Genomic DNA, 72089 nt, shown 5'->3' with positions numbered 1-72089 from the left:
GAAATCAAACACTTGGAGACTAAACAGCATGCTATTAAACCATGACTGGGTTACCAAAGACATCAAGGAAGAAATAAAAAACATCATGGCAACAAACGACAATGAAAACACAACAATCCAAAATCTATGGGACACAGCGAAAGCAGTCCTGAGAGGGAAGTTCATAGCTCTACAAGCCTATTGCAAAAAACAAGAAACAATGGTAATAAATTACCTAACCCAACAACTCAAAGAGTTAGAGAGAGAGCAACAAGATAAGCCCAGTGTAAGCAGAAGAAAAGAAATAATAAAGATCAGAGCGGAGAGAAACGACATAGAGACCAAAGAAACAATACAAAAGATCAACAAAACCAAGAGCTGGTTCTTTGAAAGGATAAACAAGATTGATGTACCTCTAGCCAGGCTCACCAAGAAGCAAAGAGAGAGGACCCAAATAAACAAAATCAGAAATGAAAGAGGTGAAATAACAACAGATCCCGCTGAGATACAAAGGATTGTTACAAAATACTACGAACAACTCTACTCCAACAAACTGGACAACCTAGAGGAAATCGACATATTCCTAGAAAAATACAACCTTCCAAAACTCAATCAGGAAGATTCTAAACAGCTCAACATGCCAGTAACTATGGAAGAAATTGAAGCAGTCATCAAAAAGCTTCCGGCAAACAAAAGCCCGGGGCCAGATGGCTTCACAGGAAAGTTTTATCAAACTTTCAAGGAAGAACTAAAACCTATCCTCCTCAGACTATTCCAAAAAATTCAAGAGGAAGGAACACTTCCAGGCTCCTTCTATGAAGCCAGCATCACCCTAATACCAAAACCAGATAAAGACAACTCAATGAAAGAGAATTACAGGCCAATATCCCTCATGAACATTGATGCCAAAATCCTCAACAAAATTCTAGCAAATCGGCTCCAGCAGTACATCAGAAAGATCATACACCATGACCAAGTAGGATTTATCCCAGGAATGCAAGGATGGTACAATATCCGCAAATCTATAAACGTGATACATCACATAAACAAATTGAGAGATAAAAATCACATAGTCATATCAATAGATGCAGAAAAAGCATTTGACAAAATCCAACACCCTTTCTTGATAAAAACTCTCAACAAGGTGGGAATAGAAGGCTCATACCTCAACATAATAAAAGCTATTTATGATAAACCCACAGCAAACATCATACTCAATGGGCAAAAACTAAAACCATTTCCTCTAAGAACAGGAACAAGACAGGGATGCCCATTCTCACCACTCCTGTTTGACATAGTATTGGAAGTATTAGCTATCGCAATTAGGCAAGAAGAAGAAATAAGAGGCATCCAAGTTGGAAAAGAAGAAGTGAAGCTGTCCTTATTTGCAGATGACATGATATTGTACATAAAAAACCCAAAAGATTCCATCAAAAAACTAATAGACTTAATAAATGAATTCGGCAATGTAGCGGGATACAAAATTAACGCCAAGAAATCTATGGCTTTTCTATACACCAATAATGAACTTACAGAAAGAGAGACTAAAAAAGCAATCCCATTTACCATCGCACCAAAAAAATTAAGATACCTAGGAATAAACTTAACTAAGGAGGTAAAAGACCTATACGCAGAAAACTACAGGACACTGAAAAAAGAGATAGAGGAAGACGTAAACAGATGGAAGAACATACCATGTTCCTGGATTGGTAGAATCAACATCATTAAAATGTCCATACTACCCAAAGCAATCTACAGATTCAATGCACTCCCCATCAAAATACCAACAGCATATTTCACAGACCTAGAAAGAACTCTCCAAAAATTCATCTGGAATAAAAAAAGACCCCGACTAGCCTCAGCAATCCTCAGAAAGAAGAATAAAGTAGGTGGGATCTCAATACCAGATTTCAAGCTGTATTACAAAGCCACTGTTCTCAAAACAGCCTGGTACTGGCACAAGAACAGACATATTGATCAATGGAACAGAATAGAGAACCCAGATATCGACCCAAACCACTATGCTCAATTAATATTTGACAAAGGAGGCAAGAACATACAATGGAGTCAAGACAGTCTCTTCAATAAATGGTGTTGGGAAAACTGGACAGATACATGCAAAAAATGAAACTAGATCACCAACTTACACCATACACAAGAATAAACTCAAAATGGATACAGGACTTAAACATAAGACGGGAAACCATAAAAATACTAGAGGAATCCACAGGCAACAAAATATCAGACATATGCCACAAGAACTTCTTCACTGACACTGCCCCTAGGGCAATGGAAGCTAAAGAGAAAATTAACAAATGGGACTACATCAAAATAAAAAGCTTTTTTACAGCAAAAGAAACCATCAACAAAACAACAAGAAAGCCCACTGCATGGGAAAACATATTTGCAAATGCTATCACTGATAAAGGTTTAATCTCCAACATCTACAGGCAGCTTATGCAACATAATAAGAGGAAGATAAATGATCCAATAAAAAAATGGGCAACAGACCTAAACAGAATATTTTCAAAAGAAGACAGAAGAAAGGCCAAGAGACACATGAAAACATGTTCAAAGTCACTTATTATCCGAGAGATGCAAATCAAAACAACAATGAGGTACCATCTCACACCTGTCAGAATGGCTATCATCAACAAATCAACAAACAACAAGTGTTGGCGAGAATGAGGAGAAAAAGGAACCCTCGTGCACTGCTGATGGGAATGCAGACTGGTGCAGCCACTGTGGAGAACAGTATGGAGTTTCCTCAAAAAACTGAAAATGGAACTCCCATTTGACCCAGTAATCCCACTCCTGGGAATATATCCGAAGAAACTAGAAACACCAATCAGAAAGGATATATGCACCACTATGTTCATAGCAGCACAATTTACAATAGCTAAGATTTGGAAACAGCCTAGGTGCCCATCAGCAGATGACTGGATCGGAAAACTGTGGTACATCTACACAATGGAATACTATGCTGCCATAAAAAAGAAGGAATTCTCATCATTTGCAGCAACCTGGATGGAATTGGAGAACATTATGCTAAGTGAAATAAGCCAGTCAATGAAAGAACAATACCACATGATCTCACTCATTTAGGGATAGTAAAGAACATTATAAAGTGGTGAACAAAAAGATAGATACAGAGACAGTAAAGCATCAAACAGACTTTCAAATTACAGGGGGAAAGTTTGGGAAAGGTGGGGGAGTTTTGAAATCAAACGAAGGACTTGTATGTATGCATATAAGCATAAACAATGGACGCAAAACTCTGGGGGGGAGGGCATGTGTGGGTGTGGGGTGGGGGGGTAATAGTAAGATATGTACACATATAATACTTCAATAAAAATATTTTAAAAAAAAAGATTGAATTTGTTTGTTGCTGAGTAGTATTGTATTCTATTGATAAGCACTTATCTACTGATCTCTGTATAAAATTGGTTAGTTCCAGATTTGGGGTATTATAAATAAATCTGGAATATTTGTATTCAGTTATTTTTATAGATCTTTACTAATCAAACATTTGCAGTCTAGGTTAATATTTTACATTTTTTAAAAAAAATTATATATTTATATTTTTTATTGATTTCAGAGAGGAAGAGAGAGAGAGAAAGAAAGAAACATCAATGATGAGAGAGACTCATTGATCGGTTGCTTCCTGCACTCCTCCCACTGGGGATCAAGCCTGCAACCCGGGCATGTACAATTGACTGGGATTGACCCCAGGACTCTTGATTCCGCAGGTCGACACTCTATTCACTGAGCCAAACTGGCTAGGGCTAATGTTTCACATTTTAACATTTGCACAACTGTGATCTGAAATGCTCATGCACTTTGCCTTCCCACCCAGGCACAGTATATAAAAATTCACTCCAGAGTTTTGTTCAACTCTGGCATCACATGTGATGGTTAATCTTTTTAAACTAGAGGCCGGTTGCACAAAGAGATTCGTGCAATAGGCCTTCCTTCCCTTGGCTTCCAGCACCGGTTTCCCTATGACACCTGGGACCAGGCCTTCGATTCTTTGTTTATATGCAGTATTAGCCACAGGTATTTTGTCTGCCACCTTTGCTGCAGACTCCAGCCAGGGTCTGCCTTCTTCATCTTCGCTGCAGAGTCTGGCTGGAGTCTGCCATCTTCGCTGCAGACTCAAACCAGAGTCTTCCATCTTCATCTGTGCTGCGGCCGGAATGCCGCTCCTCTAGATCCCTTCACCCCTCACCCCCGCCCTCTCTCTCATAGCAGGTGTCCTGCCCTGCCTGGCCACTCGGTGCCTGGTGCAGCTGGGTGGCGGCCATCTTTGTCCTTCTGATTTGCATACTCCTGATTGGCTGGTGGGTGTAGTGGAGTGATGATCAATTTGCATGTTTCTCTTTTAGTGTAGATAGGAGGCCTGGAATTGCCTATATGAGAAATTGCTTTTGTTTTAATTCTATTCCATAAGAATTTTTGATGGTGAACATTTTTTCAAACATTTATTTATATTGTCTTTATCTCCTTTGTTAAAATGTTGGCTCAGAATTTTTGCCTATTTTAAAATAATTTATTTAACCAATATGAGGACAGTTCACAATCTGAGATATATATTTGAATTTCACTCATTCCTCTATAACTCAACTGACTTCTTTGCTATATGGAACGATAAGTTTCGAATACTCTACGGAAAACTGGTTTTCTCAATTTTTATTCTATGTACAATTTAAACCCACATGTACCTTATACTTACAGGTTTTACATGCATGGTTAACATTCTACACCACTCTTTTATAATTCTAAGCACTCAATAATACATTAAATGAAGTCTAAGTTCATAATCTTTGTTAATTTTCCTCATGTAAATACCCTTATTGTGGTTAGTTTCAAACTGCCAAAATGATGGCACTGAACAAGGATATGATAAGATATTTCAGTAGCAAATGATTATGTTCAACTAGAGGCCCAATTCATGAAATGTGTGCATGGGGAGGGGGTGGGAGGTGAGTCCCTCAGCCCAGCCTGCACCCTCTCACAATCTGGAACCCCTCGGGGGATGTCTCACTGCCAGTAAGGTCCAATTGGGCCTAAACTGGTGGTCAGTCATCCCTATTTCAATCCGGGACTGCTGGCTGCTAATCGCTCACCTGCCTGCCTGATTGCCCCTAACCACTCTGCCTGCCTGCCTGAAATTATGACCTCTGAAATTGTGGTGTCCTGGGACTGTCTTACATCAGCCTCAGAGGGAGCAGAAGGAAGAGAAGTACGCCCACGAAGGAGACCGTTGGGGACACTGGAACCTCTTATTAATCTTTCCTGCATGCTGCTTACTTTCAGACAATTGCATGGAAACAGTGTATTATGTAGAATACATGTTTCTATCAAATCATCCCCATGGTACCATCGACAACATTCATTTCCTTATCATTCTGTGTTTTTAGGTTTTTGTCATACAATGGAAGAAAAGGTGGCCACTTCTGAGCAGAGTGTATCTGTGGAAGGAGAGGCGCAGATCAGGGCTTCTAAGACAGCTCCAGCAAGCCAGAAGGCCCTTCTGTTGTAAGCATTGTTTCTCAGTGTTAAAATATACCCTGCACCTGACTTAGTTACAAGCAGAATTTGTTATACAGAAAGCATTCTTTGGGGATTCATGTGTGAAAATCTTCTCTTTCAGTGAAAATCCTCACGACCATTCAACACCACCGAAATCATATGGGAGAAAAGCCATATCAGTGTAGTGACTGTGGGACATTCTTTAGACAAAAAGTTACCCTCATTCGGCACTACAGAGTTCACACTGGAGAAAAGCCTTAGGAGTGTAGTGATTGTGCAAAGTCCTTTAGACAATGTTCTGCCCTCAGTCAACACGGCAGAGTTCACTCTGGAGAAAAGCCTTAGGAATGTAGTGATTGTGGGAAGTCCTTCAGTGATAGCTCTAACCTCATTAAACACCATAGAGTTCACATAGGAGAAAAGCTTTAATTGGGCAGGGAGTATTTTATCTTTCTCACTCAGGATAACAACACCGAAGGAGAAGGTTTTAGACCCATTTACCTGAATATAAGCCCCTATTTGTCAGCACATAACCTCTGCTAGAGTCCTCATAAGTTTCAGGTACAAGTGGGGCTCTAAGGAGCTGCATTGCCTACAAGCCTACTGATGTCACTGGGAGTATTTGTGCAGAAGCTATTTCACCTCTACCAACTGGCCCCTGAAGAGTATGTAGCATTCACAATCCCTGCATGTTCAGGAGTTGTGCTTGAGAAAAGTACAAATACTCTGCGCTCCTGGCTGGATCTTCATTCCTTTCTCTATGACTGGAGGATTGATCTGAACCAGATTTCATCCAGGGCACCTGTCCTAAGCTAAGAAATGCTTCGTCTGTTATGGACATTGTGCTTCTCACATCATGTTGTGATGAATTGTTTCAGGTTCCAATCCACTAACATGCAAACCTCTTGCTGTCCTTTGCTCTGGTTTATGATCTTTTTGTAAAGGTGTTTTTTGTTTGTTTGTTTGTTTGTTTTGTTTTCTTTTGTATCATTAGTTTTGTTGGTTCTATTCACTCCCTGGGATGATTGTGAAGCATAGTAACCTCCATCTTGTATAAAAACATTTGTTTGAAATTCTCTGCTATTGTTAGATAGTATCTTGTCCTGTAAACTCTGTCATTATAAACTATATCCCTTTAAGACAGTCTCTTATTCTATTAAATGACTTTGTTTTTAGTTGGAATAATATAAAAAGATAAACTTAAGTGTCTAACCTTGCAACGTAACAGACTAATACTGATAATCCCATATTCTTATGCCAAGTACTAACTCATTATGTATTCAAGGTTACAACTGTCTGTAACAATAACATACTCAGAGCCCTTTGTAAAATCTCCAGATAGAGAAACTCAAAAGGTATAAATGTGAAAAACTTCATGTGTGACTTCACTCAGAGATTTGGAAGTAACACCTCCCTCTGGGCCGAGCACAATAAACACATCCTAATTAATTGGCTAATTAAGGCGTCTTGTGTCTCACTCACTGGTTTACGATACAACAATTGAAAGAAAACTTGTGATCTGTCAGCATGTAGAAGTAAACAAATATGGTGAGCTCCCAAACTTTCTGTGCTTTGGAAGGCACAGCATGATAGCAGGAAATTCCTCTTTGTCAAATGTTAGCTTCTTTTGTATTGCTGCCCAAGGTCTTGAGAGAAAGACTGCATTACTTTGTGGTTATAATTTGCAATCTGGTGCCTCTTTTATTGGTGAGGTCAATGTTTTCCATGAAGAGGAGGACTTTGCTGTCGTTCTGTGAACAATGTGAATTGTATTCTCTGTCACAGTATGTATTATATATTTCTAATAATGTTTAGCAGAAATCCTCCCCACATATTGGAAAGGTGCCATGTGCCATGGTGTACGGAATTTCATATGTTGGTATCATTTGTTGTAAGACTCTGATGTTTAGATGGAACCACCATTAGAACAGAAACATTGTATTCATAGTGAGTGGAAAAACTATAGACTTAGATGAAAAGTGCCTCTTATGAACGTTTTCCACAAATGATCAAAGGTCTGTGGCTTGTGTGATCTTTGTGTACAGACATTCTCAGGACCTCCATACCTGTTTCCTATGGCTGAAGTCATTGGCAGGATGCCGGAAACAAATCAGTTTCACTAAAAGAGGGATGTTGACAGGAAGCCAGGAAGGCTGGTCAACAACCTTAATTGCTCTAACCACTCACCCTTTAGTTGAGACATTGTTAGCTGAAGCAGCCTCCACCTTTGTTTTTCCCATGTAAATTTCTGTTTATCCTGGCTAAGATGTTTTCCCCAAAGCCTCAATAAAAGGGATGGCAGGGCCAGAGCAGGGAGTAGTTCTCCCACTAGAGGTGGACTACCAGCTGGCCCCCCATTTCACCAAATTGAATTTCTTCAAGTCTCCTTTCATTTGTGTGCGGCCCTTCTCCAGAACTCGAACCCTGAACCGGAACCCTGGACCACGCGGGACGTGGAAAGGGATTCCTACAGCAGGAAAACATAATATAACAGTTTTTTGTGTTCTTATTTCCCTGGCCCTTCTAGTTTGTTCATCTCAAAATTTACTCTACAGTGAAGACCTCAATGCTAGAGGAAGGATAATCCTGTAATCAGTCTCAGAATATGTCTTTTGTAGCCAGTCAGCATTCCTGTTGGTTCTGATAGCAGTAGTCTTTACTGTTTGCCAGTATTTGCTGCCACTGAGGCAAGGCTCTTCCGCCCAGGAATGAGAATTGACATGCAACAAAGGGCACTTTTCTAATGCATACTACTTGGTGAGCTTTGACATAAGGATAAAACTGAAACTGTCACACATGAAATACGATTATGTGTCACCAATACACCGGGGTGGGGCAGGGGGAGACAAAAGCTGACTTATAGTTCTGAGTACACTACTAAACACAGAACTTATACTTTTAAAAAATATTTTAAAAATCACTTTTATTGATTTTTATTTTGGGGGCACAGGGAATAAAAAGGATGAGGGAGATACATTGTTCTCTTGCCTCTTCCCTGCCCTCTACCAGAGAGGAAATGGGCATGTGCCCTGACCTGGAATGGAACCAATGACCTTACAGTGAATGGCATAACGCGCAATCAGCTGAGCCATACTGGCCAAAGCAGAGCATATTCATGTATTATTATTTATTAATTATATTTTTATACCATCAAATCTAAATCTACTTTTGATACCTCTTTCAATCTCTTTTACAATCTCTTTCTGTTTTCCTCAGCCCTCAATGTAGTCATTGATATTCCTTCCTATACAATAGATTGGTTCATATTTTTCATAATTTTATAGGCACTATCGGGTGTGTTATTTAACAAATAGTGGTTTTCTTCATTCAGTGCAGTTATTTTGAGATTCAACACTTATCCTACATCTTCTTGGAATATTTGTGTTCAGTTATCTCTATTTATGTAAATGTTTTACTTATCAAACTGTTGTTGTGAACGTGAATGTTTCACACGTTAAGGTATGTGGAAATGTGGCCCAAAATAGCCATTGCTTTTTTTTTTTTTCTACAAACCCACCGTATAAAATCAATTCAGTTTTACGTAACTCTGCCAGCACATGCAATGGTTATTTTTTAAAAATATATATTTTATTGATTTTTTACAGAGAGGAAGAGAGAGGGATAGATAATTAGAAACATCGATGATAGAGAAACATCGATCAGCTGCCTCCTGCACACCCCCTACTGGGGATGTGCCCGCAACCAAGGTACATGTCCTTGACCGGAATCAAACCCGGGACCCTTCAGTCCGCAGGCCGACGCTCCATCCACTGAGCCAAACCGGTTTAGGCAAATGGTTATTTTTTTTTAAAGAGCACCCAGAATCGAGTCTATTGTTAACTCACTTTTGTTTTAATTCTATTTACCTAAGAGTTTTTGATGGTGAACAGTTTTTCACACATTTATTTACACTGTCTTTATCTCCTTTGTTAAAAAAGTCAGTTCATAATCTCTTTCATATTGTTTAAATAAATTCATTATTTTAACCTGAAAGAGGACTGTGTAGCATCTAAGACATATGTTTGAATTTCACTCATTCCTCAATGACTCAAGTGACTTCTTTGCCATATGGAACCATAGGTTGTGAATACTGGAAGGAAACCTTCATTTTTATCCTATGTTCAACTTAAGCCAACTTGTAGCATATACTTATACATTTAATCTGCATTGTTTACATTTTCCAGTACCCCTTTTTTTAAGTTTAAGCACTAAATAATACATTAAGTGAAGTCTAGATTTATAATATTTGTTACTCTTCCTGGTGTAAATACTCTCATCCTTGTCAGTTGCAAACTACTAAAATGATGGCACTAAACATAGACATATTAAGCTATATTAGTAGCACATCATTATATTTTATTTAAATATGCCGATATAGTAGGTATGAATATGCTCAAGAACTCTCATAATAAAAGAAATTACTTGGAACTTTCAATTTTTTATATTTTCTTAAAGTTCCATGTAAGTATATTTGATTTAAAGTATATATTGTTAAGCATATGCTTTTATGTTTCCATGCATTCCTGCATGGCTGAAACCAAGATCCTCCTGCCATTATCAGTGCTTCATTCATGGCATATAAAAGAACTGATGCAAAAATACAGCCTGCCTTAGAAATAGCTTACTCGTAATATATCCATGTAAATAGACACTTATGAAACCTCATGAATCCTATCTTGCTTTCCACCACTCTCTGTCATCATGAGGTTTTTGTATCTATCTATTCATAAATTATTGGGTATTTTACATAAAGTGCTGCATATGTCTTGTCATGTCCAAATAGCTCAGTGGGCTGGAGAATCATCTCAATACACCCAGGTTGCAAGTTCCATCACCGACCAGGGCAATTACAAGAATCAACCACTGAAGGTATGACAGTAATGGAACAAAAGAACTGCTCTGTGTGTGTGTGTGTGTGTGTGTGTGTGTGTGTGTGTGTGTCTATCCCCATTTCCCTCTCACTCTAAAATCAATATATGTGCCCTAGCTTGTTTGGCTGAGAGGATAGAGCCTTGGCCTGCAGACTGAAGGGTCACAGGTTTGAACTGGCCAAGGGCACATGCCCGGGTTGTGGGCTTGATCCCCAGTAGGGGGCGTGCAGGAGGCTGCTGATCAATGATTCTCTCTCATCATTGATGTTTCTATCTCTCTATCCCTCTCCCTTCCTCTCTGAAATAAATAAAGAAATATATTAAAAAAATAAAAAACAAGATCAATATATGTATTTATTCACCAGGCAGTCCACACATGTGTGAACACCAGCACAGCCCAGGGGGTCCGTGGTTACCAGCAGTCAGGGTTCTCATGAGGGTAGAGCAGGTAATGGTCCAGAGAAAAGTATGGGAGGAGCTGTTGCTGTAAGTGTGGCAGGTGGGGAACCTGGGCTGAGCTGCACCATCACCCACAGGGGATATTGGCATCCCTGGGACTAAAAGCAAAGAAGCTGGGTGAAGCTTTGAGCTAGGACCTGCCCCTGTGGTCTCTGCACATTCCAGTCAGGTTTAGGCTGGGTTATTGCACACTCAAATGGTTGAGAAGCCCAGATTCCTCTCAGGTGGCAAGGCTGGGAGCAGCAATGTTAGCTGGGCAGGTGGGTGAGTGTGGGCAGGCAAAGCCCAGGACAGTTGCAGGGAGAATTGGTGCTGGGCCATGTGTGTGGCTCTGAGGCCCTCCCTAGTCACAGTCCAGCCTGATGGTCTCTGTTCTTTGGGACCATGGTGTGTGGTAAATGAAGCAAGCTCTGCTGCAGGAGTTCCTGGGGGGTCATGACTTGGGAGTCACGATATGCTCCATGCAGGGCCAACCTAGTCTACTATAATGAAGTGCTCCATCCATTGCCCTGCCCAGGGAGGGAGAGGAGCTGTCTCTGCAGAGGCGATTCCCTATCTGCCCAGCAGGAGAGTTGCAGGCTGCTGAGCCAGGTCCTGTCCTGGTTTACAAGTGTCTTAAAGTTTAGCCACTAAAAGAGGTTCTAGATATTTATCACTCTAGAGAGAGAAAGTGGCCCTGATCTATCCTTCATGGGTAAACATCCACTCTGCTGGACTAAGGCTGATCTACTGCTTGCACAGCCCACCCCGCTACACTCTTTCCTGGCTGTGCCTGGGATGTTCCCACTGAAGGTGAGACATGCTCCTCAATCAAGTTGATGGACCCTGAACTCTGGGCATAGTGTGCTGCTGGGGTGTGTGGGTGAAGGAGCAGAGAGGTTGAGGTCTGGGACAGAGCTGGAGAGGGGCAAGGTCCTTGAGAGAGTGGGCTGAGGGAAGGTTATAGGAGTGAAAATTGGAATCAGACTGGATGCAGAGGCAATAGCCAAGGGCGGGTACATCTGAGACCTGTAAGGACTAAGGGCATGGACAATGTTCACCCAACTGTTCCAGACTCTGGAGATACAAAGTCCCCTCCCCTTAGGAGCTGGTGTCCTAGTGCAGGACAGCCCACAGACAATGAACTGGATAGCTGTGACAGGTGATAGGAGCTCAGGCATAAGGTGAAGTCTGTGGTGGTCAGTGTGGGCCTCCCTGAGAAAATCTGAGAAGGCATGGTAGAGTCTAGTTGGAAGGCCTGCTTGGAGTGTGCCTTCCCTCTCCCCATTTGGGAGATGAAGAGAGGTCAATGTGGCTGCTTTGGGCAACTGAAATTAGAAAGGGGGGTCCTACGCGCCCCTGGGTCTGGGAGAGGCCATGCGCCCCTGGGTCTGGGTGAGGCCATGTGTCCCTGGATCCGGGTGAGGCCTCGCACACCTAAGCCCGGGTGAGGCCACGTTCCCCTGGGTCTGGGAGAAGTCAAGCGCCCCCGGGTCCGGGTGAGGCCATGTGTCCCTGGATCCGGGTGAGGCCTCGTGCACCTAGGTCCGGGTGAGGCCACGTGCCCCTGGGTTTGGGAGAGGCCACACGCCCCTGGGTCCTGGTGAGGCCATGTGTCCCTGGATCCGGGTGAGGCTTCGCGCGCCAAACCCCGGGTGAGGCCACGCACCCCTGGGTCCGGGTGAGGCCATGTGTCCCTGGATCCAGGTGAGGCCTTGCACACCTAGGTCCGGGTGAGGCCACGTGCCCCTGGGTCTGGGAGAGGCCACGCGCCCCTAGGTCTGGGTGAGACCATGTGTCCCTGGATCTGGGTGAGGCCTCGCGCACCTAGGTCCAGGTGAGGCCACGTGCCCATGGGCCTGGGAGACGCCACGAGCCCCTGGGTCCGGGTGAGGCCACGCGCCCCTGTGTCTGGGAGAGGCCACGCGCCCCTGGACCCGGGTGTGGCTGGGTCCCTGGACCCGGGTGAGGCCACGCGCCCCTGGGTCCGGGTGAGACCACGCACCACTGGACCCGGATGAGGCTGGGTCCCTGGGCCCGGGTGAGGCTATGTGCCCCTGGGTCCGGGTGAGGCCTTGCGCCCCTGGGTACGGGTGAAGCCGGATCCTGGGTCCGGGTGAGGCTGTGTGCCCCTGGATCCATCCGGGTGAGGCTGGGTCCCCAGCCCAGGTGAGGCCACGCGCCCCTTGGGTATGGGTGAGGCCACGTGCCCCTTAGTCCGGGTGAAGCCGTGCCCCTGGGTCCGGCCGAGACCAAACCAGAGGGAGTCAGACCTCCGTTACCACCATTTGTCCACCATCCAGAGCTGAGGGGTCAGTGCTGACATGTACACATAAGGAACTGGTGGACATTGAAATCGGGTCTCAAAAGAACTGTTGGTCCAGAAAGAAACTCACTACAGACTGATTCATTTGCCTGTCAGCATAACTATTATTGCTCGTCTCACATTCAGTTCTTATAAGTATATATCTAGTGACATATGATCTCGCTCATCTAGGGGAAATGATGAACAACATAGACTGAGGAACAAGAACAGAACCAGAAACAAGGAGGCATCGATCGGAATATCGGGCCTCAGAGGGAGGATAGGGGAGGGTGGGGGGAGGGGGAGAGATCAACCAAAGGACTTGTGTGCATGCATATGAGCCTATCCAACGGTTAAGTTCAACAGGGGGTTGGGGCATACGTGGGGAGGGGGGTGGGATGGGAATGGGGGGATGAGGACAAATATGTGACACCTTAATCAATAAAGAAATTAAAAAAAAAGAAAGGGGGGTCCTGGGTGCATGTGGGGGCTGTGGCAGGACTTGACCTTCTCCTCAGGAGGCCTCACAGTTTGCTCCAGCCCCAGGTTGCCTTCAGAAGGCTGATGGGCAGTCCCTTCAGAAAAATCATTGCCAGAGGGAAATTTACAGTCCTGAATGCACATAAAGAATCCAGGGGCTAAAACAGGATTGCTTATTTATGAGTAAAAGTATCTGTAAGGTGCTTTAGTTTACTCACCACAAGGATAGTTCTCCAGAGGAAAATGACAAACACAGAAATGTACAAGGAGACAGTAATGATGGTAAGCTTCCACAGAAGTTCAAAAAAGGGCTGGAGAACACAGTAATGGGGCAGGATATGCAATAGATGGAATACTATTTGAGATTATGAGGATTCTTTGACATTTACAATACATGTGTCTCAACAAACCATCTTTCAAGAAACCATCAACAAAATGGCAAGTAAGCCCACTGCATGGGAGAACATATTTGTCAATGATATTTTTGATAAGGGTTTAATCTCCAAAATTTATAGGGAACTCACAAAACTTAACAAATGATCCAATCAAAAAATGGGTACAGGATCTAAATAGACACTAAATCAAAAGAGGACATACAGAAGGCCCAGAGACACATGAAAACATGCTCAAAGTCACTACTGATCAGAGACATGCAAATCAAAACAACAATGAGATACCATCTCACACCTGTCAGAATGACTATCACCAACAAATCAATAAATGACAAGTGCTGCCAAGGATGTGGAGAAAAAAGGAACCCTCCACTGCTGGAGGTAATGCAGACTGGAGCAGCCACTGTAGAAGACAGTATAGAGTTTCCTCAAAAAGTTAAAAATGGAACTCTCATTTGATCTAGTAATTCCACTTCTAGGACCATATCCCAAGAAACCAGAAACACCAATCAGAAAGGATATATGCACCCCTATGTTCAAGCTGCACAATTTCCAATAGCTAAGATTTGGAAACAACCTAAGTGCCCATCAGCAGATGAGTGTATTAAAAACCTCTGGTACACCTACACAATGGAATACTGTTTGGCTATAAAAAAGAAGGAACTTTTACCATTTGCAACAGTATGGATGAACTGGAGAGCATTATGCTAAGTGAAATAAGCCAGTCGGAGAAAGAAAAATATCACATGATCTCATTTATATGTGGGATGTAATCATCAACATATTTTAATGAACAAGAATAGATCCAGAGACAAATGGTAGGGGAGGGGGAGGTTAAAGAGCAACCAAAGAACTTGTATGCATGCATATTAGCATGGCCAATGGACACAAACACTGGGGTGGTGGAGGCTTGCTGGGGTAGGAATGGCTGGGGGGTTCAATTGGGGAAAAAGGAGACATAAGCAAAACTTTAGACAATAAATAAATAAAATAAAAATGAAAGAAATCTTTTGAATCCCAACACCAGCCTCCACGTGGTCTACACTGGATTCTCTGCTTTAAGACAGACTGAAAGTTGGCTGCCTCCTGCCTCCTGTATCACTGGCAATATTTATAGACATTAAAACATGGGTTTCACTGGGGAAAGCACAGTTTCTAGTTCACCATGGGCTCTGCTCGCTCCAGTGTCTAATGTTATGTTGGAATCCCTCAGTAACAGCCTCTCCAATGGGAAAGTTAATTTTTATCACTCAAAGACAAACCTAAATTAAAAATATAAAGAGAAGATTTTAATCAGAAACCATCAGATTTAAGGGCTTAAATAAAAACAAGGTGGGAATCATGACTATGACACTAATAATGTGGGGGTTTTCTGAAATCCATGATATTGATTGTTTTAGCCTCTTATATAACAGGAGATAGACTTCCATTGAGTTCAGATGATTCTGATAACTGTTCTAGAGAGGGAGCTTTAGATTTAACCATCTGTGCTTAAAACATCAACACCTTAATTTTTTTAGATTCTGTTTCAGGAAATTGTTTATTAATTTTAGAGAGAAAAAGAATAAGGGGGGGGGAGAAACATCAATAAAAAGGAAACGTGGATCAATTGCCTCCTCTTTGCTTTCTTTTTTATTATATTCAAATATTTTATCTAACTTATATCTGCTTATTTTTTAAAATATATTTTATTGATTTTTTACAGAGAGGAAGGAAGAGGGATAGAGAGTTAGAAACATCGATCAGACAGAAACATCGATCACCTACTGGGGATGAGCCCGCAACCAAGGTACATGCCCCTGACCGGAATCGAACCTAGGACCCTTCAGTCCACAGGCAGACGCTCTATCCACTGAGCCAAACCAGTTTCAGCTCTGCTTATTTTTTATTGAGTTTAGTATAAAGGCCCAGTTAATCAATTCATTAGATTGATCAAGGCAAGACACTTGAACTATAACAGGATTTTAAAAGCAATCCGTCTTTTAGTTGTTTCTCTGGTATTCACATGCATGTGTGCATACACACACACACACACACACACACACACAAAAAAAAAAAACACTGTTAGATTAATTTGCATATAGAATCTCCCCCCATAATTTTGTGAAACGTGCTGTTCAAAATCTGCAGTATTTTGAAACCTATATAAGTAGGACATGACCAAATTAGAGATGTCTGATAAACTCTTATAAAGGGAGCACTTCAGTTTATTCCCAAAACGATCAATTCTAAACAATAAAAAAGGAAAATTCATATAAAATCATAACAGATTTAACAGACATCCTTGAAAAATTTTTTAACTCATTTAGCAATATTTTCAAATATGAGTAAGGAAAAACGGCACAAGTAGTAATGTTTACATTTTTAGAAAACTATTAACTCAGTGGATTTGGAGGAGAAAAATTACTATACAGTATTATTGCACTCCACGAATGTGCAGAATTCCAAAATGTGCCAGCACTAAAAACTGTCTTGCATTGAGGTTTTCCACGAGGTACAACGAGCCTGCTAAGAAACATCTGGTCTGTACTAATAGTTTGCTGTCTTCAGTACAGGCCTTCATAATATCAGTTACGCTGTTCTTGCAAAAATCCCGTAATGTAAAAGAGTTTTCAGTGCTGATAGCTGGGGCTATGATCTATGATGTGGGATTGAATCCATATGGGCATTGAGCTTCATTTCATTGTCAAGAATTTGAACAAGCTGTTGCATGGATGGAAGGTGACCAGATTCCAGCTTAGACCATACAGGTACATCATTCAAAGTTATTTCAAATGCACCTGTTGACATACACTGGTTCTCAATCATGTTGCTCAAGAAGAAAACCATCATACATGCATAGACCTTATTTTCCTGGCCCCACTGCCAGATGCTAGGAGTTCGCATGCCAAAGAAAGCAAAAGGATCCTTGCCAACAATTATTAAGCCTCTTAAAACTAGTTTGAAGATTGATAGGAAAGATGCTATGTGTCTATATATTGGTTGAGGGAGGTAATTCTCTCCTTCAATGAGGATGTCTGGGTACCGCTGGCTGATAACCCGCATGTACTCCTCAAACACCCGCCTATAACCTCAGGAAACACAAATCTGGAACTTGAGCAGAGGGCCAGTGGCATACTGCATCTTTAATCTCTTGCTAGGCACACCACCCAGATTGGATGAAGCATCTCTCTGGACCAGCGTGGACGCCGCCACCAGGAGTAATAGCAAAAGCCTCATCTTACTCTAGCCAGCCACTTCAGTCGCACTCAGACTAAGACTGAAGCCAGCCAAGGCCCAGCAGGAGCTGGGCCCTCTTTGCTTTCTTAGCAAAGATCAAATTTGCAACCTAGTTAGTTAAGTGCTCTTAAAATGAATCAAACAGGCCATCGAATTTTGGAGGTGTGCTTTACAAGAGGATACTCCAACCCACTGAGCCCACCAAGCAAGGCAGCACCTTAATTCCTTATGTTTCCTTTAGGAGAGTACATTAGTATAACTCAGCATTTGTGGGGTCCCAAACTTTCTGTGCTTTGGAAGGCACATAATAATGGCAGAAAATCACTCTTTGTGCAATATTGGCTTATTTTGAACTAGTGGGCCTGTGCACGAAATTCGTGCACATTAAAAGGGAGGCCCAGAGTCAAGTCCCCACCCACCCACTTGCACCTAAAAATCACATTAGACCCAGACCTGGCTGCCCACTCCCCACCATTGGCTAAATCCAGACCTGGCCAGTCCCACCCTTGTCAAACCCCGACAGGCAGGGGGCATAGCCTCAGGTCCCCTGGTCCAGCACCAGGATGGGGGGCATGGCCTTAGGACCCCAGATGGGGTGGGGTATGTGCCTTGAGGTCCCTCGTCAAGCCCCTCCAGGTGGGGGACACGGCCTGAGATCCCCTGTCAAGCCCCGCCAGGCAGGGGGCATGGTCTTAGGTCCCTTGTCAAGCCCCGCCAGGCGGGGGGTACAGCCTCAGGTCCCCCAGCCTGGCACTGGGAGGTGGCACAGCCTCAGGTCCCCCAGCCTGGCACTGGGAGGTGGCACAGCCTCAGGTCCCTGTCAAGCCGCACTAGCACGGGGGTGCAGCCTCAGGTCCCCAGTCAAACCCCGCTAAGCAGAGGGCACAGCCTGAGTTCCCCCAACCCAGCACTGGGGCTGCACCTTGGGGTCCCCCGTCAAGCCCCGCTGGGTGGGGAGCACAGCCTGAGGTACCCTGTCAAGCCTGCCAGGCAGGGGGGCGTAGCCTCAGTTCCCCTGACCCGGTGCTGGGAAGGGGTGTGCGGCCTGAGGTTCCCCACCTGGTGCCAGGGTGGGGGGCATGGCCTGAAGTCCCCTGTGAAACCCCATCTGGTGAGGAGTGCAGCCTGAGGTCCCCCGGCCTGGTGCTGGGATTGGGGGAGCAGCCTGAGATCCACTAGCTAAGAACCAGTATGGGAAGTGCACCTTAAGGTCCCCCGTCAAGCCCCCCTGGGTGGGGGGCATGGCCTCAGGTCCCCTGGCCTGGTGCCAAAGCAGGAGGAACAGCCTGAGGTCCCCCAGCCTGACGCCAGGGCGGGGGGCACAGCCTGAGGTCCCCTATCAAGCCCCACGGGGGCAGGGGAGGGAGTAGCTTCAGGTCCCTGCTGATTGCTCATTAAGGCTCCTTAAGGGAACTTGGCCTCAGCTGTGGGTGCAGCCATCTTTGTGACGGAGTGATGGTCAATTAGCATATTCCCTCTTTATTAGATAGGATTGCTGACCAAGGCCTTGAAAGAAAGTCTGCATGACTTTGTGCTTCTAATTTGAAGCCTGGTGCCTCTGTGATTGGTGATAAATAGTGGGAGTTCTTTGTTGTGCTTGTGTGAACAATATGAATCATATTAGAGGTCTGGTGTATGAATTCGTGCACGGGTGGGGTCTCTCTGCCAGCCGGCAATCTGGGCAGTCTTACCCAGCTCAGATTGGCTGGACATCAGCAGCAAGCTAACCTACCAGTCTGAGCATCTGCCCCCTGGTTGTCATACCATGTCATAGTCAGAAACTTAGCATATTAGGCTTTCATATATATAGAAGACTAGAGGCCCGATGCATGAAAATTTGTGCAAGTGTAGGCCTTCTGTTCCCTGGCTGCCAGCACCAGCTTTTCTCTGGCACCCGGGACCCGGGCTACCTTCACTCCAGCTGCCCGCAGTCACCTAGGACCCGGGCTGGCTTCCTCTGAGGCAGCCACAGGCACCTGGTACCACTGGTGGCTTCCTCAGGAACCTGGCTTTGTGAGAAAGGACATCCAGATGTCCAGAAGGTCATTCAGATGTCTGGTATAATTGCCATATTACCATTTTATTGTTATAGATTCTCTGTTTGCAGTAAGTAATACATAATTCTCAGCAATGTTTCAAGAAACTCCTCCCCACAGACTTCAAAACAGCCATGTGCCATTTAGTATGAAATTTCATAAGCTGGTGTCATTTGTTGTAAGACTCTGAGGTTTAAATGGAACCACCATTAGGACAGAAAGACTGTATTCACAGTGAGTGGGAAAGACTGCAGTAAACTGGAAGAAAAGTGCCCTTCTGACCATTTTCCAAAAATGATCAAAGGTCTGTGGCTTGTGTGATGTTTGCTAACAGACATTCTCAAGGCCTCCATATCTGTTTTCTGTGGATGAAATCATTGGCAGAAAAAAATAGTTTATTGGATCCACTGACCTCACCTTAATGTTTCCTCAACTGGCAAGACCTCTGAGCCGAGGAAGAATAATTTTATAATCAGTCCCAGGATGTATTTTTTGTAACCAGTCAGCTTTCTTGTGGATTCCGATGGCAAAAGTCTTCACTGCTTACCAATATTTGCTGCTCCTGTGGCAAGGCTGCTCCTCCCAGGAAATTAGGAGAGAGATGGTAGAACCCATATACAGTTGAGATTTTAATTTCCTAACAAGACAAGAATACCCAGGTCTTTATTTGGAAGTTCTTCTTAAGGCTTTATTATGTCTATTTATAACTGACATGCAACAAAATGGACTCTTCTAATGTGTATTATGTGGTGATCTTGGACATATGGATGAAGCTGTAAAAATGTCACATGTGAAATAATCATATATTTCACCCCTGTGCAGGTTACAGCTGTGAATATACGAATCACAGAGTTTATTCTCTTATTTTATATGTCTTTTTTAATTTTTAAAAGTAATGTCATTGACTTTTTAGAAAGAGAGGAAGGGGGAGAGTGAGAAATGGAGATTTGAGGTATTTTAAATAATTTTTCTGGGAATATCAGGTTCAATTCTTTATACATGTATGTATAAATGTATGTTTTCCTTATCTAACTATTACAGTATAGGTGAGTGTTTTACTTTTGAAGATATGAAGGACTGTGACCTAAAATGGTCCTTCCTTTGCCTTCCCAGACACCCACAATAATGAAAATTCTAGTTTTTCATTATCCCTGTGAACACATGCGATGTTTAATATTTTTAAATTGTAGGTCTGAAAATCAGTAGTGTCAACTTGTTTTGTTTTAATTCCATTTTCCTAAAAAATGTTTATGGTGAGCATTTCTTTAGGCATTTATTTACACTGTCTTTATTCCCTTTGCTTAAAAGTCTGGTCAGAAACTTTTTCCAACTTTTAAAATGAATTTATGACTTAATCAATAGCAAGTCATTTCACCATCTAAGACATCTGTTTTCACCTCACTCATTCCTCAAGGACTCAACTTCTTCCTTTTTCATTTGGAACTATATATTTTGAATATTTGGAGGAAAATCGTTTTTCTAAACATGTTTCCTATGTACAATTAAAAGCCCACTTGCATGATACACTTATATGATTAAGCTACATTGCTAACATTATTCACCATTCAGTTTAAGTTGTAGCATTCAACAGTATATTATATATATATATATATATATATATATATATATATATATATATATATTTAAAATATATTTTATTGATTTTTTACAGAGAAGAAGGGAGAGGGAGAGTTAGAAACATTGATGAGAGAGAAACATCGATCAGCTGCTTCCTGCACACTTCCTACTGGGGATGTGCCCACAACCAAGGTACATGCCTTTGACTGGAATCGAACCTGGGACCTTTCAGTCCACAGGCTGACACTTGATCCACTGAGGCGAACCGGTTGCCAGTTCTTTTTATTTTAAGTCATTGTCATGGCTATAAAATGGAATGTTTTTTAATTTAATAAATCTTTATTGTTCAGATTATTACAAATGATCCTCTTTTTTCCCCCTATATCTCCCCTCCACCCAGTTCCTACCCCACCTTCTGCCCTTACCTCCCCCCTACTGTCCTCATACATAGGTGTACGATTTTTGTCCAGTCTCTTCCCACAACCCCCACACCCCTTTTCACCCGAGAATTGTCAGTTCACTCCCTTTCTATGCCCCTGATTCTATTATATTCACCAGTTTATTCTGTTCATTAGATTTTTTATTCACTTGATTTTTAGATTCACTTGTTGATAGATATGTATGTGTTGTTCATAATTTTTATCTTTACCTTTTTCTTCTTCTTCCTCTTCTTAAAGAATACCTTTCAGCATTTCATATAATACTGCTTTGGTGTTTATGAACTCCTTTAGCTTTTTCTTATCTGTGAAGCTCTTTATCTGACCTTCAATTCTGAATGATAGGTTTGCTGGGTAGAATAATCTTGGTTGTAGGTTCTTGCTATTCATCACTTTTAATATATCTTGCCACTCCTGTCTGGCCTGCATAGTTTCTGTTGAGAAATCAGCTGACAATCGTATGGGTGCTCCCTTGTAGGTAATTAACTGTTTCTCTCTTGCTGCTTTTAATATTCTCTCTTTGTCTTTTGCTCTTGGCATTTTAATTATGATGTGTCTTGTTGTGGTCCTCTTTGGATTCCTTTACAAGTGCACTTCCTGGACTTGTAAGTCTATTTCTTTCACCAAGTGGGGGAAGTTTTCTGTCATTATTTCTTCAAATAAGTTTTCAGTATCTTGCTCTCTCTCTTCTACTGGCACCCCCATAATTCGGATGTTGGTACACTTGAAGTTGTCCCAGAGGCTCCTTACACTATCTTCATATTTTTGGATTCTTTTTCCTTTTTGCTTTTCCAGTTGAGTGTTTTTTGCTTCTTTGCATTTCAAATCTTTGACTTGATTCTTACAGTCCTCTAGTCTGCTATTAGGTCTCTGTATAATATTTTTTATTTCACTCAGTGTATGTTTAATTTCTAGTTGGTCCTTTTTCATATCCTAGAGCAGGGGTCCTCAAACTATGGCCTGCGGGCCACATGCAGCCTGCCAAAGACATTTATCTGGCCCACTGGGTGTTTTTGCCACCACTGCCTGTCCTGCTTAGCAGCCAACTCGTCCCGGGCCCGCAGTGCGCATGTGTGGAATGTGCACCACACTCTCCGATTCCCCTCCAATGGTCTGAGGGACAGTAAACTGGCCCCCTGTTTAAAAAGTTTGAGGACCCCTGTCCTAGAGGATATCGCTAAATTTATCGGCCTTTTCTAGGAAATTCTTTAAAACCTTACAACTGTGGTTTTGAACTCTATATCCAGTCATTTGTTTTCCTCCATTTTTTTTCATTTGTGACCTGTGTCTTTGTCTCTGCATTTTCACTGCTTCCCTGAGTTGGTAGGATAGCTTTGTGTGCTAGATGTCCTATGGGACCCAGTGGCTCAGCCTCCCCAGTTACCTGAGGTGGACACTCTTGATGCACCCCTTTGTGGGCTGTGTGCACAGTCTTGTTGTAGTTATGTCTTGATTGTTGTTGGTATCACTGGGCAGAATTGATCACCAGGCCAAATGGTTGTGAAGATCAGCTGTGTCTACACTGGGAGAACTTCTGTCCTGGAGACACCCTTATGAGATAAGACTTGCAAAATTACAAAAGCCTCTGTGCTCAGCTTGGATGGGGCAGAGTCTCAGGGCGGAGAAGACAGCCTTGGCTTCCTGTCAGCCCTGCCCTTTGAGGCCCCTGGGACTCAGTGTCGCTCAGTAATCACTTCAAGTACATCTGAGAGAAAGTTGCCCTCAAGTTTTGCCCACTGCCAGACAGTCTAGTTTCTCCCTGAATGAGTCTGGGTCCCCAGAGTCTTGGCCGGAAATGGAGTTCAGCACAGTTGGGATCGTCTGTCTCCCTCCCACCTGAGAAAGCCAGCCGCGCACTTAGCAGTCAGTCCTCTCTGTGCGTGTGTCTCCATACCTCAGCCTTTTGCAGATCCTCTGAGTCTTAGTGTGCTTTTCTCTTTCCTTCTAGTTGTAGAATTTCCACTCAGTTAGCTTTCCTGTGGTTCTGGATGATTACCTTTCTGTCTTTTAGTTGTAGTTTTGAATTGTTGTGCAAAGCAGCAGTTTAGGTGTTTACCTATGCCGCCATCTTAGTTTCTCTCCCAACAGTATATTAAGTGATGTCAAGGTTTGTAGTATTTTCAATTTTTCTGGTGTAAATATTCTCATCATTATCACTTTCAAATGTCCAAAGTGATAGTACTGAACATGGGATGATGAGATATTTAAGTAGTAAATAATTGTATTTTATTTCCAACTTATTGATACATTAGGTATAAACATGCTCAAGAACTTCCATAATAAAATAGTAAAATAATTGGAAAGTGGCAAGTTTTAATCATTTTTTAAACTTGGATGTAAGTACAATTGATTTAAAACATATATGCAAAATAACATTTTTATTGATTTCAGTGAGGAAGGGAGGAGAGAGGGATAGAAACATCAATGATGAGAAAGAATCACTGACAAGCTACCTCCTGCATGCCTCACATTGGGGATCCAGCCCACCACCTGAGCATGTGTCCTGACTGGGAATGCAACTATCACCTCCAGTTTCATATGTCAGTGCTCAACCACTGAATGACACATCAGCCAGGATCTCCTAAGCTTTTAAGGGATCCCACTTGACCTTCCACCTAGTTATCAATGAGCAACAACAGCTCATCCCAGGCTGAACCCCTGTACCTGTGCTCAAGGCCTTCTTTTCTCTGATTCTCCATTGAGCTCACAGTAGTGTTTCTAGAGAACCAAAGGAGCCCCACCTAGTCTCTCTGCTGTTCCTTGTTCTATTCTAAGCCCTAGATTTTTTCATTATCCCCATCTTTAATAAATGTTCCTCAAAATCTCTGAACTCCTGTTGTGAAATCTTTTCTACATGAAGTCAAGAACTCAAACACTATAAGCCAATCTGAGGCAGACCAGCTCCAGGCTGGTTACCTAAAAGGTATGCCTGGGACATCCTGTATAAAGACAGAACAAGGCATGATTTTGCTTACAAGACTTGGAAGAAAACATGGTGGCCCACAATCACTTTGTTGTTGTTGAGTCAAATCAATCTTAACACTGTTCATTTTTTAAATGTCTTTATTGATTTTTGAGAGAGAAAGGGAGAGGAAGAAACATCAATGATGAGAGATAATCATTGATAAGCTGCCTCTAGCATTCCCCTTTCTGGGATGGAGCCCACAACCTGGGTATGTGCCTTGACCTGTAATCGAACCATCAATATGTTGGTTAATGGGTAAACGCCCAACCACTGAACCCCACTGGCTGTGCACACTATTATTTTTTATTGTTGACTCTATTACAGATGTTCCCAATTTTCCCCATACTCCTCCCTCTTTTCTCCGTCTACCCTGCCCCCACTTCTTCTAGTTCCTCACCACATTATTGTCTACGTCCATGGCCTATGCATATATGTATATACTTATTTTAATATATTTCTGGTGTTTTAGAGAGTGTAATGGAGAGGGAGAGATAAAAACATCCATGATGAGACAGAATTGCTGATTAGTTGCCTCATGCATGACTCCACCTACACACCAGAAATTGAGCCTGCAACCCATGTATGTTCCCTGACCAGGAAAAGATCCAGTAACATATGATCTCATCATTTGTGGAATATAATGAACAGCATAAACTGATGGACAAAAATAAATTCAGAGATATAAAAGCATCAAGCAGACTGTGTCAAACTTCAGAGGGAATTCAAGAGAGACAGGGTGGGTAAGGGATCAGCCAAAGGACTTATATGCATTCATATAAACATAACCAATGGACACAGACACTATGGGGGGTAAGGGCATGTGCTGAGGTGTGGGGGTGACTGGGCAGAGCTCAATGGGGGAAAAAGGAGTTATATGTCATATTATATGTAATAATTTAAATAATAAATAATTTGGAAAATAAAAAATAAGAATAAAATAAAAAGTACCATAGCCTACTGGTTCATAGGCCGAGGCTCAACCACTGAGCAACACAGCTAGACCATATTATTTTAAAATTTAAAAAAATACATATATTTTTTTATTGTTAATAGTATTATAGATGTCTCCCATTTCCCCCTCTGTGTATATGCTTTGGAGGATCTCTTGCATTCCTCCCCACCTTCTTCCCCTTGGAGATCTGTTAGTCTGCTCCAGTTAGCCAGGCCTCTGGTCCCATCTAGTCCCTCCCCAGGTGTCACTTGCTGGGGCACAAAACCTTTACTCACCTGTCATTGGCTGGGATGCTAGTACTCCCCTGGGCGGTTAAGAAAACTGCATTACCCAGAAGAAACTGCACTCATGTGGGCAGTGCTAAAGGGCATTTTGTTTCTTGGCATTTGTTTAGGGCGGGACTTCCGCCTTCCTCCTCAAGGTAGTCAATTTAACTTTGTAGGTCTTTGTTCATAGGTTCACAGGCTTCAGGGCATGGTTGTGAGTAGGACAGTGATGGGCAACTTTTTGAGCTTGGTGTGTCAAACTTCGCCAAAAAACTGAACATAACTTGGGTAGTGTGTCACTTTGAGGAAAAAAAAAACATTATTTCACGATATTTATAGTTTAAATAACATAAATGTATAATTGCTATATATAATTGTATTTAATAAACCAAAAACTAAATATTCAACTTACCTGCTCAGTGACTTCTTTGTTCATCAGTCAGTCGGTTGGTTTCTTTTGTTGGTCTTGATATTATTTAGCTTGTGTGGGGTGCCGTGAACTAAGATAAGTGAGGGGGAGGGGAATTCTTTAACTAACCTGCCTATTAGTGACTTTTTTTGTTGCTGAATTTCATTGGCTAAATCTTCAATTGAAGGTTGATATTTTGTACACTTCAGGCCCAAGCAAGCTCTACTAACTTCATCTGTCAATCTGTTTCTTTTGTTGGTTTTGATATTATTTAATGCTGAGAATAAGGCCTCACAAAAGTATGTAGAGGGAAAAAATGTGAGTAAAGCCATTGCTATATTTTTCATATTTTAAAAGTGTCTGGTAGTCGGTTCCAGGCACTCCAAATTTCCTGTTCGTAGTGGCACTCCTCTTGATTCTCCAAGCGGCACCTTTCCAGATTCTCAAGCTTTGACCTCAAGTCGACAAACACCTGAGCCCAGATACTGTCTTGAAATTCTGCAAGTTGCATCTCCCAATCATCAATTTGCATCCATTGGAAACCATTTAATTCCAAACTACTGTAGACTACTACATCAGGATACTTAATTATTTTCATGGTCTGTTCTAGACTTCTAAATTGACTAAATCTATCACTAAACTGGTCAAGTAACAAGTCTAAAACATGCTGGTACTTCCTATGCAAGAGTTCCATTTCATTTTGTACAGTTGCACTGGCCTTCTCAAAATACTTTGTTACTCGAGGAAAATACTTACAAGTTTTAGTTTCTACATCTCGTTTGAAAATTTTAACTTTACTTTCAAAAGCTTTTATGTATCCAAACATAACGTCAATACTTTTGCCAAAACCTTGTTACTTTAAGTTCAGTTCATCAATATGAACAGAGAGCTCTGTAAAAAACATCAGGGTGCTGACCCACTAATCATCATTAAGCTGAGGAAAGTTTCCCAGATCCTTATCGTGAAGAAATACCTTAATTTCTTCAAAGCACTCCACAAAGCGCTCAAGAACTTTGCCTCGGCTCAACCATCTTACATTATTGTACATCAGCAGTCCACTTTAGGTGGAATCAACCGCCAGTAAAAGTGCCAAAAATTCTCGCTTGTGAAGGGGGCGAGCAGGCATTAAATTAACTATTTTTGTAACAACTGACATTAAGTCGTTTAAGTAGATGAATCCTGCCTTGGCATATAAAGCCTCCTGATGGATAATATAGTGAAAAGGCACAATCGGATGTCCAATAGCTTCTGTAAACAATTTGACAAATCTGACTTTTTTCCCCACCATATTTGGTGCCCCAACTGTCATCACTGACGCAACTTTAGAGATATCAATGCTTAGGTCACGAAATGTTTGTATAACAACCTTACATATTTTGCTTCCTGATTTACTTGTTGACACTGATACTAACTTTATCAACTCTTCTCTCATTGTGAGACCATCAGAATATCGACCAATAATGGCCAACTGAGCATGTGATGTGACATCAGTAGTTTCATCAAGAGAGATCGAAAATATTTACACTTCCTTATGTCTCTCTTTAATTGATGTTGTACGTTTGTGTTCAGTCTCATTATTCGTTCTTTTATGATATTTCTACTGAGTGGTAATTCAGATATTCTCTTAATAATTGCATCTTTATTCTGCATATCGTGAAATAGAACTGGTGCACATCTTAGGAGAGTTTCTTTAATAAATTCTCCCTCACTGAGCACTTTTCCATGCTGAGCTATAGAGTGAGCAATGCTCAAACTTGCAGATGTTAAATTTGTAGAGCCTTTCATAAATTTAAGGATGGAATTTGATTGGCTCTTATAAAGGTGTATCTGCCTGGAAATGTATTCCTTTCTTTCATCCTCACTTTTTTTCAAGAGCTGGGAATGATTAGTTTCAAAATGTCTATTTATATTCCACATTCTGCTTACTACCGATTCAGTACATAGAACGCAAAATGATCTGCCATTTTTTCTGTAAAACCATACGTCTCGGTCCATGTCTCTTGAAAGGGTCAGCCACTGCCACTACCACTTCCTTTACTTAACCTTAGTTTTTTATTTTTTGGGTTCTCCATCAGGGGGTCAGTGACAGAAGATAGAATTATAGATAGCTTGATGGTCCTGCAGGCAATTAGGGGTTGACTAGCCTAACTAACCACAAAATGGTGCAAATAACTGTCTTTTAGGAAAGGGCAGGGTTAATAAGCAGAAATAGGGGTTAACAAGGATGCACAACAGTAATAGTGGTGAAATGGAGTCTGCACTATGGAGCAAGATGGTGTTCCTTATGTGAATTAAAATGGCTGCCGCTATTTCTAATGGTGGGAAATGGCACCCATAGCACGCCACAAACCCTCGCCTCTCCCAGCCTCCCCTCACTTATCTCAGTAATGATGGATTAGAAATCCATGACACCCTAGAACAGTAGATAATGGTTGCTGTGGTTAACTGTTATTTGGTTACTGGTAATGGCAGGGTCCCCAGAGATGTGTCCCCTGCTGCGTTCTGCTGCTCCCTGCTCTGCTGGCGGAAGTGAGGGCAAAGATCCCGGCTTAACCAGAAGTCCCAGAACTAGACACTCTGTGCCCGACTTTTGTTGTTTTGGTCTACAGACCTCCAGCACAGAGTGTCTAATAGGGGAGGATGAAACATTTGCGACTCTAACTCCAAGACTCTAGTCGCAAATGTTTCATCCTCAGGAGCAGCAAATGTTTCATACTCGGCATGCGGCCACTTCAGTGGCCACGTGTCATCAAAAATGGCTATGTGTGTCAGGGCTGACACGCGTGTCATAGGTTCGCCATCATTGGTCTAGACCATCATCACAATCTCTTTGCACTATTAAGAATTATTCAGAGGGGGAAAAGATGGTGACCAGCAGGAAGGTAGGGAGGGAGAGTGTGTGATCAAGTGAAGGAGTGATAGAGGTGTGTGTGGACATGTGTGTGTGTGTGTGTGTGTGTGTGTGTGTGTGTGTGTGAAATAGGGACAGTTAGAACCTGCAGTTCTTCCAGGGGGGTTCCAATCTGGGCAGTCTTAGAAGGAAAAACCCCACAGCCGCTGCAAACACTCTGAGGAGGACACCAGTGGCACAGGGACCACGCCATCTTGAAGAACAGAACAGCTTGAGACTAGAATCCTAGCCTCGTCACCAACCAGTCTGGTCTCCGAAGCAAACCAGGACATTACGACCACTCTGGTAGAAGACCTGCCACCCCAGCTGAAGACGCATGGACCCTGGGACCTTCACCTCCAAAGGTGCACCAATTGACAGCAGTAAGTACAACCTCCCCATCCCCAGCACCAGAACTCAGGATTCGCCACGTTCCTAGCCCCCTTGACACCCAGGCACTCCACTACCCAGGCAGTGCTTGGGAACCACTGAGAGCCCCCAAGTGTGTGATTCTGCACAGACAAGGGCGTGCAGCCCTGCTGTAGAATTTCTGAACTGCCTCTTCCTGAATAAATGCCAACGAATACCCCCGCTGTGCAACTTCAGTGCCAGGGCCCCTCAGAGTGCATCAGAGCTCTGCGTAGGAAAACGCACCACCACTTCCAAAGCCGGCAAACTCATGGCCACAGACAAGGGAAGGCACCCTGAGCCCATATATCCACAGGGTCCTCTGGGTAGCTGCTTTGAGCCCCTGATGGGTGTGATTCTGTACAGACAAGGACACGCTGCCCCACAGCAGAAACTCTGAACTCCTTTCTCCTGAATAACTTCCCACATACACCCTAGCTGTTAAACTTCAGTACCAGGGCCACTCAAAGTATGTCAGAGCTCTGCACAGGCAAATGTACCACCAGTTCGTGCACGCACTTCCAAAGGGCAGGCGCTTCCAAAGTTCGTGCTTGCACTTCCAAAGCCCATCTATCCATAGGGCACTTGTGGGAGCTACTGTGAGAACTGGCTCAGTGTGATCTTGGAAAAACAGAGACAGACTGCCCCTGGCAGTAGAAATTCTGAATTCACTCATCCTGGACACCTGCACAGACACCGCAGCAGGGTAACTTCAGTGCCACGGCCCCTCAAAGTGTGTCAGAGCTCAGTGCCAGCAATCTCACCACCACAGACATGCACATTTCCAAAGGGCAGGCAGCCTGAGCCCATATATCCACAGGGTCCTCTGGGGAGCTGCTTTCAGCCCCTTCTGGGTGTGATTCTGTACAGACAAGGACACGCTGCCCCACAGCAGAAATTCTGAATCCCCTCTTCCTGAATAACTGCCCAAATTCACCCTAGCTGCTCAACCTCAGTGCCAGGACCCCTCAGAGCGCATCAGAGCTCTCCACCTGCATACACACCTCCATAGAAGCGAATTTCCAACAGGCAGGCACCCTGAGCCCATCTACACTCAGGGAGCCACTGTGAGCTCTCCCAACAGATGGTTCCTGGGTGCCACTGTGAGTTCCCGCTGGACACACGTGATTTAAACTAAGGGTGCAAGACAGCAAAAACTGGGACACTCCCCTCCATAGATGCTGACTTCTAGACACTACATTTGTGCCTCTCAAGTTTGCAGGCCTACATCAAGAGAACCCAAATAGCTCAAGTAGGGAGCTACACTAGATTACCAAGCCCAGGAGAACTGAGAGATTACACCAGTAGCACCATCCCCAAAAGAACCTGGGTAGCAAAGCAAGTGGATCTACAACTAAAACTTTACAGGAAAACATGGGAAGACAAAAAAGCAACCCCCAAAGGAAAGAAAAAGAGGAATCACCAGAAAAGGAGTTAAATGAAATTGAGGTTAGCAGCTTATCAGAGAAAGAATTCAGAGTAATGGTTGTTACTAAAGGATGTTTAATACATATGGATGTTTAAACGGATGGATGACAAGTACACACAACTCAATGAGAATTTAAGGAGCTGAATGAGATTGTCACCAGCATGAAAAAGAACCAAGATTAGATGAAGAACGACGTAGCTGCAATAAAGAACACAATGGAAGGCTTAAACAGCAGACTAGAAGAGACTGAGGACCTCATCATCGAAATAGAAGACAAAGTAGGAAAAAACTCACTAACACAGCAGAAACTGGAAAGAAGATTTAAAAAGCAAGAGGAGAGCCTAAGGGAGTTTTGAGACAACACAAAGTGAAACAATATTTGCTTAATAGGGATACCAAAAGGAGAGGAAGAGAAGCAAGGGATAGAAAACGTGTTTGAAGAAATAATGACAGAAAACTATTCTGATATTGGCAAGAAAAAAAAAAACACATGCAAGTCCAAGAAGTACATAGAGTCCCAAACAAGTTGAACCCCAAAAGACCGACACCAAGACACATCATAATTAAATTGGCGAACACTAATAACAAAGTAAGAATCTTAAAGGCTGCCAGAGAGGGACAGAAAGTTACCTACAAGGGATCTCCTATTAGAATATCAACTGATTTCTCAACAGAAACACACCAGGCCAGAAGGGAATGGAATGAAATATACAAAGTGATGCAAAGCAATGGTCTGAATTCAAGAATACTACACCCAGCAAGGCTATAATTCAAAATTGAAGGTGGAATCAGGAGCTTCACAGACAAAAAAGGGCTAAGAGAGTTTATCACTACCAAGGCAGCAATGTAAGAAATGATAAAAGGGACTGCTGTAAAAAGAAGAAAGAGAAAGGTAAGAAGAAACACAAACACTAAGGAAAAATATGACAACAAACATGTACTTGTCAATAATAACATTAAGTGTAAATGGATTAATTGCACCAATCAAAAGCCATAGGGTAGCTTAATGGATAAGAAAAAATGACCCATATATTTGCTGTCTTTAAGAGACCCACCTCAGAGGAAAGGATTCACACAGACTGAGAGTGAAGGGATGGAAAAACATTTTTCAGGCAAATGGAAATGAGAGAAAAGTTGAGAATGCGATACTTATTGCTGATAAAACAGACCTCAAAGTAAAGACCATAATAAGAGATAAGGAAGGCCACTACATAATACTAAAGGGAGCAATTCAACAAGAAGATATAACTCTAGTAAACATATATGAACCCAATGCAGGAGCACCAAAATACATTAAAAATCTCCTGGAAGATATCAAGGGAGAGATCGACAACAATACAATCATAGTAGGGTAATTTAATACATCACTAACATCACTGGATAAATCCTCTAGGCAAAAGTCAGCAAAGAAACAGCAATTCTAAATGACACACAAGATCAAATGGGCCTAATGGACATCTTCAGAGCATTTCACCTCAAAACAACGGAATATATGTTCTTCTCAAGTGCGCATGGGACATTTTCAAAAATAGACCACATATTGGGTCACAAGCAAAGTCTCCCCAAACTCAAAAAGATTGAAATCCTATCAAGCATTTTCTCAGAGCACAATGGCATAATATTAGAAATAAACTACAATAAAAACATTCCAAAAAAAAAACAACAAAACAAAACGAAACAATTGGAGGCTGAATATCATGCTACTAAACAATGATTGGGTTATCAATGAGATCAAAGAAGGAATTAAAAACATCCTGGAGACTAATGACAATAATAACACAACATTGCAAATCCTATGGGACACAATGAAAGCAGTCCTGAGAGGGAAGTTTATAGCTCTACAGGCCTACCTTAAAAAACAAGAAAAAATGGTAATAAATCATCTAACTCAACAACTCAAAGAATTAGAAAGAGAGCAACAAGAAAAGCCCACAGTGAGCAGAATAAAGGAAATAATAAAGATCAGAGCAGAAATGAATGACATAGAGACAAAAAAACACACAAAAAACACAATACAAAAGATCAACAAAACCAAGAGTTGGTTCTTCGAAAGGATAAACAATATTATGAACCTCTAGCCAGGCTCACCAAGAAGCAAAGAGAGAGGACCCAAATAAACAAAATTAGAAATGAAAGAGGTGAAATGACAACAGACCCCACCGAAATACAAAAGATTGTTAAAAAATACTATGAACAACTCTATTCTAACAAACTAGACAACCTGGAGGAAATGGACGCATTCCTAGAAAAATACAACCTTCCAAAACTTACTCGGGAAGATTCTAAAAATCTCAATAGGCTGATAACTCTGGAAAAATTGAAGCAGTCATCAAAAAGCTTCCAGCAAACAAAAGACTGGGGCCAGATGGCTTCACAGAAGAATTTTACCAAACATTCAAGAAAAAACTAAAAACTATCCTCCTCAGACTATTCCAAAAAATTGAAGAGAAAGGAACACTTCCAAGCTCCTTCTATGAAGCCAGCATCACCCTAATATCAAAACCAGATAAAGACAACACAATGAAAGAGAATTACAGACCAATATCCCTCATGAACATAGATGCCAAAATCCTCAACAAAATTATTGCAAGTTGGATCCAGCAGTACATCAGAAAGATCATAAACCATGACCACATAGGATTTATCCCAGGAATGCAAGGATGGGATAATATTCGCAAATCAATAAACGTGATAAATCACATAAACAAATTGAGAGATAAAAATCATATAGTCATATCAATAGATACAGAAAAAGCATTTGACAAAATCCAACACACTTTCTTGATAAAAAATCTCAGCAAAGTGTGAATAGAAGGATCATACCTCAACATAATAAAAGCCATATATGACAAACCTACAGCCAACATCATACTTAATGGGCAAAAACTAAAACCATTTCCCCTAATAACAGGAACAAGATAGGGATGCCCACTCTCACCACTCCTGTTCAACATAGTGCTGGAAGTACTAGCCATTGCAATCAGACAAGAAGAAGAAATAAAAGGCATTCAAATTTGTAAAGAAGAAGTAAAACTGTCCATATTTGCAGATGACATCATATTATATATAGAAAATCCTAAAGACTCCATCAAAAAATTATTAGACTTAATAAATGAATTCGGCACTGTAGCAGGATACAAAATTAACGCCAAGAAATCTATGGCATTTCTATACACCAATAGTGAACTTACAGAAAGAGAGACTAAAAAAGCATCCCATTTATCATTGCACCAAAAAAAAATTAAGATACCTAGGAATAAACTTAACTAAAGAAGTAAAAGACCTGTGGAAAACTACACAACACTGATAAAAGAGATAGAGGAAGACATAAACAGATGCAAGAACATACCATGTTCATGGATTGATACAATCAACATAATCAAAATGTCCATACTACCCAAAGCAATCTATAAATTCAATGCACTTCTCATTAAAATACAAATGGATATTTCACAGATCTAGAAAGAACTCTCCAAAAATTCATCTGGAATAAAAAAAGACCCCGAACAGCTGCAGCAATCCTGAGAAAGAAGAACAAAGTAGGTGGGATCTCAATACCAGATTTCAAGCTGTATTACAAAGCCACTGTTCTTAAAACACCCTGGTACTGGCACAAGAACAGACACATAGATCAATGGAACAGAATGGAGAACCCAGAAATTAAACCATTATGCCCAATTATTATTTGACAAGGAGGCATGAACATACAATGGAGTCAAGATAGTCTCTTCAACAAATGGTGTTGGGGAAATTGGACAGATACATGCAACAAAATGAAACTATATCATCAACTTTCACCATACACAAAAATAAACTCAAAATGGATAAAGGACTTAAACAAGACTGGAAACCATAAAAATACTAGAGGAATCCACAGGCAGAAAAATCTCAGACATATGCTGAAAGAACTTCTTCACTGATACTGCTCCTAGGGCAATGGAAGCTAAAGAGAAAATAAACAACTGGGACTACATCAAAATAAAAAGCTTTTGCACAGCAAAGGGAACCATCAATAAAACAACAAGAAAGCCCACTGCATGGAAGAACATATTTGCCAATGATATCGATAAAGGTTTAATCTTCAACATTTATAGAGAACTCATACAACTTAACAAAAAGAAGATAATCAACCCATTCAAAAAATGGGCAACGGATCTAAATAGACACTATTCAAAAGAAGACAGAAGGAAGGTGAAGAGACATATGAAAACCTTCTCAAAGTCACTAATCATCAGAGAGATGCAAATCAAAATAACTATGCGGTACTATCTCACACCTGTCAGAATGGCTATCATCAACAAATCAACAAACAACAAGTGTTGGCGAGGATGTGGAGAATAAGGAACTCTTTTGCACTGCTGGTGGGAATGCAGACTGGTACAGCAACTGTGGAGAACAGTATGGAATTTCCTCAAAAAACTAAAAATGGAACTCCCATTTGACTCAGTGATCCCACACCTAGGAATATATGCCAAGAAACTAGAACTATGAATCAGAAAGGATATATGTACCCCTATGTTCATAGCAGCACAATTCACCATAGCTAAGATTTGGAAACAGCCCAAATGCCCTTCAGCAGATGAATGGATTAAAAAACTGTGGTACATCTTCACAAAGAGATACTATGCTGCGGTAAAAAAGGAGTTCCTACCATTTGCAACAACATGGATAGAGATGGAGAGCGTTATGCTAAGTGAAATAAGCCAGGCAGATAAAGATAAATATCACATGATCTCACTCATTTGTGGAATATAATGAACAGCATAGACTGATGAACAAGAACAGATCCAGAGACTGAGAAACATTGATCAGAACCTCAAACCTCAGGGAAGGAGGGGGTCGGTGGGAGAAGTGGGGGGAGATCAACCAAGGGACTTGTGTACATGCAATAAGCCTAATCAATGGACACAGACAACAGGGGGGTGGGGCACGAATTGGGGATGGGGCGTAATAGGGAAATAAGGACACATATAAAAAATAATAATAAAAATAAAAAATTAAAGAAATTAAAAAAGAAATGGTGAGGTAACCAGAACCCCAAGGATGCCTGAGAACATCTTTCTTGCCATGCTAGCAGTCACCAGCTGTACTGTAAGATTACCTGGGGCAAATGGGGAAGTGTTTTGGACTTATGTTCCTGACTCTTCATGGGTAAGGGCCCTTATGTGGGCTGATCCCCCGCCTAATGTAGTCACCAATAATACCAAACACCTTGGTCATCCAGGAGGACCATGGTTGGGGCAAGGAAGTATAATTACACAGGGGTCTCCAACCAGCTTCCCTTTTGTATGACACCAAATCAAACCATTGCTCCTTTGTTTGTAAAATTAAAGAGGTTTCTGGCTTGTGTGGATAACAAAGAAAGGGAATATCACTACTTGTTCCTGGGAGAGGTGCAGAAAATGTAACGAAGACCTTGTCTATACAAAAAGAAATTGGCAGCCAGTTTGAAATGGAATTGCCATGGCCTAGAGCAAAGAATATCCTTACATGATATTATTCTACAATGTCATTATAATTTTTTCCCAGATTTGTGTTATCCCCACTACCTATAATAGTACCTCGCACCCTTAGGTATCAATAAAAAATCATCTTTTTGGTGCTTGGAGACAAAGGTAACACATCTGTAGATATTTTAGAATTACAACAGCATAATATATAATTAACCCAAACAAACATACAAACTAATTCTTTGAATGTCTGGCAGCAATTTAAAAAGGACATGAAAGGGTTTAATCCCTTCCATTGTGTAGAGGGCCCCCTGGGAAGGCACCTGAGCATTCTATATTGGCCCCTCTTGCCCTTTTGGCCAAGAGGGACCCTCTTCTCACAATCCAATTGTCCACAGCTGTTGCCTGAGCTTTCTGTTCATGCCAAGGTTGAAGCCTCATGATGGCTGGTACCATGGATCTGTCTCTCACCCAGTGGGGTGATCTGGGCCTACCTGGAGAAGAAACCTGGGTTCTATAAGATATGTGATCAGTGCTGGGACCCTGCCAACAGGTGATAGGATCCCAAGGCAGGTGCTGGGCGTGGAGGCCATGGGGGCGTAGGCAACCAAGGAGACAGAACTAAACCTCACATCACCCTGCTTGGCCCCGAAGGATGGCTGGTTAGCCAGAGACAGGTAAGATTACTCAAGGAAGGAACAACCTAAGACAGGCACAGTCGCAAAGGGGCCATCAGGAGAGAACTTGGGGGTCAACAGAGGTGGGGCACAGACCTTCACCCCCCAAGTTTGCAAGGGCCTGAACCCTCACCCCTGCTGAGGGAGGTCTCCTGCCCCCATGGCTGTTTAGCTTCCCATGCCCAGCTCAAATCGGGACCCAGGTAACAGAGACTTGGCCGACAGTAGCTGCCCTCTCACCGCAACAAGACTTGATGGAGATGTCTTGTACCCATGATGTGGGGAACTGGAGTCTTTGATATCTAATCCCAGCCTAGCACCAGGAATGCTCAGGACCTACTCAAGAAGGCAAATAATCCTTTCCATTAATATCTACAGGGTAAAATAAGATGGTTGTTAGAGTATTAAATTTGACAGTAAAATAGTAGTCAAGTTTTCAGACTAATTTTAATTGGCTAATCGAAATAAGTGAATATTCTAGAAATATCAATTGTACTGGACAAAAAAGCTGTTCCTAAAGTGTTAACTAAAATTTTTATTGGTAGTTCATCTCATGGTAAAATTGCGTAACCTATAATAAACCTAAAGCAGTCACATTTTAGTGCAAAAAAGTAAAATTTAAAAGCTATCAAGATTACAGCATAAAATTTACAAAAGCCTCCTAATATTTAAACCAAAAAAGGGGAGATAGTAGAAGAATATCATGTAAGGGAATATATCCTGTAAGTAAATTACATCTAGAAAATTTTTACTTTAGAAAATTAACTTTCATTTGTAATGCTAATAGCAAGACACCAGGGTAAAACATACATGGTGTCAAAACAAGCCAAAGGAAATCGTTTGGGCAAAAAATGAAAAAGGATCGCAAGTCAAATTTATAGAAAAGATTCCTTTATTAACTTTTGGTCGAGAATATGTTTTTATATTTTCAGAAAACAATTCCGAGACCATGTGGATTTCTACAACAGAAAGGAATTGACAGGAGTGTTCCAGCCATGAAGACAGAAGAGAAACAGTCCAGAGATGGAAGACGCTGTCGATGCCTTGCCATACTAGCAGTCAGCAGCTGTGTGTCACTGCAGGTTGTCCAGGACCAAACCAGAGAGGTTGGGCCCTGCATTACCACCATTTGCCCACCATCCAGAACTGAAATATCATTGCTGTTATGTACACATAAGGAACTGTTGGGCATATAAATTGGGACTCAAAAGAACTGTTGGCCCAGAAAGAAACTCACTATAGACTGATTCATTTGTCTCTCAGCATAACCATTATTGCTTGTCTCATTTTCGGTTCCTATAAGTGTATTTCTAGTATCACATGAGCTCACTAATCTAGGGGAAATGATTAACAACATAGACTGAGGAACAAGAACAGCATCAATCAGACTGTCAGACCTCAGAGGGAAGGTAGGGGAGAGTGGAGATAAGGGAGATAGATCAACCAAAGGACTTGTGTGCTTGCATATGAGCCTAACCAGTGATCACGGACAACAGGGGTTTGGAGGCATGCGTGTGGAGGGGTTTGGGATAGGAATGGGGGAAGTTTGAGGACAAATATGTGATACCTTAATCAATAAAGTAATTAAAAAAAAAGACCTCAGAGGAAAGGTAAGGGAGGGTGGGAATAAGGGAGATAGATCAACCAAAGGACTTGTGTGCTTGCACATGAGCCTAACCAGTGATCACAGACAACATGGGGGTGGGGCCATGCGTGGGGAGGGGTTTGGGATGGAAATGGGGGAGATGAGGACAAATATGTGATACCTTAATCAATAAAGTAATTTTAAAAAATGGAAAAAAAGAATTATTCAGAATACCCAATAGATATTTTTTACATCAATCATTTCTACTGATACTTAGCATACTAAAAGCTAAAATGAAAACTTTTTAAATTATTTTAGTAATTCATTTAAATTTATTATAAAACTATTGTGTTAACATGATTACTATTTTATTGTATTTTTTATAATGATCTGACATTTTTATTTTTAATATATTATATTGATTTTTTACAGACAGAAAGGAAGAGCGACAGAGAGTCAGAAACATCGATGAGAGAGAAACATCGATCATCTGCCTCTTGCACACCTCCTACTGGGGATGTGTCTGAAACCAAGGTACATGCCCTTGACCGGAATCGAACCTGGGACCTTTCAGTCTGCAGGCCGACGCTCTATCCACTGAGCAAAACTGGCTAGGGCATGATTACTATTTTAATAAAAAAATAATTATATTTGAAAAATAAAAACATTGAAAAAGATGGCACTTAAAGATTTTTATTATATTTATTGGGTTGACACTAGTCAATAAATGTATATGTTTCAAGTGTACTATTCTATAACAGGTCATCTGCATTCTGCATTGTGGTCACCACCCAAAGTTATCTCCTTCTGTCACCACACATTTGAACTGCTCTACCTGTTTCTACTTCCCCAACTCCCCTTTCCATCTGGTAACCACCTTACTATTGTCTGTGTCTATGAGTTTCTGTTTGTCTTCTTTGTTTATTTGTTGTTTTCAGCTTATATCCAACATGTAAGTGGAATCATACAGTTATTGAGGTTTCCATCTGACTTATTTCACTTAGCATGATATTGTCAAGATCCATCCATGTTGTTGAAAATGTCAGTATTTCATCTTTTCTTGTGGCTGAGTAATATTCAGCTATAATATTGTATATGTACTGTAAGGACAGAAAATAATGTTGAATAGGTACTGTAAGGACAGAAAAAATGACCTTTCTTTTCCTTTGCTGTTGAAGCATCCATCTTATATAAAAACTGCTGCTTGAAATTTTAACCCTGCTATTTTGGCTTCTGTAAATGCTTGCTTGCTTAAATAATAAGGAAAATAAGACTACTCCCATTTCAGAGAGGCCATAAACTATGCCTCAGACAGAGTTGTCAGTGCTGACACCAGGCCAGGCCTTGAGATATGGTCTTATGGCCCCTTCCCAGCATGCAAGCCTTCTTTCTTAGAAGGCCTGGAAGTCTCATTCCAAATTTGTGAGACAAAAGAGCTAGAAAACGTATAAACAGAAAAAGTTTCCTCCATGTGGGGGGCCCAGAATTTGAAAGGCACATTTTTCTCTGGCCCTGCACATAATAAAATGTAACTCTCTTTCTCTGAGCATGACTTGGTTTTTCTCTGGTCTTCTGTAACACTGTAGCTTTCCACAATTTATGAGAAGCACCTTGTAATTAATCCCCAAGATTGTAGCTCCTCTGATTCAAACAACCCTTCTGTTCAAACTGCAAGACAAGTTACTCTCAAGGCTACATTCTTGCATACATCTCCTCCCTGCTGGTTTATAACACAGGGATAATTACTAAAAAGTTCCCTTTCCCCTCTCCTTCAAACAAGCTGCCTTTGAACATTTTATAACTTTTACTCTAAGCATGTTTTATAGACTTGGGGATGTTGTATCATAAGTCAGCAAATGACATACAGACGCCTTTATGAGTCAATTAATTAGGAGTTGATTATTGCAGGTGGCCTAGAGGGAGGTGTCTCTTCCAAATCTCTAAGCAACACCACAGGAAGTCTCCCGTATTTATACTTTTTGAGCTTCTTTGTTTGCAGATATTACAAACTGCTCTATGTGAGTTATTGTTACAGACAGTTGTAACCTTGAATACATAATGAGTTAGTACTTGTCATAAGAATATGGGAATTATTATCAGTATTATTCTATATTAGTCTATTACATTTGATGGCTAACTTGCAAGGTCACACAATTAAGTTTATCATTTTCTATTATTTGAACTAAAAACAAAGTCATTTTATAGAAAGAGACTGTCTTAAAGTGACAGAGTTTACAGTACTAAGGGACTATCTAACAATACCAGAGAAGTTCAAACAGCAGTTTTATACAACATGGAGGTTCCTATGCTTTAGGGAAAATACTGATAAGACACCTCCCTAAGACATCTATCTGGACTGTCTCCTGAAGGATCAATGGACAATGGCCCTATTGAATGCTCAATTTCAGCCCAAACCCTTCCTTGTCACCTAGCAACAGCAGACAAGGCTTTAAAGGGGGGAAGAGGGGTTAGGGAGGGAAGTGTTTGTTCTTTGCTTATGTATTGATTAATAATACAAGGGCTCTTTCCCATGGGAAATGGAAAAACTACTTCTTTTAGTTGTGAATTCCTTCACAGTCTGCATCACTGGCCAAAAACCCTAACATGTGCCACATTGAAAAAGGTGACATTTTTCCTACAAACCTCTGTAATGTCTGCCTTAATAGAAGATAGTGGATTCTCACATATCCACTTCTGTACTTAATCTTTTGTAATTTTCTGTTGTGCTTGAGTAGATAAAGAAAATTCTGCCACATCCCACATATGCATAGTTGAAAAACAGAAGAGCATTTTAATAGCCTTTTCAGATCATTGTGGATATTCTTTGATACCACACTAAAACATAACAAGTGGTAGTTTTTTTTAAAGATTAGCAGCCATGTAAAACCTGAAAAATGTTATGAATGTTTTCAACTCTTACATCAAAATCCATTGGTCCAAATAGTTATCATCAATGGATTTGGTCACTAAATATTAGGCCAGGGAGCTCAGGTGAGGCCATCCTACTGCCAGCTGCATGTGCCCTAGCCCCTGCCACCCCTGTCACCTCAAGCCACTGGCCCTCCTCGGGCCCTGCCTCTGAGCTCCTTTTCCCCCTCACCTCTCCCTCTGACCAGCAGTGACTTAAGGGACAGAGCAAAGTGAAGCCCATTTTTTCTCCCTCTTCGCAGCAGTGCCAGGCAGCCCCCTTTATCTGGCCAGAGGTGAATGCTGAGGCAGAGGCCAAGTTCAACATCCTCCTGGCCACCGACTCCTACAAGGTTACTCATATAAACAATACCCACCCAACACAAGAAAAGATTATTTCTACTCTGAATGCAGTGAAAAGAAGACGGAAAACTCCAAAATAAGGAAGGTGAAATGCAAGGAAACAGTATGTTATGGGTTGCAGTACCTTCTTAATAAGTACTTAAAAGATAAAGTAGTGACCAAAGAGAAGATCAGGAAGCCAAAGAGGTGTCCATAGAGCATTTCCCAGATGATGATTTAATGAAAAGGATGGAATTGCATTCTTGAGAAATACCATGGGCATCTTCCAGTAGAAGTAAAAGCTGTCCCTGAGGGCTCTGTCATTCCCAGAGGAAATGTTCTCTTCACAGTGGAAAACACAGATCCAGAGTATAATTGGCTTACACATTGGGTTGAGACTATTCTTGTTCAGTCCTGGTATCCAATCATGCAGGAGGCAGCCAATTAATGATTCTCTCTCATTATTGATGTTTCTATCTCTCTCCCTCTCCCTTCCCACAAATTCTAGAGAGCTGAAGAAAATATTGGCCAAATATTTGTTAGAAACATCTGGTAACTTAGTTGGTCTGGAATACAACTTGCATGTATTTTGGCTACAGAAAATCACTTCCCAAGAGACTGCTGGCATAGGAGCTCTGCTTATTTGGTTAACTTCAAAGTAATGGATAGAGTAACAGGAATTGTTTTAATTAAAAAATACTGTGCCCTAGCTGGTTTGGCTCAGTGGATAGAGCATTGGCCTGTGGACCCACAGGGTCCCAGGTTTGATTCCTGCCAAGGGCACATGCCTGGGTGCTTGTATGAGGCATCCAATCAATGAATCTCTCTCATCATTGATGTTTCTATCTCTCTCCCTTCTTCTCTGAAATCAATAATAAATACTGGGAACAATAGATCCTGTTCCAGGGTATTTTATTCCAACAGCAGAACATAGTACCATAACAGCTTGGGGGAAAGACCATGAGAAAGATGTTACTTTTGAACATATAGTAACACAGTTTTCATCAGTGCCTGTATCTGTGGTCAGCGATAGTTCTGACATTTATAATGAGTGTGGGAAAATATGGGGTGAAGATCTAAGACATTTAATAGCATCAAGAAGTTCAGAGGCACCACTAATAATCAGACCTAATTCTGGAAATCCTCTTGACAATGTATTAAAGGTTTTGGATACTTTAAGTAAGAAATCCCCTATTACTAAGAACCCAAAGGGCTACAACTTGCTGCCACCATATCTTCAAGTTATTCAAGTGGATGGAATACATATTAATACTTTATAAGAGATTGTAGAAGTCCTGAAACAAAACAAATGGAGTATTGAAAATGTTGCCTTCGATTCTGGTGGATCTTTGCTACAAAAATTAACAAGAGATCTCTTGAATTGCTCCTTTAACTGTAGTTATGTTGTAACCAATGGCCTTGGGGATAATGTATTAAAGGACCCAGTTGCTGATCCCAACAAAAGTTCCCAAAAAGGTCAATTATCCTATATAGCAAAAGGCTGATATGCAAATTTTCCCCTCAACCCAGAGTTCAACCAGGGTGTGGCTGGCTAGCCAACCACCCATGGCCCCACCCCCTGGCCAGCCCAGCTGATCAGCCCTGATCAGGGCGGGCCTGTGGGCCCCCACTCGTGCACGAATACATGCACTGGGCCTCTAGTCTTTAAAATAATAAAAGCATAATAAGCAAATCGACCAAACGGCCGAACAGCAGAACAACCATCCAGATGTCCTTCCGAACGACCTTCCAGATGAACTTCCATATGAAGCCAGGCTGCAAGGGCCTATGCAGTCGCAGTGGCAGCCAGGGCTGCGTGACAGCAGCCGGGGGTACAAAGGCCGACCCTTGCACAGATTTCACACATCGGGCCTCTAGTCTTTACATAAAACACCAGCAACAGATTTTGTTACACTTGAGGAAGGAAGAGGAGACCATGAGGAATGATCTTCTCCATACTGTCTTCAAGAATGAGAAGGTGACAAAAAGCTAGTCATGTGATGAAGAAAGAAAAAAATGCAAAGCTGAATATTGAACTGGAAGCAGCACCTCATTAGACTTTGTTTTATGACTGGGTGTGTGCCCTTGCCTCTACGTGTGCCTGTACATGCACACAGGTATACTCCAGTGTGGGTGGATGTGTGATACATAATATTCATTGTACAGATGTGTAGGGTTTCTTTATTTTCTGATACATTACAACCAAATTATTTGTTGGTTTATGGACATACTGCCCTTTTTCCCCATAGTGTTTAGGTAATCTCAATTAGGCAATGCACTTGACCACATAAAAGGTTAATGCTAAAGCAAGCTTTTTAGGGCTCTTTGCCAAAAGATAGCAATTTAATCTGGTATTGATATTTTCTCAACAGAACTGAGAAACTTTTATAAAAAACAAAAGATCACATAAAACAGATTTGCATAAAATTATCATGATGGCTTTATGTTTAACTTATACTGTACTTTTGTACAAACAAGATTGTGTATGACAGATTTAAGTCTCAGTGATTTAACAGTCTTTCAAACTTTTCATGATTTTTATGAGCACAGACTTTCAAGAAAATACTTGAAGATAAATTACATTGCCTTTTGTCCATTAATGAGCAAATAAAACAGGGCCTTAACAAAGTTGTGTTATTATACAATTTTAAAATTATGTTGGGACACACTCTATAGAATTACTCACCTCACTGCCACTTGTAGAATATATTTTAATAATTCTACATTAAAGAAAATAATGGTTCTTACTGGAATGTCTAGGCACTGTACAGTGATTATATATGTTGGTCATTGTATTGTACCAGTGAAATGCCTAATTTGAAAGGCTTATACTGCAGTTGTATATGTCAAATATTGCCTGTGGCTATAATATGCAACTCAAGATTTTAAGGAGATAATGTTTTTAGAAAGAATTTCTGCTTCCGCTATAGAATATATACATAAATGTGAAATATTGACAAAAGTGAAAGTAGTGTATTTTAACGTACTTACTCTACTGAATTTATTTTTCCTATTCTATAGTTTCTACAAGTTAATACTGGAATGGGTAGTGAGTGTACTTTACATTTTTTGATTTTGTTATAATTTCATTAAGTTTTTAAAAAATTAAATTGAATATTTAAAAAAAAAATTAGGTCAGACCTGGGTTAGATAATCCCTCCAGAAGAGATAATTCCATCAGACCAACATTCATAAGAAAAACAATAACCAATGAATATGATAGTCTTCCTTTTCTCTTCTTTCCTTATAGCTCATCTTTCCTGTGCCTCTTCCAATCTTAAACATAGTTTCTTGAGCATGTTTCCCCAGGTCACAGCATAAAATGAGTGATGATCTCCTTAAAAGTCACTAACTTCTGAATGTTTACACTGATCTATCCTGATTTCCCTCTCAAAACTGGCATGATATTCTGTAGCCAATTCATGTCTTTGTCCCACTAAGTGATTGAAGGGCCCTCCTTGCTCTCACTAGGGAGTCTTTCTGCAGCTTTCAGACACACCCTGTGGGGATCACTCTAGGCAGCTGGAATCCTGCCTCTCTTCCTCACTAAATTGGATGGGGCCCAGGAACTCTATCTGATCTAGTGACAATGAAAACACAACTCATTTCCCCAAACCTTGTTTAAAAGCAGGAGCATCATTCACATGTGTCTATCCTGGCCTTACATACAGAGCTCAATCCCCCTTCACTTTGCTGAGTCTGAACCTCAACTCTTAGCCTTTCTCATGAGGGAAACTGCTGCTTCGTCCAGCTAAATCAACCTTATTTTTTTCATTGCATTTTGCTTATTATTCTATTGCATTTATTCTTACAACAAGGCAAACAACATAATATCATTTGGCAAACAACGTAATAATAATTGTTTCATGTAAGGATCATCACTGGATGCTAAATCTAATAGGTGAAATTGTGAGGCATAACAAAATGTTTGCAGACACTCAATGTACCTCTACACAAGGTATTTGTGACACACAAAGGTAAATAGTACCTTTACTCTGAACAAAAGTAGCAGACACTTGTTAACCACATGATCACAGTCAATACTGGAAGTAAGGGAGCTGAGCATGTGCCTACAGATTTGCTGCATGGGAAGAAGTCAGCATTGCTTGTGTGACATTCCTGCCCAATGGCATAACGTGAAGTAACATGAGGAAACTTCAAATAAACCTAAGCAGAAAGTCTAGAAATAACTGGCCTATACTCTTCCAACTGTGAATCTCATGAAAAGCAAAGGAAACCTGAAGAACTGCCCCAGATTAAAAGAGACTAAAGAAACAGGACAATTGGACATAACACATCATCTTGGATTTACTTGGACAATAAAGGTTATTATTGAGACAATAGCAAATATCTGAATAAGATCCAAGATTAAATATTACTACTGACCCTATTTTAATTCCCTGACTTTGATAATTATACCACAATTATGTAAAATAATCCCCTTTTCTTAGGAAATGAACACTAAAGTATTTAGGAGTAAAGAAGTATCATGTCTGCAACTTACAAAAGGTTCATATATTATATCTAACCAACCTTCATTTACATTTATTTAGGTAATAGACAAGAAGGGAGAAAGGATAAAGTAAATGTAGTAAAATGTTAACTTTCAGAGAATGGTTTCCAGGAATTATTTGTACTATTCTTATAACTTTTCTATGAGACTGAAACTTCCAATACAGAATATTTCTAAAAGAAATATTCTAAACTTAATTTTAACAAATTACAACCCATTAAATGAAATAAACATTGAGTTTGCATTAATAAATAAAAAGCTTCATGAAGAGGAGATATTTACACTGAGTCCATAAACTTCCCTATAAAGCAAAACTTGTGAAGTGAAAAAGGAAACATTACAGAGGAGAAACCCAGCAGATAATACCTTCACTGATCAACATTAACATTGCCAAGAATGGCAAATCAAAATTGCAGGTCACATCACAGGATGCAATGAGGAGAGTGTAGGACTACTTCTGTGATGTTCTTGCTAAAAATGTCTGATCTAAATATTATCATAGGAAACATCAGGAAAATCCACATTGTAGGACATTCTACACGCATTAGTGGAACTTTCTCTTCAAAAGATTCAAGGTCATGAAAGTCAAGGAAAGACTAAGGACCTGTTCCAGACTGAAGAAGAATAGACACTACAGCTCAGTGTAACCCATGGATCTGAACAGGGTCTTTATGCTATAAGAGATACTACAGACAAGTGGCAAAAATTGAAAAGAAAGCGAGGATGAAATTATGGAATATATTAGGGTGAATTTTCTGACTGTGAAGGTGGTATGGTAGACAAGTGGAATATACTAAAGGAATAAGGCATGGTGGCATGGAGTCAACAATTTACTCTCAAATGGTTCAGGGCAAAAGAGCGCTTTTTACTGAAACTTGGATCTTTCTATACTTTTAAGACGCTTTCTAAAAAAAAAAAAAATCAATCAGTAAATGGAAAAGCAGAAAAGCAAACTTTATTTCTCCCAGGAGGAAAGATTTTGGAATCAGTATTTAAAATTACATAAGTCTAATGGCACTATAATAATTTTAATATATCCATTTAGTAGCCATAGCAGCAGATATCAAAATCTTTAGGACCAAATATTGTGAAAAAATTGGAATATATAAAAAAAATCAACCAGTATCACTAAAGTATGAGTGACAAGTTGTTTGTTTGGGTGTTGTTTGAACAGCTGGTATTTGGGCAGTTTGAGTATGTAAAACTCAATAGTGCTGGACTTCGTGTACAAAATATGCTTAAACCTTACTTAGGTGCCCCCCAAAAAACACAGTTTAAAATACTATGTAAATTTTCATCAGACACATATGATAAAAATTTTTTTCTTCAATAAAGATCTCACACATCATGTGTAAAATGGAAACAAAATGTTATACAAACAGTCTGGTAAATAAACTTTTACTGTTTATGTTTTAGATCAGGTACTTTTTCAGCAAAATCTCTTTATATTCTTTTTGTGCTTTCAGAAGTAGATCTTGGGTTGAACTTGTCTGATAGGTTGATGCCACAGGAGAAGCTCTATAGGATTCAGTTTCAAAGTTAGCAGCACCTGGAAAGAAAAAGAATTCTATTCTTTGTCTAAACTACAACTAAGAATAAGTGTTAAGGAGAATAAAAACATCTATATCTGACTAAAATACACAATACAAGAATACTATGAAATATAATTTGCCAATGGTTGCACACTGAATTAATTGGTATCATGGCTAAGTATCAGACATTCTGTTTTTCCTGTCCTTCATTCATTAATTAGACACCATGAATAAAGGCAATTTGATAAGCACTGTAGTTACAAAATGAAGGTGACACAGAACCTTGAACAGTCATCTATAATAATAAAAACATAATATGCTAATTAGACCAGACAGCTGAATGATCTTCTGAATGTTATTCCAGATGTCCTTCTGGATGAAGCCACCACAGGGTGGCCAAGGCAGAAGTGGTTAGGGGCAATCAGGCAGGCAGGTGAGCATTTAGGGTCTATTAGGCAAGCAGGTAGAGTGGTTAGGGGTGATCAGAGAGGCAGGCAGGAGAATGGTTAGGAGCCAGTGGTCCCAGATTGTGAGAGGGATGTCTGACTGCTGGACATCCCTTGAGGGGTCCCTGATTGTGAGAGAGAGCAGGACAGGCTAGGGAACCTCCCCACTCCCGGGCACAAATTTTGTGCACCAGGCCTCTAGTCCTATATAATAAAAGGGTAGTATGCAAATAGACCAAACGGCAGAACAACAGAACAACCAATCAAAGTGTAATATGCTATTGATAATAGGAAGGCTGTTCAACCGCTTGCTATGATGTGTACTAACCACCAGGGGGCAGATGCTCCAACCGGTAGGTTAGCTTGCTGCTGGGGTCCAGCTGATTGGGACAGAGCAAGATGGGGGGGGGGCATGCCCTGGAGCCCTCCCATGGTTCCTCTCTGGCCAGATCATGCACTAGTGTGGTCCTTCAGCCTCACCTGTACCCGCTTGAAATCTGGGACCCCTCGGGGGATGTCAGAGAGCCAGTTTCAGTCTGATCCCGTAGTCTGATACCTTAGGAGGGTGTCAGAGGTGGGGCTCATGGATGGCAAGCGCTGCTGTGGCAGTGTGAGCCTCTCCCAATCAGAACTGACTGGGCACTATCCCGAGCAGGCACCATGGGGCTGGGATGAGCGGGAGGGGTAGGTAGGAGCTGCAGGTGGCATTGGACCGAGGGTTTTGGCCTGATCCCTGCAGGCCACCCAGAGGGACCCTACCTGTGCACCAATTCGTGCACTGGAACTCTAATCCTATCTAATAATAGAGTAATATGCAAATTAACTGTCCCTCCGTGACAAAATGGCAGCCCCCATAGCTATAAGATGGTGGCACCCTGTCCCCTAAGCCCCGCTGCTGCAGTGTCTGGGCCTGTCGGTCCCGCTGGGGTTCATGGGGACCAAGCAGCGAGGCTGGATCTGCCCCCAGACATGTCAGACAGAGCCTGGACAGCAGGGCTTGGGGGCTTCCCTTAGCGCAGCGGCAGCGGGGAAGACAGATCCTTTTTGCAGACAGATCCTTTTTGCACAGCAGACAGAGCCTGGGCAACAGGGCATGGGGGCTTCCTTAGCATGGAGGTGGAGTGAGCTCCCCAAAGCCCAGCAGTCAGAGCCCAGACAGCAGGGCTTGGGGGCTTAACTTAGTGTGGCGGTAGTGGGGAAGACACAGGCCCTGCAGACAGAGCCCGGACAGCAGGGTTTGGGGTCTTCATTAGCATGTTGGTGGTGGGAGCACCCCCAGGCCTGGCAGACAGCACCCAGAAAGCAGGGCATGGGGGCTTCCTTAGCACAGAGGTGACGGGAACACCCCCAGGGCCAGCAGACAGAGCCTGGATAGCAGGGCTTGGGGGGCTTCCTTAGTGGGGCAGTGGCGGGGAAGTCCCCAGACATGGCAGACAGAGCACAGACAACAGGGCATAAGGGCTTCCTTAGCGCAGTGGCAGCAGGGAAGCCCCAGGCCAGGCAGACAGAGCTGGGACAACAGGGCATGGGGGCTTCCTTAGTGTGTTGGTGTCGGCGAAGCCCCCAGGCCTGGCAGACAGAGAACACTGCAGGGCATTGGGGCTTCCTTTGCATGGTGCATGGCAGATGCAGGCAGAGAGTGAACAGCAGGGCATGAGGGCTTCATCTCCATGGCTGCAGCGAAACCCCCAGGCCCTGCAGAGAGCAGAGAACCATGGGGAGTGGACCTAAGCTATCAGTAGGACATCCCCTGAGAGCTCCTGGATTGTAGAGGGTGCAGGTTGGGCTGAGGGATTCCCATGCACGAATTTCATGCACCGGGCCTCTAGTATACTATAAACTGAAAAACAACAAACAAACAGGCAATTTCTCTCTGAGTCATAGATACCACCACCAAGTATAACACAGGGCACTATGGGAGCACACAGAGGAGACATCCCAGTTTTGTGTTGATTTTTGGTGAATGTGATATATAAGTTGATATCTGAAGAACAAACAGATGAAGCAGATGCCAGGACTAGAGATGAGGAAGAACATTTGTGGACCTAGAAATATCTAGTTTAGCTAGCTGCTAGAGCAAAGGGGCAGCATAATGGAAGTAGCAAAGATAAAGCTGAATTATTTGCCAAGAACTAAGTGGATTTCAGAGTTTTTACACCATCCAAAGGAATTTGGAGTCTTTCATGAGGGTAAAAGGTAAAACAATGACAAAGTCAATGACTGGAGATGGCAGTTAGATGAACTGTAGCGGCTTGACTCAGTATTACTAGATGAGTCTGGTTATTTGGCCTTATATCACTAGCAAAACATGAGAAGTGGATGAAGCCTGTTTTCCGACTATTGTTTCAGTGTGCAAGTCAACAGTACATAGGAAGAGCAGAGGGAAGGAAGGGAATAGCCAGAAATGAAGAGAGATACATGGACTTCTGAGATCTTTAAAGAGCTGTAAAACATGATGATTCCATGTGGAATAAGTATATTTTTCCTCACGACTGTTTATATTTCACATTTTTCATTTGCATAAATAATAAAATATTGAATGCAGTATATATTATCCAAACATGGAAACAGATGCCATTTCCTATTTTCAGTTTGTTCACAAAATCAAGGATATCTAAAATTATTAATAAATTTTGGCTGAAACTGGTTTGGCTCAGTGGATAGAGCGTCGGCCTGTGGACTCAAGGGTCCCAGGTTCGATTCCGGTCAAGGGCATGTACCTTGGTTGCGGGCACATCCCCAGTAAGGGGTGTGCAAGAGGCAGCTGATCGATGTTTCTCTCTCGTCGATGTTTCTAACTCTCTATCCCTCTTTCTTCCTCTCTGTAAAAATATCAATAAAATATATTTAAAAATAAAAAAATAAAAAATAAATTTTGGCAACATACCTTCTTTTTCTTCGCTAGTTAGAATTTCTTCAAATTCCCGCCACATCTGAAATAGGTCAAATATTATTATTAGTATTTAAGTTAAAAGGAGACATTATTAGAGGAATGATATATATATATATATATATATATATATATATATATATATATATACCTTATAAAATGTGTCCTTTAAATACCACTTTTAGGGACTAGAGCAATCGGGATTGAACAAACAGAAAAATAATCAAATAAAATTAATTCATATTCATTTTAATTATTGAGAACAGGCATATATAATGCTATTTAGATCAATCTGAAAAAAATACAATTGTTATTGGTCTATTGAATAAGCATAACTTCAGAAAAGTGATATTTGATACCATTGGTTCAAAGAAGTTTAAGCAAGTCAAGTCGCATTTCACACTGAATGGATTACTTTGTAATTCCAATAAAAACTGCTATTTATAAAAGCTTAGTTTTTTTTTACTTAAGTTGATTTTTCTTTAAAATGAGTTTCCTATTCCTATACTTTTTGAAAATTAAAATCTTAAGGCATGTTCTATGCTATTAATTTTTCAACCTAAAATGAGAAAAGTGGTACTGAGGTCACATGAGAATTCTACTGGCAAACAATAACTAAAACTATGTTGCTGTCTGTTATTATGCCTACACATTTCTTAACTCATATGAACAACAAAGGTTTCAGAAAATCTTTGAGGAATAAAAAAAATCAATACATAGCCCCAGCCGGTTTCCCTCTGTGGTTAGAGCATAGGTCTGTTGATCTAAGGGTTGCAGGTTTGATTCCTGGTCTGGGGCACATACCTGGGCTGCGGGTTTGCCCCCCCACCCCCAGTGCTGTTGCACGCGGGAGGCAACCAGTGGATATGTCTCTCCCTTATGGATGTTTCTCTCTCTCTCTCTCCCCCTCCTTCCTCCCTTCCACTGAAAAGCAGTGGAAAAAATATCCTCAGGAGAGGATTAATAACAACAACAACAAAAATCAATATATAATGCTGTAATTGCAATATTGTTTCATTTCTGGAAATGAGAACTAAATTTGGAAACTCAACCAATTAGAATTACAGTCTTCTTAATTATGAAATGTGTGGGAATACTTCAAATTTTATATTACCACTAGAGGCCCAATATGCAAAATCCATGCACGGGGGTGAGGGGGGGAGGGGAGAGGTGGTGTCCCTCAGCCTGGCCTGCACCCTCTCACAATCCAGGACCCCTAGGGGAGGGTCCCTAGCCCTGGTCAGCAATTAGGGCCTATTGGGGCTTTCCTTCCCCTGGCTGCTGCCAGCTGGCCCCACCCTGGCCGCTGCCACTGCTTGCCATCTGTGCTGCACTGTTCCCGCTCCAGCACCACTTGTCACCTCCCTCTGCAGGCAACAGGTGTGCGCTGGATCACTTGGCTGGCCTTCGCCTCCCTCTGCGAGTCAGTGGCTGGCCGACCCTGCACACTCGCCAATGTCCTGGGCTGGTGTTATGCGCCTCCCTCTGTGGGGCGATCAATTTCAGGGCCCCCAGATTGATAGCCCCGCAGAGGGAGGCCCTGCTCACATGCCACAGCGCCACCAGCCGGATGGCCTGGGTCTCCCTCATTAGGGTGATCCTGGGGAGATGGTAGGGTCCCTGGAGCAATCTCATGGCACCTGCCTTGGCTGGCCTGGCTCCAGTGAGTGTCATAGCGTGGTCATCTGGAAAGTCGTCCGGATGGTCCTTCTGGTGTTCAGTTGTTCAATTTGCATATTACACTTTTATTATTACAGATTGTCCTGATCTAGAGTGTTTTTACTAAAAAACTTCTTATAAAAGGTACCCTCTCACTCAATGCCGACACAGGGTTTAAAAGTGTACACTAAACATTAAACACTGTGGTGATCATTATCATGTGATACCCAATGCCTTTACAAATGTTAGGCGTGAAGACAAATTTGTTGACTAACATGTTCCCCAGTGTTTTCAAAGACTGTTTCCATAACACTTCTTTGACAATAGCATGATAGACAGGACTTCTTAAATGGATGATGTGATAACAACACTAGACAGACTTTGTAAAATAAATAGCTCCATACCAGATAAAGTCCGAGGCTTTCATTGAATCAATTTTATGTTACCATTAATAAAATAGGTATTATTTTACTAATGGACATGGGAGTGGCAGCCCATTTTTATACAACTTGAATTAAGAAACTACCGATGGAACATTATTATCTGTTCCCACAAAAGCTCCTTTCCTAAATATTTACTTCTGTGATGATTATGCTTATTTCTAGGTGAGGACTGTGTCCAGATGGAGGAAAGAGCCTGAAGTTCCAACGATAATAAAGAGAACACATCTGACATTTATTTCTATTGTGTCATTTTCAACAATATAGAAAGGGGAGAACATTATACACATGAAAACAATGTGCCAGCAACTTTCAATTCAAAGGATTTGTCATTAGAAGGACTTTTCTCAGAACTGGTAGTTCCCAAACTCTGTCCCATAGGAATCTGTTTCCCCTGGGGGAAACTGCAGGATTGCAGAGCTTCAGAGTCTCCATCCCCCTTCAGTTAGGCAGCTTGATTTGTCTTATTATCTAAAAATTTTCATGCAAAATTTATAATAAAAGTTCAAGTCTGAAAAAAAAATTTAAGGTATGAAAATCACTGATTTAGTCCAAGTGCCCAATTTGACCTAAGAGGCAACAAAGACTCAGAGGGATTAGAGGTTGCCTGAGGTCACAAACCAATGAGCTGCAGGCCCAAAGTGGGCTCTAAGGCTTCTCCCTGAGCATAAGGTTCTGTGCTAGCTCCTTCCTCATATTCAAGAAAAATAATAAATTTTAAATATAACTCAGAGAAAAAGAATATATAAAACTGTCATGTAGCTCAATAATGTTTTGACATAAGACAAAATAATAGCTTCTAAGTCAATTATAAGTTTTAAAGCAATGAGCAAAATTTAAGGAACAGAAATTAATATCATAAATCCTATTAGTAGCAGTCATTACACTCAATTTATAAAGCACAAATTATTTAGCCACAGGACAAGAAACTTAAAGTACAAAATCTTCAGTTAAATTAAGGAAATTTTTCCTTAAAGGAACTATCCATTCCCTCCAAATAAAAGCTGGTTTACCAAAATCAATCAACAAATAAATTAACTGTGTTGGGGGTTATCTATAGCAAAATTTAAAACACAAAACAGATTTTCTTTACCATCTAGCATACTTCTGCCCACTCTCTTTCATCCTTAGGTGGTCTGTACACAAGCCATGAACTTAATTTCCATTATGATTTAACCCCATCACAAAGTATAGGAGCACCTTCACTTCTCTGCCCTGCAGTCTCCACATGAGGCCTTAGATTCTCTCTACCTTCCTCACGAGAGGACATGAGATTTACCTGATGTGTGCACTTGAGAAAAGGAACTAAGGATGCTTGCTTAGCTCCCAAACACTTCTTTGAAAAGACATGTCTGCCCACAGTCACATGAATTTGGGTCTGCTCTCTCCTTGCAGGAAGCAGCCTGACCAGGGACAGGTGTCAGGTATTTCTTTCCTCCACTCACAGCTGGGAGTGAAACTGCCTGACTTGGGATGAATGTTCAGAAGCCCTGTGACCCCACATCTAAACCCCATTTTCCTATGCCTTACCATGTGTGAGTAAGCAAGCTAGTAAGCCCATCTCCATCTGCCTGAGTCCTCTGATCTAATCTCAAGAGCGAAACAGGGCTGTTATTTGCCACCTATCCCACCACAGCTCCATCAAGAAAGGTGACTACTCCACATTTACAGAAACGTCTTCTCCTTCCTTGACTTTATACTTAATGCACACTGTTCAAAGCAACCCCCACTTTAAAGAGGGGAAGTTACATTTTTGAAAGAAAAATATAGAGAAGCCAACAACACAGCAAAACACAACAAATACAAATATGTCATTCAATTAAGACTAATTTATTGATAGGCTACCATCCAATTATATTTGATATTATAGGTTAGAAAATAATGTTGCCTTCTCTTTTTGAGACCAATTTGATAAACACATATAAACCACACACACAAGCACAGTCCCATATGTAATATATTTGTAGTAAATATTGATACTTTTAAGTTAAATTTTGATATTCTTAATTTAAATGTTATAAATTAAATGTAATATAAACGTAAAAAAGACAAGTACATTTGCCCATTTTCACCATAGCAATTCATTATCCAACTATAAATATGTTAATGAGTGAAGGAAATACATTATCAGTTTGTAATGTTAAAACATGTATTTTGCTACAGAGAAAGGAACTGAGGAAAAATTTGCTGACCAGAGAGCTGAAAAGTTAAGTACAGAAAAAAAATGAATGAAAAAAAGATAGAAAGAAATTAAGCAATATCTGTATCCTTTAAAAGATAAAATGACTATAGGACAATTTCTAAGTGGACAAAATAAGTGAAGACGTGAGGAATTATCTAGAGGATATAACTGATGTGATACACAAGTTTTTTAAGCTCTTTTCTGCCTTCTGAGAAACTAGCATACCTGCTAGTGAATAGAGGTAAAATGCAGAGAAGAAAGGTACTGCCTTGGTGATGTAAACATGGGGTCTGTGTTTCCTCAGGAAGTAATGAGACTCAACCTTCTGTCGAGACACAATGTTCTATTTGCCATGTACAGAGTTATAGACTTAGGAATAGTAACTGTTTTAGCTTTCATGTATTTGTGTACAAAGAGTTGCTAACTGAATACACATTTGAGAACTGGAAAACTATTAGTTAAATAAATCATTAGAATTCTAATATTTTCTGAAAGTGTTAGAAGTGGACCAAAACTCCAAAATCAATCAATGGAAAATTGAGTCTCCCTATGCAATAGAGATTTAATAAAACAACGAGGGACTATCATGACACCCATTGTGTTAGGAAGACAAATACAGGAAAAATTTTGAACATAAAAAATGTTGAAATTAGAGGAACTGTATCTTTATAAAATTGTCTGGAATAAATTTTTACATTTTCAGTTCTAAGGAAACAATTCTATGAGCAAGAAAATCTAGTGATATGTCTGCTCAAGCTAACTTAACTTCTGTAATTTGTCATAATACTGGAGGCCCGATGCACGGAAACTGTGCAAGGGGTCCGGCTCTCCCAGCCCCTCACAGCCTCCACCGCCCCTGGCAGCCCGGCTTAGTCCAGAAGGTCTTCCAGATATTCATCCAGAAGGATGTCCAGACTGCCATTACACTGTTTGGTCTAATTAGCCTATTAGCTCTTTATTATATAGGGTCATTAAATAACACATTTATATAAAACTGTCAAATCACTTCTGATGTATTGGGCAAACATCAAGAATTAATCTAGAATGTGAAAACTAACAGTAAGAATTAGCAAAACAGATATGTAGCAAGCTATCCCAGTACAGATTCAGTGGAATCAGTACAATGAAATCAGTACAATGGAATCAATCGGGCAAGGCTAAACTTCATGTAATGATGACAAAGGCAACAAACCTAAATTTCATGAACATGGAGAGAGCTGAAATCACAGATTAGAGCGATACTTTGTTATACAAATCATTGTTCTTAAAGTTAGAAAAACAATGCTGAATAACATAGAACTCCACAGTAGGAATAATCCAAAGTGTTTAAACTTTGCAAATAAAGGGGATTGATAAACAAATTTAACATTGATTTATTTTTAACACTTATTCTTTAGAACCATAGTTTAAAAATCTTTAGAAGTCTGTTGTTTTGTAATGTCCCAACCCAAAACCCACCCCTTTTTATTATTTTAGACAACATGCTACCACTTCTCATACAATTCATTGTTTTCCTAATGGCAACAATAACATTTCCAGCAACTCTACAAAACACCTCCTTTCTTTAGGTCTAAGAATTTTGTAAACAACAATTGCTATAGAAATTTTGTCAACCCACCTTTATATCTTATTAGATTGGTGCTTCATACTCTCTATTACTAAGTCTATCATGATTTGGCAAACCAATGGCCTTCAAGAAATCTATGTCTGTCTTTAAACTACAATGTTACGTTTAAAATCAACTATTTTCTTCAATGTATATTGAAATACTAAAAGTAAACACCTCATTCCTCCCAAAAATTAATTAAACAAACAAAATCCACAAAAGTCTTCCCTTGCATTGCTTCTACGTCTACATACTCATTCCTCTTCATTTTGTAAAACGACACATTTTCTGATTTTCTGGTGAAAATATTTCAACTCTGCATCATAGATTTAATTAATAATTTACAAAAGCATTTCATTTTTTTGTTGTTGTACCCAGTAGCCCAGTTTCACAAATTTGGTACTACTGAGACCTTCTTTTCCCAAAAGGCTGTCTAAAAATTCTTAACTTTGCTCTTCTATGATATGTTATGATGCAGCAAAATGAAAAAACTGGTTGAAGTTTCATTTAGCACAGGCATGTGCTACCTTTCTCTGCATGAAAAAGACCATAAAAACATCATTAAAACCATAAACCATCGTGCATTGATTGAAATGGAGATTTCAGCATGTGACATCAGCATCATGACAAAGTATGTCTCCCCTTAAATCTACAACAAGTGGACATCTAGAACCCAACAAAGGCTCCTCTGCTCAACCTTGAAAGTGGGCGTCTTGGGATGTGCAGGAGAGGATGGAGAGAAGATCAGGACAGGCCCCTACTGCAGTTCTCCCAGGACAAGGCTGAAGGTACAGCCCTAGCACACACAGTAGCAGTGGGAGAGGCAGGGTGCAGTGCCCACACCACTGCCCAGCAGCATTTCCTCCTGCTCCCCAAGTCCAGGTCCCTCCCCAGTTACAGCTGTGCTCACACCACCACAGACCAGTAGCAGCAGCAGAGCCAAGTCTCCAGCCTCTAGGCCACAGCACAATGCTGCCAGTGGCCAAAGAGAATGAGGTAGCAGCTCAGTGGGCACACAAACTGGCTCCCCTCAACTCGACTAACCCGCACCTACTACTATGGGGTGCCTGAGGCCCAGGTGACCAGGATATGGCATTGGCACCCACCACCCTGTTACCCAGGCTGCCATTCCCATGTCCAAGGGTAAGCCTCACACACATTGACTCACTGCACACCCTTCCTAAGCTTCAGTAGTACAGGTAAGAGAAAAGAAAAAATGCGCTATACCACCATCTCCTGGAATACAAAAGAAAGACCTGAAACTATCAACCTGCCGAATTGTGAAAATCACCACATTCCTAAGTAAGAAAAGTGTTCACCACTTCAAATGTGCCAGCAGCGGAACAACACATCAAGCAGGCTGGACCACCATAGTAACACTAACACAGAAAGAAAATGACAATTCTCAAGAAAGAATCTCAAAATAATGGAGGATTGTGATCTAAATGAACAGAGAAATCAAAATAGCCAAATAGTCATGAAGAACCTCAGCGAAATACAAGAAAACTCAAAAGTCAGTCCAATGAGCTCAGGAATAAAATTAATGAACAGAAGGAGTACTCTACTGAACAGATGAGAAGTATAAAAAAGAACCAAACAGGAATTCTGTTGCTGAAGAACTCAACAATAAGATGAAGAAGGAATATTTTAATAGAACTTATACACAATGAAAGCTAGTTGCAATTTCAAGACTCCCTATCATTGCCATGTTAGTCATCAATCATTCAAGTGCTGTCAACATAAACAGACATAAGTAAACTTTATTTTAAAATATTAATACATAAATTTTAAAATAAAATCCAAATATTTGCTAAATGAACTATTTTATGAAATGTACAGCTGCTCAGCAAGACATTTTATAACAATTTAAATAAAAATGCTGAAGTAAATAACAATTAACACTGTTCTCTGACCTAAGAAGGTGAAAAATATTTTCACTTAAGACAGAAAGTAATCCTTTTATTGCTACAAGTTTACTTAATTCATAAAAAGGGTTTATCTCCATTTCATTTAAGTAGCAACCATCCATGTTTGGGTAAGTATTTAGACGTCAATCACTCACTTGTGCTTAGGGGTGGAAATGTTGGGGTTCAGCAAAACTTAAAAATTGTTAGGAAGCATCACCAATTTAAAATCCATTAGGAAGTAAGCCAAAGCATCTCCAAGTATACCACTGGTTATTAGACAATCCTACCTAATAAAAGAGTAATATGCAAATTGACCCCACCTTTGCTACGCCAAAGCCACACCCACCAGCCAATCAGGGCGAGTATGCAAATTAACCCAACCAAGATGGCAGTTAATTTGCATACATAGGTGCCCTGAATGGACCCCCTGCAATGGATCGCAGGTAGCTGGGTGTTCGCTGTGGCATCAGGCTGAAAGCCTCTGGCAGAGACTTTTGGCCTGGTGCCGGAGCAGACCCCTGCAATTGATTGCAGGGAGCTGGGGGTCCGCTCCTGCCCAAGAGGCTTTCGGTCTGGGCAGGCCTGGACAGAGGCTTAGCCGGTGATTACAGGCAGCTTGAGGGGCCTGCCCAGGCCTACAGCTCCGGCCAGAGGCTGCGGTTGGTGTGAACTACAGAGGAAACACCTTTTCTGACTGCACATTGGCTAAGCTTCCTGTATTCCATTGGTAATATTCTTTGTAACTTGGGTAATAAGAATCCAAAAAGGTGATCTAGGGTATTTCCACCACACTTCTGAAGAAAAAAATGAAGGTCAGCTGCTGGAAGGCTATGAAATGTCATATCCTGCCCTAGCCAGTTTGACTCAGTGGATAATGCCTGGGCCTGCAGACCGCAGGGTCTGGGTGTGATTCTGATCAAGGGCATGTACCTAGGATGCAGGCTCCTTCCTGGCCGGGGCCCAGATTAAGGCTCATGCAGGAGGCAACCAATCAAAGTGTTCCTCTCACTTTGATGTTTCTCTTTGTCTTTTCCTTTCTCTTCCACATTCTCTAAAAGTCAATGGAAACATATCCTCAGGTGAGGATAAAAAAATAAATAAATAAATGCATAGCGTATGAAAGACACATCTTGAAAATGCCTAAAGAAAGTTGTCATTTTTTCATGAAGGAACTGGAGTCCGTGTTGATGAAAACACCTTGGTGGCTGTGGTGATTGGCAATGGCTGCAGGAGCGGGGTGATGGGGCTGGTGCCTTCCCCTGATCAGCCCGGTTGCCTCCCACAAAGGGAGGCCAAACTGCAGCTTAGGCCTGCTCCCCGTGGGGCATGGGCCTAAGCCATCAGTATGACATTCCCTGAGGGCTCCCAGTATGTGAGAGGGGGCAGGTTGGGCTGAGGGACCCCTGATCCCCAGTGCATGAATTTCGTGCACCGGGCCCCTAGTCCCATATAATAAGAGGCTAATATGCAATTCAACTGAAAGGAGAAACTGTTGTAGAAGACCAAAGAAAAACCAAGCCATGCTTTAAAGAAAAGAAGGGACACTGTTTAATATGCCAGCGGACTCAGGGAGCAGCGAGCCAAGTGGTAAGGAGTATTGAGCAGACAGGCGGTAAGGAGCGAGTGTTCCCAGAATGAAAGAGACATGTCCTACTGCCAGCGTAGGCCCACTCCCCTCCATCAGTAGGGCATCCCCCAAGGGCTCCCAGACTGCAAGAGGACACATGCTGGGCTGAGGAACCCCGGCCCCACCCCCCCACCTCAAGTGCACAAATTTCATGCACCGGGGCCTCTAGTAATACATAATTTTGAAAATCAAACTGAAATGCAGCTTTTTAAGAAGTTTAAATTGTGTCATGTTAGTCATATTTATTGAATAAAGTTACTGATAGATATCTCTTGAAAATGAGAGATCCAGGGATTTAAAAGTGATTATGAAATTTCTATCTCCTTTCTATATTAGCACAATAATTAAGATTTTTATTTAAGCATCTTTCAGCAATTTTACGTAAGTCAATTAAGCAACTCAAAATTTCCCCCAATTAAACACAAGAATTATATCAGAAATCTAAAACCCAAGGGGAAAACAGATAATATAGCTAACCTTTTGGTAATTTAAAGTATATGATCTTGAGGTAGGACTGTCCAAGTTTTCTCTTCTAGTAGAATTTCTCCTGGGCAGAAAACTAGTGTTAAGATTTCCAACAGGAGGTGCTTCCAGAACTGGCCTCATCTTAGCGTTGAGCAAAAGTTTGTTCTGCTGTTCCTTTTGGAGAAGTTCGGTGTTGACCTCAGCTAGCCTCTCCTTAGTCCAGTGAAAACTGTGAACAACAAATGCTTAGTATTTTATTTTCCCTAAGTGACTGTCATTATTTTAAAGTAACCAGGATAGTAAGTGGAATTTCCCATTTAGTAGCATTTTAGCAATGAAAATGTATCAGATCAGACTTACTCAATTTAAGTATAGGTTTTCATTTTTTCTTAAAAAGCACTTATGTTTCAAGGCAGTAGGAAGTTGGGGTCCCAGCTAAGGAAGCCAAAGTAGAATGCTATCAGTGATGCAGACTGCTTATCAGGTAATACTTGCTGCCTCTGGAAGTGCTGTACTTACAAGACCCTTGAAGATGCCCTTGGACACACTTTGTAGCCACTTTAGAGATGAAAAAAAATATCCCTCAAAGACATTGCCAAGATTTGCCTTCACCACCTTGTACAATACATTCATTACCTTGGAGATAGTAATCATTTGACACCGAGGCATAACTTAGAGCAACAGCCTCTAAGGGAGAACAAGATAGGCTGGCTGGTGATCAAATCACCGAAAACAGCTCCAGAGGCCACTGCTTATAACATTGTTACCAAGGCGATGGAGGTGGGATCTGCCCTTTCTGTCTTCCCCACACCCTCCTCCTACAGATCACATTATTTTTAGCTACTTTGTCAATTACACTGCCCCTCACCCCTATGTGAATATTTCTCTATCCTATATAATAAAAGCCTAATATACAAATTCTCCCCTCAATGGGGTTATGGGGAGGGGGCGCATGGAGTCTACAAGCCAACTTCCCGAGTTCCTTCCTTCCCACCCATGCATACATTCAGGCACAAGGCCTCCAATTTAACATGCATGTCTTTTTATAGAGTAGAAAAACTATAAAGGATAGTTTGTCTAAAGGTGTCCTCTAGTGTTAATAACAAAGGGCACAATCAAGAAAGTAAAATTACCAAGTGCCAGAATTTGTTGGTGTCACTTAACTCTTTGTGTTTAAGATGTTATCTTAAGTATTTCTATTTAGGGGCCTTGTGACAAGCAGTTTTATAGTAATATCACCTTCTAAATTTTAGAGCTTCAGGACACTGACCCGGTTAACTACATGGAAATATTAAGGGGAAAAGTAAAGGCATGTAAAAGCAAAAAAGGGGGAGAGATAAAACTTGACTTAGAATAACCTTTGAAAGGTAAGTTGATTTACTAACATCCCTTTCTAAAGTTAAACTATTTAGTTAGCTTTCATGTCCTGCTAATCTCATGAACCTGGCACAATAATAATTATATTTTAAGTTTAGAAGCTAATTAATGAGCTAAATTTATTTTCTCTGATTCTGAGTTTGACTTACTCAGTTACTTTGTTTTCCAATCGCTTTCTTCTTTCCAACTGTTCTTGGTAGAGTTGCTTATGTATTTCCAATTCTAGTTTGCTATCATCTCGAGAAGTTTGCACTCTGGAGAGTTCTAATTCCAGCGCTTTATTTCTGAGTTCCAAAGGTCTTCTTATTGAAGCCTGTTTATTTATCATCTGCTCTGACTTTTCTTGAGATTCTCTTATTGTCTAGAGCAAATAAAAAGGATACGTTTCTAAAGTAAGTATACCCTGTCCAGTTACAGTTGTTTTCTTTAGTTTTGAGTCAATGACTCAGAGATCAGCTTTAAGTGTGAACAAAGCTGAAATTTTAAAAAGTTATCAACAATGTCCACTGAATGTAATCTGAGCTATAAAATTAATATTCTTCTATTAGTACACATGTAATCTGATCATTCAAAGAATAATAGAATTAGCTTAAAATTTTAAAAGTAAAACATATAACTTAATCACGTTTTTTACCAATTCTTCCTGGTAGTCTTGTTTTACATCAACTGGTCTTAAAAATAAAATGATCCTCTATTTCGAATCATTTGGAAATATCAATTTAGTGATAATAAGGATGGAAACTGAAATACTGTAAAGGAAAAAAAAATGCCACCTTCCTTCCAGAAATATACAGAATAAATTGCTATTAATGGAAGAAGAGGAAAGGCAAAAATACTGTATTTATCCAAAAGGTAATTTGCAGTGAAATGAATTAAAGCACATTAAATCAATAAATTAACCTGTAAAAATGAATAGACTTGTTTAAAATTGTCTGCTACATCCTGTCTTGCTCTTTCTTCAATCTTCTTTTTATACTCTTCTGCTTCACAGGATTCTACCATATTCGTTTCCATATGTGTTCTGAGGTTTACTGTTTCTTGTTCCCATTTCTCTGCTGTATTCTTTAGTTCTTCACATTCCTTTAGAAGTGCTTCCATTGCTAACTGCTGTTGAGGCATCTTTTCTTCATCCTGATCTATACATTTTGAAGATGCAGGTTGCAGTTTTTCTATAAGCTCGTCATTCTGCATGAATAAAAGAATATAGTTTGATTATGAAGGTGTGGACACCAGTATGAAATTTTGAAATGAATTCAGTTGCAATAAAATGTTACCTGTATATTGGTAGAGTCTTCAAATGTGGAACCTTAAATTATTCAGAATCAAGACCAAAGTTAAAATGACCAGGAGTCACAAAAGTATAGTTGCTGTTGTCATCTTTGCCACAAAACGTCTGCACTTAATTTTATAATTTTTTTTCTATGACTGTTTCATGTCTTTCCTCCACAAAATATCTATATGCGGCCGTTTAGGAGAAAGTCCCTTTCCTCTTCCCCCATCTTAACACTTTGTAACCTTTAAAAAAAGCTTTAGGGATATCATGTTGAGGTATTCAGGACTGAATCAACACATGCCTCCCAAAGAAAGACTTTCAAAAGGAGACTAATTAATTAGTCTTATAAATATAGACTCTAATGCCGTAAGTCTTGTACTGAACTACAAATGTTTGATGCTCATTTGAATTGCATTCCAAGAAGAAATGATTCCCTGGGCTACAGATAAATCACATTTTTCACTGTAAAACTCCAGCAAGATGAGCCCTACATTTTTTAGAATAAAAAAAAAAAATAGGGGTGGGGGCTTAATCCAATAGTCCTATCTTGAAATCCTCTGTTACTTCTCAAAATAAGGGAACATAGTAAACAAAACAACATCATCATCATCAACAACAAACCTGCTGGAATGTTAGTGATCATGACTTGGGAAGAACTACTTTCCTTCACATACCATGGTTATTGATAAGACAAGGTGAGGGATGCCAAGTTTTTGAAGCACATCTCCAGATTCTTTGGCACTTGTCCACTAAATAGGTGCTGGCCTCAGTGCTAACTGGGTTCTGGTGAATAGGATATGGTGACTGCTGTGTGACTTTTATATCTGGATGCCATCTGACTCTCTCTCTCAGGAAGCTCACCCTGAGAACCCAGCCACCGTGTTGTGAAGAAGGAAGAAGCCCATGCCACGTGGCCAGTCCTCACACTGTGTCCAGCTGAGACTGCACAGCGAACCTCCCAGATAAAAGCCTGCTGCACCTGACAAACCCATGAATGAACAAGCCTTTATGATTCCACTTCCCAGCTTCAGGTCATCCCAGCTGGTGGCAAGTGGAAAAGGAATGAGCTGGCCTCACTGCAGTTTTGTGAACAAGTAAATGCTGCTTTAAGACACGAGGTTTGGAGGGGGTTATTAAGCAGCAATAAGTAACTGGCACAGGTACTGACATTAAAAACAGGGTATTGACACTAAAAAGAAACACACACACATGTGTGGGAGTCCCTTTTAACATGAGGCCGGGGGAACCTGACATAATGTAGAGAAGTGTGAGAATGAAAACCAAAAGGGCCTCTAAGAAACGCTGAGTGGAGGCCTGATGGCTCCCGAGGAGGCTGACAGCAAGGGTTTCTGGGCAAGTGAACACAATGACAATGAAATGAAGGTGACAGGTATTCTCGCTAGGAAGCTGGTTAAAGTGAAATCAAGGAGAAAGATAAGCTGAAGAAGGACAATTATAAAAAAATGAACCTGGATTGATGGGTTTCAAATATCCATTTCCTATTTATACCTTCTTCCAACTGTCCATTTGTCAAATAATGCTAAAATAAAGAAATGGCTATGGGTAACATCAAATCCAGGGTGTTCCAGGAAAACATGGTCTCAGGATGAAGCCAACATTTACAAAACTCCTTAAAACCTCAGAAACATTTATGTAGTGCCTCAAAGTCCTTTAAGGATTTTCAGAATGTAAGGATGTTAAAGACACTGTGCTATAACACCTCCAGGAAGCCCAAGGTGAAGAGCTTATCTGAAAACTAGTTGTCAGGTAGCTTTTCGAATGCCATGAATCCCAAAAAAATTAACTGGACACTCAAAGCTTCTAAGAGAATTTTAGTAAGGGAAACCCTGCCTGCTAGCTCCGCCTCTTTAAGAGAGACCAAGACAATACACAATCAAAAGAGCCTGTGGGCCTTAGATGATCCACAGGGAGGAAGCAGGCTGCAAAAAGAGCTGCAAGCACAGGTCATCTATCGATATAATAGAGGAATATGCAAATTATCTGGGACTCTGTAACGTCACGACCAAACAGCAGGGATCTGAGGCTGCATGGAGCCTGGGCAGGTAGAGGGATTGGAGGCCATCCTGGGTCTGACCCAATGGGAGTGAGGCAGGCCAGGTCTGGGTCACCTGCATTTTCAAAGCAAGTATGGCTGGTGAGCCCGTCCTTGACTCTAGGTACCACAGCACACCCTAGACTCTGACAGGAGGGAGATTTTCATGTACATTTTACTACTTTTCTTCCATCTCTGACACTTCTATTATAGAGAAAGGCCAAATAGCGATATTAAAATATTTCCTCTAATTAATTCCCTTTTAATGTGCATGAATTTCATGTACCAGGCCACTAGTTTCTTATGAAAAGAACAAAGCAGAGTCTCAGAGCCAAAAGCCAAGGGCTACAGAGAAGCACTCCAAAGTTAGGAGTAAGCTTTCCTTTCCTCGGTGAGGAAACATAAGATTATAAAATCATTTTCATCTCAGTGGCAAACAACTGCAATGCCTTTTGGCACCATTTAAATACATTTTCTCCTCTATCTTATTTCAAGCCTGCTTATGTTATACCACAATTTTTCTCCATGGGAAACAAATTGGCTTAAAATTTTGAGATTTCAGCCCTAGCTGGTTTGGGTCAGTGGAGAGAGCATCAGCCTGCAGACTGAAGGATCCCAGGTTCAATTCAGGTCAAAGGCACATGCCTGGGTTGCAGGCTCAATCCCCAGTAGGGAGTGTTTAGGAGATAGCCTATCAATGATTCTCTCTCTTCATTGCTGTTTCTCTCTCTCTCTCTTATTCTGAAATATATATATATATATAAAACGATTTGAGATTTCAAGTTCAGGTCTTTCTAAAGAGGAAAGGTAGCAGTCCAGATTTTAACCTACTCCTCCCCAGGCAGTGAAATCTACTGGCAAGTCTATGAATTATGAGTTAAACACAATTAAGAAAATGGCTAAGCCAGCAGATCCTGTGACCAAGATTTCATGGAAATGGAAGTGAAGTGGGAGGCACAGGGTTAGAGGTTTAAGGTTTGAATGGAGAAAAAAGGATTGGTATTATATTTGTAAGCCTACTTTCCCATCATGTCACAGAATCAGCAAAACATAAGCTGGCCATAGGCTTTATCAAGAAACAAGACATCTCCATAAAAGTAGAGGTAGAAACATTCCACTACACTGACTTTTTTATTATTATTACATAGAACAGCTGGTACTATGCAAGATGACTGGGAAAGATACTCATAAAATTTGATTTTTTACTGGCATGAGGAAAGACTTATTCATCAGTGAAGTAGAAGGGGGAATTCAAACATTAACCCTCACCTTTATGGCCAAGTGTTTTTTGACAGTGGTGCCCTACAATTAAATCAGATATGAATAGTCTTTTTTAACAAATTATACTGGGACAGCTGGATATCCACTTGCAAATGAATAAAATTAGACCTCTACCTCAGACCATGAATAAAAATTAACTCAAAATATAAAAGCTAAAACTATAAAACTTTTAGAAGAAAATATAGGTGTATATCTTCATGACTGGATTTGGCACCATTTAAATACAATGTTTCCTCTGCCTTACTTCAAGCTTAGATGTGAAACCAAAAGACAAAAATAGATGAACTGGACTTCATCGAAATCAAAAACTTCTGTGCTTTAAAAGGCACCATCAGGAAAATGAAAAGGTGAGCTACTGAATGGAAGAAATGTTTGAAAATTCTTTCTCTAATAAGAGATTTGTATGTAGGATATTTAAACATCTCTTACACTTCAATAATAAAAAGACAATCCAATAAAAAATGGGTGAAGGAATTGAATAGATAGTTTTTCAAAGAATATATGCAAATGGATAATAAGCATGTGAAAAGATGGTCAACATCATTAATCATTAAAAAATTGCAAATCAAAACCAATAATAAGATGCCACTTCACACCCACTAGGATGACAACAATCAAAAAACAGGTAATGGCAAGTGTGAGCAAGAATGTGGAGAAATGGGAACACTCATACACTGTCAATGAAAATGCAAAATGGCACAGCCATTGTGGAAAACACTCTGTCAGTTTCTCAAAAGGCTAACGATCTTATTCAACAATTCCATTTGGAATTATATTCCCAAGAGAATGAAAACATATGTTCACATAAAAAGTTGGACATGAATGTTTATAGAAGTATTAGTAACAACACCAAAAAGTGGAAGTAACCCAAAGGTTCATCAAATGATGAATATATTTTAAAAAATGTGCTCGCTTCAGCCCTAAGCAGTTAAGCTCAGTGGATAGAGCGTTGGCCCTCAGACTCAAGTAAAAAAGATTCAGATTTCTAGAGAGCAGTCTATTCCCTTCTTATAATTTTCTCAGAGATCCTTAACTCTCAACACTTCAAACCAGATTCCCTAATCAACATTTCTGGCCTTGACCCCTTAACTTCGGTCATCTGTACTTTTCTTTCTCCCTTCTTGCTCCTCATAAACAATAACCTCAACCACACACTCATAAACCATGAATGACATGGATCATCCTGATAGATAACAAATCCTGTCCATATTATGTTGATTCTTATTGGTGTTACTTTGAATGTACTACTGTTATGTTCTGAGTTTGGGGGCACCTTCACCCTTAGAATATTGACCAGCATTCTCTGTCTTATTTTCCTCTTACAATGCAAACGTTTTTTTGCAAGTGTCAGATTATCAATTATTTGCCTTTAATAATAATAATAATTTCTTATTTCATAGATACCTGATCTATAAAAATCTTCTGAAGTTCTTTCCACAGCTTTACTCAATTATATTGTTTGAAGGCTTGGGAAAACTAGAGCTATCTTCTTCTTGCCAATTCAGACTCTTTACCTTAACATTGTGTTCATCAAATATCTGGGTTTGAATTCCAAGACCCCCAGTGATATAAAGTTTTTAATTGTATCTTAACAATAGTTAAGCTCAAATATGTTCAGTTTATACAAAGATAATACCCTTATCTATAATAATAAAAGGGTGATATGCTAATTAGTCTGGACATCCTTCCAGACATCATTCTGAATGTCCTTCTGGATAAACCTGGGTCTGGAGGGAAGTCTAGGTGCCGCGTGCCTGCAGGTGGCTGGAGGGAAGCCAGCCCAGGTCCCAGGTGCTTGCTGGTGGCTGGAGGGAGGAAGCCCGGGTCCCAGATGCTGGAGGGAAGCAGTTGCTGGCAGCCGGGGAAAGGAAGGACTACTCTTGCATAAATTTCATGCATTGGGCCTCAAGTATCAAACAATATGCCCCACAGACAAATTAATACATAGAAATACAAGATTATCTCTTGTGAAGAAAATTAAGACAATGGGGAATTAAGGGCTAAAATATTCTGCAGAGATGAGAAGACAAGTGCTGAAATGAATGAGGTAAATGAGAGTTGGGACAGAGAACACTTCATGGAGGGGAGATTGAGAGCCAGGTCAAAATAGATATAGGATTAGGTACGAGCAATAGAAACTGAAAAGACAGAATGAACAGCATGAGTAAAGTCTGAGAGATGCTGAAATCAGCCCAGGTATCTCAGAGGATAAAAATCCCATGACAAGAAAAGAAAAAACATATGTTCACACAATGACTGGAACAATAGTGCTCATAGTTGAATTACTAACAGCCAAAAAGTGAAAAGAATGCAAAGTTCCATCAAGTGATGAATGGATAATCGGAAGAGCCACACGATGAAGTATTGTTGGGCAATAAAAACAAACAAGTAAATAAAATATTGTTATGTGCCATAATGTGGATGAACCTTTAAAATATTTCATTAAGTGAAAGAAGCCAATCACAAAGGACTTTAATTTGTGTGGTTGCATAAACATGAAATATCCAGAATATCCAGAATAGGCTAATCTATAGAGACAGAAATGAGATTGTTATTTGCCTGGTGCAGGGCACGATGAGGAGCTGGTAGTGACTGCTAAGTGGTGTGTAGTTTGTTTTTGGAGTGATAAAAATATTATGTAATTGACTGAGGTGGTAGATGCACAACTCTCTGATTATATTTAAAAATACTGAATTGCATAATTTAAATAGGAAAATTGTATAATGTGTGAATTATATCAATACAGTTTTTAAAAATATATCCATTAGTGGATCTAGGTTGAATTTTCTTAATTATTGGTTGTGGATGTACATACTACAATGATCTGAACATTTCCATGCTTTCATAATATTTCTAAGTGAGAGAAAATGAAGGATATGCCTATTTCAAGTGGTTTGTAGAATAACCTTCTTATACAAATTATTCTGAAATCTATTGCATATTCATTCACCAAAATGAAGAAATAAAAAAAAAGCTCCAGAACATTCCATTAAGCATCATCCTCTGATTTTGTCTGGATGCCTCATCATGATAATGGAGATGTCACTAAAACTATTATTTAGTAGAAAAAAAAACCCTCTTGGCTTTTATGAAGAATGATGCATAATTATCAACTTTCGTAAGAGTAAATATTATAAGAAAAACATAAAATACCAATGACAGCATAATAGCTAGGTTTAAGAAATAAGTTAATTATAAAGATAATACAATTATAATAAATTAAGCACAATGAAAATGCAAAAGAAAGTTGTCCATGCAAAGTAGTATCATAAAACACTCTATATTATTTAACCAGCTATAGATTAACTGATGACAGATTAAATATCATACATACTTGACTTCTGCTTTGATCTAGTTCCTTCTTGAAGTCATGTGTCTTATCTTGTACATGCACAGGATGACATGATTCAACCTCCAGTGAAGCCTCTATCATAGATATTTTTTGTTGAGGTTGTCTCACAACGGCCAGTTCTTCTTGAAGTTGCCTCACAATGGCCTAGTGAGATATTTCTGTTACTGATTTTATTAATCACATTATTATTATATTATGTTAATAATATAATGTATAACGTCACATAAATAATTGGGCAAAAGGTTTACAGAGTTTATTCTTGTATTGTTAATGACTAATTATTATATTATTCCCCATACAAACAACTATAAACCACCTTTTTGCCATACCCTGGATGTACTTTGTTAGAGTCATATATTATTATCTACCATAGTAAAAGTGTAATATGCTAATTAGACCATAAGTCCTTCAGGATGAAGACGGGGCTGCCAGGAAAGCCCAGGTCCCAGGTGCCTGCTGGCAGCTGGAGGGAGGAAAGCCCTGGTCCCAGGAGCTGGAGGGAAGCTGATGCTGGTAGCCAGGGAAGGAAGGTCTACTCTTGCATGAATTTCATGCATCAGGCCTCTAGTTATAATATATAACTGGAAAAATATCACAGTCTACATCAATTTGCCTTCTTTTCCTCATATGGACATACTCCTGTTTGCTTTTGCTTTATTAGGTTAATGACATAGAAAACGTAATCCTTCTGCCTAATCAGTATTTATTTAGACAGCCCCACTCTTTGTTCCCCCTCCCACCCCACCATGAAATCTCAAAGCTTTACATCTACTGACATCTCAAAGAGAATAGAGCATGTAGATGGGGCAACTGGTAGTAAATTCAATAATGTGGAAACTATTCTCTTTTTATTTAGTTTTCAACCAGAGGTTTTAATTAACCTCACATATTCAATCCCCTGCTCAAATCCTCCAATAGGTTCCTATCTTAGAAGAAAACTGAAGTCATTCCAATGGCCTTCAAGGTCCTAGCTAACCAAGCCTTCACCAAGACTCTTACTACACATAAACCCTGCCAATCCTCCCCAGTCTAAAATAGAGACCCAATGCCAAATGAGGAAATCATAGAGAGCTACAATTCTCTTTGTTTTGGAAAAATTTATCTCCAAAAGATAGTAATTAGGCCTTGAAATGAGAAATAAGAGCAAATTATTTGTAAAAATATTCAAAGAAAATTGAAACTAGTAGTGGAAAGATTAAATCAAGTAGAGTTGCTAAAACTCATCACATTTGTCCCAAATTATGATTTAAGTAGATGCCTTTAAAAGGGTTGAGAGGTCATCCTATCTAATAAAAGAGTATTATGCAAATTAACCATCACTCCAAAACAAAGTGGCGGTGCCCATAGCCACAAGATGGTGATGCCCAGTCCTCCAAGCCCCGCCTGAGTGCCCCAGTCTCAGGGAGGGCTACCGCTGAGAGCCTTCAGACTAAGTGGCCTGGCAGAATGCTGCCCAGAGGCCCTCCTGACCCTTTAAAAAAATTCACTCCCCACTGTGTGATCCCCTCTGAGCAGCAACAGCCTAGGGTCTCAGCCTGGGAGGGGTATACACCCCCACAGCATGATGCCCCTGCTAGCGGCGGCAGCCTGGGGTATCAACCACTGAGTCACAACAGCCAGGCAGATATGGAGGAATCTTAAATGTTTCTTTTTTAAAAAAATATACACTTTATTGATTTTTTACCAAGAGGAAGGGAAAGTGATAGAGACTAGAAACACCTATGAGAGAGAAACATTGATCAGCTGCCTCCTGCACACTCCCCACTGGTATGTGTCCCCAATCAAGATACATGCCCTTGACTGGAATGGAACTTGGGACCCTTGAGTCTGCAGGCCAATGCTCCATCCACTGACACACAACAAACAGTAAGAGCTGTCTGATATGTCAAAGAAAAAAACCCTATCTAATAAAGAGGCAATATGCAGCGGAGGGCATTTG

The 72089-nt window shown here is 40.6% G+C and overlaps 1 protein-coding gene and 2 pseudogenes across 1 annotated transcript; 1 reads left to right on the top strand and 2 right to left on the bottom strand.

The window, feature by feature from the left end:
• Nucleotides 1-16607: 16607 nt before the first annotated feature.
• On the bottom strand, nucleotides 16608-17216 carry LOC129148503 (thioredoxin reductase-like selenoprotein T; annotated as a pseudogene).
• Nucleotides 17217-29086: 11870 nt separating this feature from the next.
• LOC129148505 (nicotinamide phosphoribosyltransferase-like) lies at nucleotides 29087-43604 on the top strand (annotated as a pseudogene).
• Nucleotides 43605-47029: 3425 nt separating this feature from the next.
• LOC129148504 (ankyrin repeat domain-containing protein 26-like) lies at nucleotides 47030-70175 on the bottom strand. The gene is made up of 6 exons (XM_054713486.1): nucleotides 70133-70175; nucleotides 63092-63376; nucleotides 62341-62552; nucleotides 60827-61043; nucleotides 50926-50971; nucleotides 47030-47609 (listed from the first exon to the last, which is right to left on the bottom strand). Exons 2-6 carry the CDS (start codon nucleotides 63308-63310, stop codon nucleotides 47473-47475), a joined length of 831 nt encoding a protein of 276 aa, XP_054569461.1. The 5' UTR covers nucleotides 63311-63376; nucleotides 70133-70175; the 3' UTR covers nucleotides 47030-47472.
• Between the last annotated feature and the right edge of the window lie 1914 nt (nucleotides 70176-72089).

This window comes from Eptesicus fuscus, unplaced genomic scaffold (assembly GCF_027574615.1).
Source record: "Eptesicus fuscus isolate TK198812 unplaced genomic scaffold, DD_ASM_mEF_20220401 scaffold_68, whole genome shotgun sequence".
Classification (NCBI taxonomy): Eukaryota; Metazoa; Chordata; class Mammalia; order Chiroptera; family Vespertilionidae; genus Eptesicus; species Eptesicus fuscus.
Note: the sequence above shows the minus strand (reverse complement) of the source record. Positions and strands in the feature narration are given on the sequence as shown.

Coding starts and splice junctions, on each gene's coding strand:
- LOC129148504 (XM_054713486.1), bottom strand. CDS start 63,310: ATGCCTCAACAGCAGTTAGCAATGGAAGCACTTCTAAAGGAATGTGAA. Junction 62,553..63,091: donor AAGTCTATTCATTTTTACAG/GTTAATTTATTG, acceptor TATTTGCTCTAG/ACAATAAGAGAATCTCAAGA. Junction 50,972..60,826: donor ATACTTTAAATTACCAAAAG/GTTAGCTATATT, acceptor GACCTATTTCAG/ATGTGGCGGGAATTTGAAGA.